Consider the following 72,089-nt stretch of genomic DNA (forward strand, 5'->3'; position numbering starts at 1 on the left):
TTTGCATGTGAGGATCTTGAAATAGGGTTAACATGAACTTCATCTGTCCTATCCACCTATAGGCCTATAGTCTAACTGTGTAAGGATAGATAGCTTAGTCATTTCCTGAAACTAAAACCCAGCCAGCACTGTGGCCAATCCGATGCAAAGCCTCAGCTTATAAAGTGCCATAAAGAGAGGCATGCTTTTTTTCTGAACTTTGTTCTATTTTAAATGGTAGCTTTAAACAAGAAGAGAATACTGAGAGTGGAGCTGCAGATATACAGACAGATATTAGGTGACAGAAATATATCCAATAACTGTAGCACTCTCACCCTCCCACCCCACATTTACTGAATCATTTACCACATGTCTTTCACAACTTGCTAAAAATACTTAAAGTACACAGATGACTCACAGCCCAAGGCCAGAGGCTAGTTGCAGCCAGAAGAAATTCAGATTGCAGTCTGAGATGACTAGGTGATGTTTACAGCAAGTCTAAGTAAAATTAATGACACAGGTGCGTGAAACACACAGACTTATCAGTATTGATATACTTATCCTTTCTGTATCCCTAGCAAGTCAAAGTCCAATTTTACATAACAGCAGAGAAAGCATTAAGCTCAGAAATAAATACAGTCTTGCTATTGATCTAATGCCAGGGTTAGAGCAGAAGTCTGGGTTCTGAGAATCCCCACTGGATAGAATTATGATAATTAAAGAGATGAATAGAGGTAGAGGACAAAGGGAGCAGATTTGATCAATGAGACCAAGTTGAGAACAGGCAAAGGGGTTCCTTAACAACAAGTCGGTTAACAGGAGCTTTGAGGCTGTGAATGTGTTGTATGTATATGCATGTGGTTGCACACACCTTTGAGAATGCATGTAGGTTACAGGTCAACACCAAGTGTCTTCTGCTATTGCTCTCTATGCTAGTTTTTGAGGCAGTGTCTCTTACCAATTGGCTACACTGACCAAACAGCCCAAGGAGACTCCTGCCTTTTTTCTGTGATTGCTGGGGAATTGCTTCATGTCTTTATCCTGTCATGGCCAGTACTTTACTCCGTGTTTCATCTCCTTAGCCCTTGGGCTTTGAGAACATATGGAAAGAAACAGAGTATGTGTTTAAGGTATTGTGCTGGCTAGTAATAGATTTCACCTTGATACAATCTAGGGTCATCCGGGAAGAAGGAATTTTAATGGAGAAAACTACTGCCGAAGGATTGGCCTATAGGCAAATATGTAGTGCATTTTCTTAATGATTGATGTGGGAGAGCCCAGCTAGCTGTGGAGAGTGTCACCTGTGGGAAAGTTGTACTGAGTTGTATAAGAAAGAATGCTGAGCAAGCCACAAGGAACAAGTACGTAAGCAGTGTTCTTTCATGGAATTTCTACCTCTAGGTTCTTGACCTGAATTCTTGTCCTGACTTCTCTGGATGGTTGACTGACTCAAAGATGAATAAACCTTTTCACCCACGAGTTGCATATGGTCATGGGTCTTCATTACCTCAATAGAAACCCTAATTAAGTCAGGTATGTATGAAGTGTAGAAAAGTAATCTTTAGTTACATAAACCAATAGTATAAGAAAACCAATAAGTCTTAAATCAATAGTCTAAGAAAAACATCCCATTGCATGTTTGCTTCTGCAGGGGCCTCTAGAGAAGCTCTTGTTGCTGTCATCATTTTCATTCCCATGTGTTGGTTGCTCCTACTCTGTGATACACCTTGCCATCAGAGATAGTTACCCTCAGTGTGAGAGTGAGTGTGTGCCTCTCTGTGTTTTTGCACACATGATCTGTTCTGTAGGTTTCATTGCTAAGAGAACGTGGTCTTGTTCTATAGTGCTTATCAAGTAGTCACATCATTCTTATAGTCTAAGGTAAATGCATGGGGGAGTAACTCAGAAAGAAACATCCAAAGAGGCAGAAATGGGACAAAATGGAGTTGGTTAGGTCAGTGTCCAATTCTCTTCCTTAAATCCCTCTGATCCATTCACCTGTTGACATTAGGATTGCACTCAGAGTGCAACTTATTATTTAAATTGATATCTTATGTGCTATGGCTCATGGGAAAGCTAATCTGACTTCCACTGGCTAAATGAATTCCCTTCAGTAGCACAAGGAAAGCATTGCTCTGAACAATTTGCATATTACATTCAAATTTCAGAAGTCATAATCTGTTGGCTAATTAATTTGCATATATATGTGTGCTTGTGTGCAGATATGCATGTGTGGGGACATGTGTGTGTGAGAGTGAAAACACATATGCACAGGGTACTTGTGTGAGTTCAAAGTTGACCAAGGCTCCCTCTATCTCTTTCCACTTTACTGAGGCATAGAGATGACTAATTGATTAGTCTAGCTAGTCAGTTTGCACAGAGATAATCTGTCCCTGCCTCTTCAGGATTGGGATTGTGTGTGACCTTCAAGCTTTCTCATCTTTTAACTTTGCTCAGGGGCTTTGAATTCTAGTTCTTTCACTTACACAATGAGGAATTTATACACACAGCCATATTCACAGCCTATGTATTCTAAGTGGGCAAAAACATCCAGTCAAAGAAGTACACCATTGTTACCTAACAAAGACAGCTGCCTATCTTTCTGGGAGGTGATAGTTTAGCTGAGATGAGTAGTGCAGAACTATAATTCAGCATTTGGAAGGTGGTATAAAGGGCTCCAGGATATCCACTGCTATGTAGTGAGTTCAAATCCAGCCTGGGGTAAATGTGACACTGTTTCCAAAACAATGAACCAGCTAACTCAACATAACAAAATCCAAAGTAAAATGCACTGAAATAAAAACATACACACAAAGTACTCTTGCTTTTGTCTATTTTGGGAAGCATGTGATTGTTGAACTTTGGTGACTAGAGGAAGTGAGCAGCTTGGCGAAGGCCCAGAGTCCCCCGTAGATGAAGAGAATCAATCCCATCTTCATTTCTGCACTTTCTTCACAAATGAGTCGGCTTCTGGTGCCCTGAGAAACTGTGTTACAGTAGGTGCAATGTCAAGTTCCATATGTCAAGTCACATATGGTTCAGTCTCTTGATACAGCCCTTAGAATGATGGGTTTTTCTGGTTGAAAAAATCCTTTCTTTCTTAGTTTTAAGGGAATCTGCAACAGTTGCATAAAGCACAGTGAGGTCCAAACAATGAGGTGTCACCAAGCACAGAAGCAAGAAATAGATTCATTAAGGATGAATATGACACATAAGCACATGAAAACTACTCTTTCCTCAGTGTTGTTCCTTAGGAGCCATAGACGTTTTTAAAAATTTGGGCTTCAAGGATAAAACTTGGGTATTCATGCTTACAATGCAGATATTTCCCTGAATGAACTACTCTCCAGCCTCTGAATTTAGAAAATTGTTGTCCTGTTTTATTTTTTATTTATTTTATTTTATTTTTTTAAAAAGCAAAAGATATCATGGTATGCACTCACTAATAAGTGGATATTAACCTAGAAACCTGGAATACCCAAAACATAATCTACACATCAAATGAGGTACAAGAAGAAAGGAAGAGTGGCCCCTTGTTCTGGAAAGACTCAGTGAAGCAGTATTCAGCAAAACCAGAACAGGGAAGTGAGAAGGGGTGGGTGGGAGGACAGGGAGAGAGAAGGGAGCTTATGGGAATTTCTGGGAGTGAGGGGCTAGGAAAGGGGAAATCATTTGAAATTTAAATAAAAAATATATCGAATAAAAAAAAGAAAATAAAAAAAGGAAAAGATACAGTTTCTAAACTGAACAACTTATGCTTCAACAGATTTCACAAAAGTAGTTGCTTGGCTCATAGAATAAATAAAAAGCAATCAAGCATACATTTCTCTGCATATAGACGCCCCCAATTAACATACCAAACTACATGTGACTTATTGAGACATTACACTGACCTGAATTTCCTTACAAGGTTGGAAGGAGAAGTTCTGTAGGACTCTGACAAGAGCAACTTTCATGTTCATGAGAGCAAACCTCATGCCAATGCAGTTCCTGGGTCCATTCCCAAAGTGCAGGTACGTGTAAGGATTGATCCTGTCCTGATTTTTCTTGCTGAACCTGGTCCCACAGGTTATTATAAGTTATTATATGTTATTATAAGTTATTAACTTATCTTAGATGAAGATCTAATGCATAGTCTCCACAACTGCCTCTTGTTTGATATCTCTTACATACCTATAATCAGCACCAGCAGCAGACTAAAACAGATGCAGAGACACACAGCTAGAAATTGGATTTGGGGAGTCTTATGGAAGGGGTGGGGGGATAATTGAGGGCCCTAAAAGAGATAGGAACTCCAGAGGAAGACCAACAGAGTTTGTTAACCTGGAGCCTTGAGGCTCTCAGAGACTGCAGCAACAATCAAAGAGCATTCACAGGCTGGACATAGGCCTGCCTGCACATATGTAACAGATATGGTGCATGGACTTCACGTGGGTCCCCCAACAACTGGAGTAGGGGCCATCCTTAAAGCCATTGCCTGTCTGTGAAATCTGTTCTCCTAACTGCACTGTTTTGTCTTGCCTTAGTGGGAGAGTATGGGCCTAGCCCTACAAACACTTGATGTGTCAGGGTAAGGAGATATCGAAAGGATGGCTTCCACCCTTTCAGAAGAGAAAGGGGTAGGGGGAGAGGGAGAGACTGTGTGGGGGGAGAAAGGAATGGTTGCAGTAATTGGGATGTAAAGTGAATTAAAAATGCTAGTAGTATAAAAAAAATCTTCCAGGGGCTTTTTGGTAGGGTTTTTTTTAGTTATATACAACACATTATGATCCCATTTCTTTGATCCATTCTTCCAAAGTAGTCCTCCTGCTTTCATGACTCATTTTTTTTTTATTGTGTTCATGTCTTTTACAGGTTGTCAAAAATTCGTTGCAGTTATGATGAAACAGCCATGCCTTGTCCAGAAGACATTTTATAGCACACTGGCCAAACCTCTAGCCACTATAGTCTGTCACCCCCCTCTTCTGTGACATTACCTAGGCCTTGGAGTGTGTGATATACTATACAAGTTGTAGGTTACAGGCCTCTCTCCTTCCCTTTATCATGGAGACGCTTTTCCCTGTATCTAGAATGCTGTTCAAAGTATTTATTTTCTATCTATCTATCTATCTATCTATCTATCTATCTATCTATCTATCTATCTATCTAATCATATCTATCTACTATCTATCTATCTATCTATCTATCTGTCTGTCTGTCTGTCTGTCTGTCTATCCATCCATCCATCCATCCATCTATCTATTTATCTATCTATCTATCTATCTATCTATCTATCAATCTATCATCAATCTCTTTTGATACAAGGTTGTAGTAGGGAGTCATGGCTGGTCTGACACTCTCTGGTAGCACAAGTTAGCCTCAAACTCACAGATCTACATGCTTTTGACTCCCAAGTGCTGGGATTAAAGGAATGGTCCACCACACATAGTTTAAGAAACAAGACCAATGAAAGGAAAGCAAGTCTTGGCCTCAATACTTCTATTGTTCACTGCCCATTGGGCTCAGAGGATATAATGTCTACAATTATTGAAAGTTTGTTCTCTTTCACTCTATGATTCTCTCCTCACCTCTCGATTATTCCTTTCCTTTCAACTACATTGCCTGTCTTTCTTTTTTCCCAGATCTTTTCTCTCTTCCTCCCAGCTTCCCTCCTTTTATTCTCCCTCTTCCATTTTTTTCTCCTCCCCTCTTCTCCATTCTTTCTCCTTTTTCTCCTTTCTCCCTTTGTTTAATTCTGATTCTGTTCCTTCTTTGTTTGGTTCATCCTACTTCCCTTACTTTATTATTGAATATTTAAGTCAAATATTTTAACAAAATAATAATTGAATTTGATTCTATTTAAATACTTAAGAGAAGAATAATGATTTGAGGAAGGTGACAATTGTAATATGGTTATTTCTTTTTAACCCAGTATTTTATATATTGAAGAAAATTGTGAAATATTTCAATTAAAATGTGTCTACCCCTCTAGAATTTTATACTCAAGGAAGCATATGTAAAAAAAACTTGGATGACATTAAAAAGTAGGGTGACATTGTATATTTTGTTAAAATAGTTGACTTAAATACACAATAAGAAAGGAAGGGAAGTAGGGTGATATGTTTTTCACAAACATGTTTCTTATACATACACAGACACACACACAAACACACACACACATACACCACATGGATAGTTTAGACAGAGAAAGAATGTGGAAGTTGAATGTGTAACAGCTGATACCAGTGAATGGTTGCTGGGCACATAGAGTTCCATTTGGAGTGTATATTAATGTCTATAGATTACTGTTTTATATTTGTCAAACATTCTTATATTAAACCTATATTAATATTTAGATTTTATCAGTGTTTGGAGTAGTTCTTCATACAAAGTAGGCATGTAATACCCGTTTCACTTTAAAGAAATCAAAAATAAATATAATTGGTAGTTTGTTCTTTTATAGTCACATTACTATAGGAGGTGGGATTTCCGAGACTGGAGGGAACACAGAAGTCATCTAGAATGGATCAAGGTCAATTGACTCCCTTGGTAAATATTATGGTGGCAATAGGCATGCCACAATCACTAAGATATGGACTCTGAGAGCATAAAGTATACAGTTAGGGGTCAGTACATATCTAGATCATAGGTCCTCTGACTTGCTTAGCCACATTTCTAAATTCCCATTCTCTTAAGACTCAAACCTTAGACTGACTTTAGCTCCAAAATTGAGCCACGTATAAAGGCTTCTAGACAAATATGTGGCATAACCTTAGAAGGGCTAGTGAGGGAGCTGGTGGGATGACAGCTACAGACAAGAATGTGAGGGCCTATGGGTTCCTCTGTCCTTAGCAGGGTTGCTCTAATCATAAGGGAGAAGGGCCTCCAGGTATACAGCAAAACTATTACAGCCATAATAGAATATCTAGGAGGCAAACTCTAATGAAATGGGAGACTCAAATGCTCTCTATAGGTGATAGAACAGCTAATGGAAATGGAAAGAAAAAACGTGAGATGAATGAAAAGCACAATACATTAAAAAAGATAGTACTAAGGAAATTATGGCAGATGCTATGCCTTCCTAAAAGTTTACATAGGCAGACAGGCAGGCAGGCAGACAGACAGAGAGACAGACTGTTGTTGCTACAAACATTAATTCAATACAAAGAGACAACACATCATGCTTGGACTAGTCTGGCTTGGGGTAGTTTCTATTTCCCACATCTTTGTAGCTTTCAGGGCAAAACTCCTCAGGCTCTGGCCAGCACTTAGGATCTTTGTGAAGAGCAAAGGTTGGTACCATCACCACAGTCCCTTTGGGAATGAACACTCCATTGATTTCAACATCTTTCTTACAGACCCTCTCCAGTCTTCCACCAACTGGATACAATCTGAGAGTTTCATTCACCACCATGTCCAGGTATTCCATCTCTGCCAGGACATCATAGGTTACAGGTGTCTGGAGGGGTGGGATGGAAGAGGGAGGAAGAGAGGGAAAGAGAGGAGGAGGGAGTGGGAGGTAGAAGGATAGAGTTAATTTTCATCTACAAAGTACTGTTGTGGGGTTTTATTCAGACTTCCATGGAATAATTACTTTTGATAAAAACATTTAGCCTATATACAGCATTTTAATAACTCATATCATTTGACCGGTTCAATATCCCATTGAGAAGAATATCTTTAAAATTATCCTTAAAAAGATAATCCTTAAAATTATCATGTACTCCTTTTTCTTTCTCATGTCAATGATGCTACTAATAAATAATGACAATTACATGACAACATGCCACAGTTAGGGTTACTTTACACAGAGAAGCTACACATGTATATGAAAGTCTACAATATATAGACAAGGACAAATTTCTATTTTTTTAAAAATTATTTTTATTTATTTGTATCTATCTGTGTTGAGATTTGTGCATGCGAGTTCTTGTGCTTTGGGGGGACAGAAGAGGATGTCTTAACCTCCATAACTGTAAATGAAGCCTGAAGAGAATGATAAGTCAGACAGACCACCCCTGAGACGAGACAACCTCACATTTATGGCCTCCTAGTACTGTATGGGATTTTTGGACTGAACATAGTGTAGAGTTAAGAGCATAAGTCAGGGGTCACCTATTAGTGGAAATAGATATGTGGGGTTGCACCAAATCCATCTGCCTAGCTCAGCTCAACCAAGGCCAGTCACACTCAGCCAACAGCAAGTAACAGTACAGTGCACGACATCAAAAGAATTGACCGCCCAGAGATGTGACTAATTAGTGCTCATAAATCCTTGCTACTCTGATTTGTGAATGTTTCTCGGTAATTTTTGGTGATAGATAATGGAAAAATCTATACCAGCATTTGTCTACCAAGATTTTTTTTTTACTAATATCAGCATCTGGTGCCTGTTTCTCATTAATTTTTCTTTTCAGAACCTTCTTAAATAAAGATGGTGAAGAAACTAATAAATTTGTTGAAATTTCTCACTAGATGTGATAAGAAACCATTTGTGTCAATACTTCTTCTCACTGCCCTCTCCAGGTCCCTTCCCCTCACCTTATTGGGCAGAGCTGTCTCAATTTCATCCTGCAGTTTCTTCTGGACATCAGGATGAGTGGCCAGCAAATACAAAACAAAGGAAAGAGCACTGCTAGTGGTCTCATAGCCAGCAAAAATAAAGAAAATGGACTGAGCCACAATCTCCAGGTCGGATAAACCTGGAGGGAAAGGAAGCACAATTTGTTTCATTTATCTGTACATTGATTGATGGATTCAATGTGTGAGTAGATTCTAGCATGCCGAAGCTAGAAGTCAGTTTTGTGTTTAGAAGACAGAGGAAACCTTGCAAGTGTGAGTTTTTCACTACTATTTGGGTCTTGGAGTTTGAACTCAGGTCTTTGACTTGGAAGCAAGTGTCTTTATCTGTTGAACCATTCCATCACACCAGGTCATAAGATTTTAGGTGAGGGAGTTGAGTATAAAACATGGTTTAGATGAGGAGCAAGCCATAAAAACCATGTGAGTGTTTGTGTATATATGGTATATTTAGTATATGTGTGCTTTTGTATGTGTGCTATATTTGGTGTTTGTGTGTATGTGTATGTATGAATATATGAGTGGTGTATGTATGAGTATAAGAGAGTGTATGTGAGTGTGTATGAGTGTGGTATGTGTGTGAGTGTGGTATATGTGTGAATGTGGTATGTATGTATGGCATGTGTGTGAGTATGGTATATGTGTGAATGTGGTATGTATGTATGGCATGTATGGGTGAATAGAGTATCTATGTGAGTGTTGTGTGTGTGTATGTGTGTGTGGGGGGGTATATTCATGTGATTCATGGTGTGGGGGCAAAATCAGGATGCCTTGCAGCCATCAGCAGAGCTGATTATCAGGATACTTAACTGGTCAAAGTTCATACTTCCATGCCAGTATGATTTTGTATGTCTTTCTCTGTGTTATTTCCTTGCAATAGGGTCTTTTACTGACCTGGAAGCTTGCTCTTTCAGCTCTACTGGTTAGGCAAAAATCTTTAGGATTCTCCGATCTCTGCTCTCAAATGCTGGGGTTACAAGGATGTCCAGTTACATTTGGCCTTTTTATGTGGGTGCTGGGGAAATTCAAACTGAAGGTCTTGTGCCTGTGGAGTAACAGTTCTTAACCCTGGAGGCACCTAGTCAGACCCTGGAATTCTATTATTAAAAATAACATGGGGACTAGTATTCTTCCTTAGGACAAATTAAATAGTTCTGGGCAAAATATAGCTGAATCTACTTTGAGTGAGCATTCAATATGAAGGCTTGAGTACATGGACATTAACAGATCTGAGAAGTAAATATACTTTAAATCACCTGAGACAATGGTATTAAAGATACTCAGAGTATAGTCTGCGGACTCACAGCATCAGTGAAGTTGAAATACACATTTGTATGTTTCAAATCAAAGTAAGAGCTTTTATGGCGTTCAATATATTTCTGAACAGTTTCAATTGATAAGCAAGGATTACTAGCCTTCCCAAATTAATGATGATAAATATTAATTATGCCAAATAAAAAGCTACTGGGTGGTGACTGACCATATTCTAATAAATGTACTTCATCAAGCTCATCTTGGTCCCTAGATGGTGGTAATGGTTGTGAAGGTTGTAGCCTTTTTGGATGATGTGGGTCACTGGGATGGGACCTTGAGGTTTGGTTGCCTGGCCACACTTCTTAGCCTCTGTAGGCACTTTCTGTGATCATGCCTAGTTCTATGTGTTGTTAAGTCTCCAAAAATGAATGAGGGATCAGCTTGAACCACAAGTCAAATTAAACCCTCCTTCCTTTTGATTTCTGATTGTCATATATCTTGTCACAGCAACAAGAAAATAACTAATACATGAAAGTAGAGTATGGAGGCAAAAACCTCAGAACCCTGCTGTCTGATGTGGTAGATAAGTAGGGACACAATGCTGCTAAGTTCTAAAAAAATTAACATTTCATTGACCTAAGAAAAGATTTAGAAGTTCAAATGAAAGTGCTTCTACGCTAGACAATTGTAATTGAATCTGTGTGTCAAAATAAATCTCTATGATAAAGGAACGGGTTTAATGTATAATTATGTTGGGAAGAGAGAGAGAGAGAGAGAGAGAGAGACAGAGACAGAGACAGAGACAGAGACAGAGAAACATGTGGGAGAAGTTGGAGGATGAGAGAAGGAAGGGAGTGAGGAAAGAATAAACAATGAAAGAGAGGCAGGAAGAAAGGGAGAGAAATGAAAAAGTAAAAAATAGATTTCACCTTACATCAGTCAGAATGGCTAAGATTAAAAATTCAGGAGACAGCAGGTGTTGGCGAGGATGTGGAGAAAGAGGAACACTCCTCCACTGCTGGTGGGGTTGCAAATTGGTACAACCACTCTGGAAAGCAGTCTGGCGGTTCCTCCGAAAACTGGGCACCTCACTTCCAGAAGATCCTGCTATACCACTCCTGGGCATATACCCAGAGGATTCCCCACCATGTAATAAGGATACATGCTCTACTATGTTCATAGCAGCCCTATTTATAATTGCCAGATGCTGGAAAGAACCCAGGTATCCCTCAACAGAAGAGTGGATGCAAAAAATGTGGTATATCTACACAGTGAAGTACTATTCAGCCATTAGAAACAATGAATTCATGAAATTCTTAGGCAAATGGATGGAGCTAGAGAACATCATACTAAGTGAGGTAGTCCAGACTCAAAAGGTGAATCATGGTATGCACTCACTAATATGTGGATATTAACCTAGAAAACTGGAATAACCAAAACATAATCCACACATCAAATGAGGTACAAGAAGAAAGGAGGAATGGCCCCTTGTTCTGGAAAGACTCAGTGAAGCAGTATTCGGCAAAACCAGAATGGGGAAGTGGGAAGGGGTAGGTGGAAGGACAGGGGGAGAGAAGGGGGCTTATGGGACTTTCGGGGATTGGGGGGCTAGAAAAGGGGAAATCATTTGAAATGTAAATAAAAAATGTATCGAATAAAAAAGTTAAAAAAAGAAAGTGCTTCTACGCTAGACAAATGTAATTGAATCTGTGTGTCAAAATAAATCTCTATGATAAAGGAACAGGTTTAATGTATGATTATGTTAGAGAGAGAGAGGGGGGGGGGTAGAAGAGAGAAACATGTGGGAGAAGTTGGAGGATGAGAGAAGGAAGGGAGTGAGGAAAGAATAAACAATGAAAGAGAGGCAGGAAGAAAGGGAGAGAAATGAAGAAGTAAAAAAAAAAAGAGAGCCATATGTCTCTTCTTTATAATGGGACTACAGCTGCACAGGACCTGGTAGAATTAAAAAGCCATTATTCTTCAACTATCACTGCAATGTTTTTCCCAAAAGCCATCCATGATGGAAAATTAAGTAGGGAAAGAATTGAAAAGAATGGAATATGTGTTTAGTACCCAGGCTTTCTCCACTCATTCTTTTATCAACTAGACAGGAAATCAAAGCTCGACTATAAATCAACGTCTGGGTAGAATAGCACCCCGTGTTTCCAGGGACTATCCTCACTTTGTGGTATGCCTGCTCACTGGATGTCTAGATGCAAATCTCCAGGCAAAGCTTCTGATTCAGAGGTTGTAGATGAGAATGAGATTTTGTTCTTTGGCACAAGATCCAGTGGCCACTGATTATAGCCTGAATCATAAGCTATTACTACCTTTCAGGCTTTAAACACAGTGACAATACTGTGCTTGTAGAAATTTATTCTGGCAGTATATATAATATTCAAAAACATTATTCCATAATTTACAGACTTGTTCATTTTCATGGAAAGCCTCTTATTTCCAGAAACATATATGTATTTGTGGTTGCTTGTCCGTACATTTGACCCAATCTTTGCTTACCTTGATCAGACTCTCTGTCTCCAGAACTCTGGGAGTTTATCATCAGCTGAAGAAAATCTAATCTTTGCTGAAAGAAAAGATTTTGAAAGGTGCAAAGTCAGTTGTATGAACTAATATCACAGATCTTAATCTTTGAAGAAATGAGCCATTTATAATGGTTGCAACATTGGGACCTCCTGATCCAACATTAAAGGCATAAACTCTGTTCCCAATACACAACTCTAGGATAGGATTGAGTGATTTACCCATGATAACTTGAACCACTATTCAAGGATGACGTGTTTTTCAACCCATGTATATGGTCCTAACCTGAAATATATCCATAATTGGAATTTTCCAAAATACTCCTAACTAATTTACATCCTCACAGATTGTATGCAAGGGTTTTTTGGCATGTAAAGTTCTCACCTCAAAAACATTTATTTCGTGCCATATCAGTCATATTATTTCTCATTTATTTTTAAACATTTTCTCCTTGGCTTATTTAATATCTCTATTCCAAATGCCTCAGTTTTTTCAAAATATAAACATTTCCATGTTCCTTTTTTTTTTTTTTTTTGGTTTTTTGAGACAGGGCTTCTCTGTGTAGCCCTGGCTGTCCTAGAACTTACTCTGTAGACCAGGCTGGCCTTGAACTCAGAAATCCGCCTGCCTCTGCCTCCTGGGTTCTGGGATTAAAGACGTGTGCTACCACCGCCCAGCTTATTTCCATGTTCTTAACCTTGTCTATTTTTAAAAATTATATCGAGCAAATGTATACACACATTCATATTAACACCGTCAACAAATGAATATCATTTTGTGACCAGCTATTACCTTTACTTTTTCTTGCATGCGGTTCTTTTTCATTCGTTCTACAGAAGTTCTAAAAAACCTCATAACATCTTTTGGAAACATGGTTATTTCAAGTGCTTCAAAAACTGGGGTAAGGAATGGAAAGAGTACTAGAGGAGAAAAAAAGAAATCATGAAGAAAATACAAAATTTACCTGGAATAATTACATTTAGTCTGACACTCAGAACAACAAAAGTCATCAGGATGTCAACCAAAATGCATTCCTTCTGTGTTACTGCTCAGGTTCCAGACCATTGGCTGGAAAAGGGCAAGTCAGTTTATGTTACCAACATATCAGTGATATTAGTGTCGCCTGTTGTCATCTTTAAATGCAAGACTAATGTCTGTTAGAATAAATCAAGGTTTAGTCGAGTGTTGCAGTTAATAGTGTTCAAGAAAGAGCTTTTAGGGGTGAAGAGATGGCTCAGGGGGTGATGAGCTTGCTTTGCAAATGTGAGGATCTGGGTTCAGTTCCCAAAATTCAAGGTAAAAGCCAAGTGCAATGGCTCAGCAGTGGCAACATGAGAGATTGAAACAATTATTTCTTGGAAACTTGATGGCCACATAGTCCATCCTGCTTCTTGAAGTTCTAAGTCAGTGAACACCTATTTTAAACAATGTGGAAATATGTCTACCTCAAGACCTGGCTATACCACTCCTGGGCCAAGATATTCCTCTCTCCCACAGGACAATTTCTCAGCTATATTCATAAGACCTTTATTAATAATAGCTACAAACTAGAAACAATCTTGATGTTGAACTGAAGAATGGATAAAGAAAATGTGATACATCTACACAAAGGAATATTATTTAGATATTGAAAACAAAAACATCATTAGTTTTTGTGGAATGGTGCAGCTAAATTGTGGAAACTTGAGAATATCATCCTGGGTGAGGTAGCCCAGTTCCAAAGGGACATGCATGGTATGTATTCACCTATTAAGTGGACCTTAGCCATAAAATACAGGCTACCTATGCTATATTTCACAGACACAAAGAAGTTAAACAGGAAGAAAGACACAAACAATGATGCTTAGGGGCAGATGGAAGGAGGAAACTGGGAGGGAGAGGGAAAGAGGAGGGATGGGCTGGGAGAGTTTATGATCAGGAGTGTGGTGGGACAGGGACAGGAGAGATGTCCAGTTGGCCATGAGAATGAATGGAAATCTGCAACTGACAGGGGTGTAGAGGTGGGGAGCATCTCCAGGATGAGACAGAAACATGGGATGCAAGAGGTGCCCAAGAGTCAATTGGGGTGACTTTAGCTGTGATTCACAGCATTTGGGGTATGGAATCTGGAGAGACCATCTCATGTAGCCAGGTAGGGACCTCAGTGGAGTGATGGAGACACCAATCCAACCACAAAACTTTTGACCTCAAATTTATCCTATCTACAATAAAAACAGGGATAGGGAATGGAGCAGAGGCTGAGGGAATGACCAACTAATAACTGGCTCAACATGAGACCCATCCCAGGGGAAAGTACCAACCTCTGAAACTATTAATGATACTCTGTTATGCTTCCAGCATGGTTTTCCTCTGACAAAGGTTCCTCCCAGCATCTGACTCAGATGCAGACACCCACAGCCAAACAGTGGATGGAGCTTGGGAACTCTTATGGAAGAATAAGAGGAAAGATTGTGGATTCTGAAGGGTATAGGAACTCCACAGGAAGAGAAATAACATCACCTAACCTGAACTTTTGGAACTCTCAGAGATTGAACCACCAACCAAAATGCATACATGTGCTGGACCTATGCCTCCCCACACATATGCAGCAGATGTACAGCTTCGTCTTCATGTGGGTTCTGAACAACTGGAGCTAGGGCTATCCCAATAACTGTTGACTGTATGTGGGATATGTTTTCTAGCTGGGATGCTATGTCTGGCTTCAGTGGAAGAGGCAGCACTTAGCCTCACAAAGACATTATGTGGGAGGGTGAGGGTATACCCAGGGGCCCTCACCCAATCAGAGGGAAGGACAAGTGGGATGGACTGTAGGAGAGTGGCAGTGAGTGGGATGTAAAGTGAATAGGGAAAATAAATTTAAAAAGTAAAAAAAAAGAGATAAGGGAAAATATACTTCAGGCAGAGAGGGGGTGATGATCAAACAAGAAACTAATGAAATAAAATAAAACAAAAACAGAGGAAAACAGCAAGAGATGCTTCTTTAATAATATCTTCATGGAAAGATAATACAGAGACTGTCCCCTCCTGGGGATCCATCCCATATACAGACATCAAACCCAGACACTATTGCAGATGCCAAGAAGTGCTTGTTGTCAGGAGCCTGTTATAGATGTCTCCAGAGAGGCTCTGCCACAGGCTGACAAATACAGAGATGGATGCTTGTGGCCAACTATTGGACTGACGACAGGTCCCCAATGGAGGAGTTAGAGAAAGGACTGAAGGAGCTGAGGGGGTTGGCAACCCCATAGGAAGAACAACAATATCAACCAACCAGCCCCCACCCCCAGAGCTCCCAGGGACTAAACCACCAACCAAAGAGCACATATGGAAAGACCTATGGCTCCAGCCACATATGTATCAGAGGATGGCATTATGTGGCATAAATAGGAGAAGCCCTTGGTCCTGTGAAGGGTTGATTCCCCAGTGTAGGGGAATGCCAGGGTGGTGATGTGGGAGTGGGTGAGTGGGAGGGGGAGCATCCTCAATGAACCAGGGGGAAGGGGAATTGGAGAAGGGGGTTCTAAATGGGCAATCCAGGAAAGGGGATAACATTTGAAATGTAAATATATAAAATATCCTCCCCCACCACAAAAAAAATATCTTCAGATTGGCAAATGTTAGCAGGGATTTTTCTAGAAATAGAGTGAAGACTCAGATCACTACTGATAAAGTTAAGGTTTTAGGGTAATAATACTGTTATTAAAAATACAAGAGCAAAAAAAATACAAGAGCTTATTAAGGCATTCCATTAACAATTGGAAGATAAGAAATATTGCTTAAATTACATCATTTAGCTTTTTTTACATCATTTAGCAAGAATGTACAAATTCATAGAAATATACACAATATAGAAACTGACTGTATAATAGACCTGTGACATAATGAGATCGAATTAATGATAGGAGGCAGTCCAGAAGAATAACCTAGGACTAGAAGATTTCAGTGGTGAATACTACCAAGTATTTACAGAGAATCCATACATACGTCAGAACCCTTCCCCATCCACTTCTAAAATCAGAAGTAAAGTAGAACATCTCCAAAATTCTTGTTTGGTTTACACCGTTCTAATTCCATGATCAAACTGACATCTCTCAGATATAGAAAACTGCAAACTAACATTACTTGTAAATATGGTTGCAAAATGCTCACAAAATAATATTACATCGAATCAAGCAACTGCAAAAATGAAATAAATAAATATTTAAGAATTATATTGCTGTATCTAAGTAAATTTTGCCTCAAGGATGCTCTGCTGTGTAATAAAACATATCAATATAATTTAAAATGAGCAAAATTGGTTTATAGATGTAAAATATTCTTTGAGAAGAACCAACTCTATATTTGGATTAAATGTACTTCTAGAATTAGAAAAATGTATCAAAATTTTACAATTTATTTTCATAATTTTTAATTAAACGTAGGTGTGTGTGTCTGCATGTGGTTTTATGCATGTGAGTGAAGGTGCCCTTGAATGCCAGAAGTACTGGATTCTCGGGAGGTGGCATTACAAATGATTGTAAGTTGTCTGATATAAATCCCAGAGATGAACATGGGTGTTCTGGAAGAGCAAGTGCTCTGTACCACTAAACTATCTCTATAGACTAAGTATATTAAACATTACTGTACAATTCATCATTTCCACTTGAGTAAATGTACAAAAAATGAAAACTATTGTTCAGTCTTGTATAAAAATATTTATAGTAAGAGTATTAATAACAATTTGAAAAATTCTAAATGGCCATCAATGACAAATTCAGCCACCAAAAAAAAGGACATACTGAAACATCCATTGAGACATACAAACTTCAACACCTGAACCATTCCTCTAGCATATAAGGGACTTTAAAAAACATAACAATTATTATGGAAAAATAAATTAGGAAACTAAACATAAGAGGTGCCAAATTATACAAATCTATTTACAGGAAATTAGAAACTAAGCTGCTGGGTGCTCACATATGCAGAAGCTAGGAAGTTGATGGCTAATGTACAGGGCTGCTGAGTTGACAAGAAGATTCGACAGCTGACAATATTGACTACTGAACATCTTTAAAAATCACTGAAAGCCAAGAGTCAGCTCATTGGAGTGGGTAAAATATGTGAAATAAAGTTCACAAAAATGCAAGAAAGGGGGCTGGAGAAATGGCTCAGCAGTTAGCAGCCACATAGTGGCTCACAACCATTTGTAATCAGATCTGCTGCATTCTTCTGGTGTGTCTGAAGACACCTAGTGTACTCATATACAAAAAATGTATAAAACTGTTGGAAAATAAATGAAAAAATTAATAAATAATGAAATGTTAGTTCACTTACTCACTGAAAGGAAGAATGGGTCAAATAAATTTAATTTTAAGAGTTTCTTCACTTTTTGTACAAAGGGATTCTGTGGGTTGTTGAGGGAATCAACGTTTACTCCAAATGATGTGCTTGTGATCACATCCATGCTGTAGGCCCCAAAGATGCTGAAGAGAGAAGTGAAAATTAACATCTATACCTCCTCCTATTCCTTCTAACATAATAAATCAAATGCAAATAAATTCACAAGCCAAGGGAAGGAGACACTGTCAGAATCCCTGCTGTGGTCAATCTAGGCCTATATTACACTTTTTCATATGTATTTTATTTTTTGACAGTGTTTACACTGTTTTCATGTTGAGTTGTGACAGAGACACTATGAGGGTCGATTTTAGTTGTCAACTTGATACAATCTACAATTGTTTGGGAAGAGTTTCTCAGTGAGTTGTTACAACAAGTTGACATGTGGGCATATCTGTGAGGTATTTGTCGTAATTAATGTGGAAAGATCCAGTGTACTTTGGTGAGCGCCTTTTTCTTGATTTGGGTCCCTGACTGCATGGGAATAGAAATAGCAAATTGAGCTCATCTGTATCTATTTATTTAGCTCTCTTCTTGACTGCAGATGTGACTTGTGGAGCTTCAAATTCCCACCTTAGCTTCCCTGTAATGATTGACTGAAACCTAGAACTCTGAGATATTATGAACTCTTTCCCTCATAACTTTTGTTTTAAATTCAGTATATTTTATCACAGAAATAGATGTGGATTAGAATAGACATAAAGAGACATGGATTCAGGATTCATAGGAAAAGTGGAACCTATATTCAGACAAACTGCTTCAATGTGAGTGAAGTGTAGATAGATGAATGATGTGGAGGTGCCATGCCTCACCAGGATGAGGTAGATGCACATGTACCTGATGCAATTTTCCCTTACTTAGTCCCCTAGGCTTGTTCTATCAGGTACATGTGCATCACTGATATAATTGTCTTCAGTACAACAGTCAAGGATTTTTACTAATTCTCTAGATCATATGCCATTCTCAAGGTACTGATAGATCTGCTATTCTTCCTCCCTTGGGGACTTCTATTACCCAGATGGCAGAAGTATTACTGTAAGTTGTGAAAACCAATAACATTCTTGGTAAGACACAAAAAATTCTCTCTACATGCATTAGAGAAAACCTCTACTTTTGTGCACATACATTATTCATTTGCTAGAAGGGTTGAAAGTTATGTTAGTGTTTCTGAATTACTCAAAAGTCAGAGTTCATTTAAGAAAATGGTCTGATTACAAAGCCCACAGCCTTACATGGACTTCCCTCTTTAAAAATAGAATAAGAAAGAAATAGCAGTATAGTTACTCTTTCATTTATGGAGTATGGGTGCATATTGCAGATATGTGCATCTCTTCTATGGAGTGTCTGTGTATGCATATATATGTATTTGAGTAGCCACACTGGCTCCATGGAACGCGTGTAGAGGAAAACTTGTAGGGATCAATTCTCTCCTTCCCCTTGTGGATTCTGGAGATCAAACACAGGTCCTCAGTCTTGGTGGTAACCTCCTTTACTCACATAGCCATCTTGCTGATCCTAGAGAAGATTTACTGATTTACTGATATTCTTCATAAGCCAAAGATGAGATACAAATTGCTTTAAGTTCTATATTTTCACTTCTCCGGTGCACACACAATGTCTTAATATGTCAAAGAATGCTTTCTTTGCTGTTATTTTCATGAAGTCTATACTAACAATTGTGTTTTAAAACATGATCCTTCTTTCTAAACTATTAATTTTGTTTTCTAGAATCTCCAAAATAACAACTAATAGAGTAATCACAGCTCTAATATAAAGAAGTGGCATCCTTTTATATATAGCTACCTGTAGTGGTTTGCATAAGTATGACCCCTATAGACTCATGTGTATGAATGCTTGGTCCATAGGGAGTGGCACTATTAGGAGGATCGGTCTTGTTGGAGGAAGTGTGTTAATGTAGAGTTGGGCTTTGAAGTCTTATGTATGCTAAAGCCATGCCAAATGGGGGCAGTCCCCTTCTGCCTTCTGATCAAGATATAGAGCTCTGTAGCACCATGTGTGTCTGGACTCTAGCATGCTTCCCACCATGATGATAACAGACTAAACTTCCAAAATTCTCAGTCAGCTCCAGTTAAATGTTTTTTTATAAGCACTACCATGGTCATGGTGTCTCTTCAAAGCCATAAAACCCAAACAAAGGCATTATCCTAATTTCTCCTGGGAGATACCCTTTTTTTGGATGTACTACTACAGTCATAACACTGTCACAGGAAAGTCTCCAGCTTCCTCAATCTTAGCCCCAGCAGAAGCCCAAGTTGTTGTAATAAACTGTAACACCATAACCTCACTTCTTTCTGGTTCCTGAAGTGACTTAACAATGTGAAGTCTAGAATCCCAGTAGGCAGTTATGATATCTACTAACAACTATTGTGATTTGAATATAAATATGTCTCTTATAAGCTCACATGTTTGAACCCTTGTTTCTGAGTCCATAGTACTCTTTGGGAACGTTCTAAACTTTAGGAGGTGAAGCCTCTTTAGAGGAAGTAGGTTGCTACAGCTAGATCTTAAGTCTTTATAGGCTGGGATTCCTGTTTCTTGAGTGTTAGAAGCAGTGTGATCAGGTAGCCTCCTGCTCCTGCCAACATGTCTTCTTGCTATGAGGGACTTTATCTCGCTGGAAATTTAAGCCAAAATAAAACCTTTATCTCCTTGTTGCTTTTGTTCGAGTATTTTGTCAGATCAATACAAAATTAATGCTGTGCTGGTACTTATTCTTTCATGGTGATGGGATTGCCTTTTTCTGCTTCGTGCTTCACATTTTTCACCAGCAAATCTGCATACTGGTTAATGATGGGGAACATCTACATGTAGAACAAAATAACATCTGTTGTGATATGAGGCAACTCAATTCCCAGTGGGCATAGCCTTCCCAAGGATGAATCAAGAAATCATATTAACACAAAAGGCCATTGTTAGGAGGTTTCAGTTCAGAGGACACTGATTGGAAAAGGGCTGTGATCCTCTATTTTACTTGTTCCCAGATCTGTTCTTCCCATTTTCAATGAAAAGCTTATTACACCATTACCTCCTTGAGCTTCCCGCTGGTGAAGGTTGGAGACAGCAATGTTCTTAATCTCTTCCATTCTCAGATAAGGTTATAGCTTTTTTCAAAATTCCCACTGGACCAAAGTTCTAGAATCCAAAGTAAAAGAAATATTGCCATATACAGGTCTGAAAACTCCACAGGTATAAAAACACAGGTATCATTTATTTAAAAATATTTATGACTGTATAGTCAACTATTGGACTGAGATGAGGGATCCCAATGGAAGTGTTCAGGGAAAAATTGAAGGAGTTGGGGGGGGGTGGCAAACTCATAGGAAGAGGAACAATATCAACTAACTCAGACTCCTCAGAGCTGCCAGAGACTAAGCCACCAGCCAGAGAGCATACATGGGCTTGTCTGTGTCACCTAGCACATATGTAGCAGAGGACTGCCTTGTCTAGCCTCAGTGGGAGAAGATGTGCCTAATCCTGCAGAAAGTTGATGACCCAAGGGGGATAATAGGGGTGGGTGTGAGGTGGGAGTGTGTGTGTGTGTGTGTGTGTGTGTGTGTGTGTGTGTGTGTGCATGTGTTGGCTGGGTGTGTGTAGGAGAACTCTCTTAGAGTCAAAGGGGAGGAGGATTGGATGAAGAACTCAGAGAGTGGGGACCAGGTGGGGAGTAACATTTTTAATGTAAATAAATAAAATAATTTAATAAAAAATTGAAAAAGTACATTATATACAGTAAGAAATGTCATTAGAAAACCCATTATTTTGTATAATAAAATATGCTAATAAGGGGAGTAAATGAAGATAGATTTCTATTAAGAAGAATCTTTAAATGGTTACTTTATCAGACTAGCAATAGGAAGCCTTATCCATGTTGAAGGAACAGTCTTAGCTGTTGGTTATTAAGATAGATATACATGTATTAATTCTGTATGGCAATACACAATATGAGCAAATAAAATAGATGATAACTGAATAATATGTATGGATTCTATTAGCTCTTACAGATACATACTAAGTTACAGATATTACCACTGGATAAAATGGGAGAAGGCAAACGAAAACTTCTTGTACTTTTGTGCCCAGTTACCTATGAAGGTATAATTACTTCAAGATAAAAAACTAGTGCATAAATGTGGCACTGGAGAGATGGCTCAGTGATTAAAGTGCTTGCTGTGTATGATCAAATCCCAAGCACAAGCTTCAAAAGATGTGCATGGCCAGCTGTGTCTGTAACCCCAGCTGTGTGATGGGCAGAGACAGGCATATGTTGGGGGCTTCTGCCTGCCAGGTTAACTTCAAGTTCAGTGAGAGACTCCATCATAAAGGAATGAGCGTATAAAAGAACTGGGTAACTGACATCCTTCTCTGGCTTCCTTACATGAGTTGGTCAGGGACATCTATACACATCTGTCATACACTATACATCTAACACACACGAACACACATAAACACACAAACACACACAAACACCTCCAGTGCATAAATATATGAATAAATGTGATTTAAAAACTGGTGCCTACCCGATGGTTTGTGAAGGTAGAATAACATTCCTTCACCAGCACTTTTTTTTATTAGTTCTGGATTCATTATAGCCAAAATAGGTTGCGGCCCTCATAAAACCTGCATTGGGAAATTAGAGAGTATTTAACCAACTATCTAGATTTTATAGCTGCACTCATGCCCAGGAACACAGATGTTGATTCAGGTTTTCAAGTCTCACAATCTAAATCATGCAATACACAACTATATGAGCAGGTCCTAATTCAAGTTAGGATTTCTAACCCCAAATCAAAGAAGTCTCATGAAATGAAGTATAATGTAGCTCATGCAGGGAGGGGTAAGCACAAAGTAGTTCTACAAAGAGATCATAATTAGAAATAAATGGGAACATTTGTTAATCTGGGTGTCGCATTCATGAATATTGAACTGAATAGCCAGACACTGGGAAGAAAAATCAGGTGATCCATCCTTGGACCATCAAGTCTAAGAGAAAAGTCAAAATGCACAACTTTCTCAGACTAATTCAGTCTGTGAACCATGGTATCTGGAGACATTTGGGACTGGTGGTAGTAAAAACCTCTAAAATAAAATCAAATCTTCATTTTAAGAGATTATCACCTACAGTTGCCTTTCTGGAAATGAGATATATACTTATTTTAAGTAAACCACTGGATGGTTCCAGAATGCTTACCCCCATATTTCTCCATATTTTTTATGGCATTGTCTATCAAACTCCCAAAATCCCTGGAAAGAGAAAAGAAATGAAAACACATTATTATTAGTTTTTACTTTGACTGTGTGTGTGTGTGTGTGTATGTGTGTGTGTGTAGAACAGAAGACCACATTTGGTAGTTAATTCTGTCCTCCCACCATCTGGGTTTTAAGGATGAAAATCAGGTGGTTAGTGTTGGTAGCAGACACATTTACCAGATGAGCCACAAGTTTGTTCCCCAATTAGATTAGAGCAATCTACTTAAAATAGTAGTCAAGAGAGGTCTTACATATATGAGTGGATAGGAGAGAGAATACAGATGATACCTGAAATGAGAACTTTGACTTTGTTCAAAGTTTTCTCCCAACATGGTACAAACATAGCCTCTTTTGTCTATAAATAACAGTGAATAGCATGTCTCTCTGAAGTGTGTTTGCTTTTCCACATGTCATCCTTAAATGCTTAAGGACTCTGAGTCCTTTCATAGGCACAAGAGGAAACAGGAGCTAAGTGAGCATGAAGGAGAATTTCAGGGACAGGCATCATTGTGTATCTCCATATTTAATGTCCTTTGTATTCACCTCATAAGTTCTCCCTAGAAAACCAGAGGAATTGGAAGATGGAACAAACTCAGTACCTCTTTAAATCTAGAGCATGTGCAAGTCTCAGGCACATTGCTGGTGAAAAAAAAAGCAGTAAGCAGAAAACGACAGAGAACTTATTTCTCAGGGTTTAGAGTGAACACAGAAAGAGGAGATGCCAGAACTATACTAAACATTGCAAGTTGTGTTGGTTTGAAAGAAAAATGTTCCCCTAGGCCCATAGGGCATGCCACTAGTAGGTGTGCCCTTGTAGGAAATGGTCACTGGTTTTGAGATCTCAGATGCTCAAGCCATGCACTATGGTAGTCAATTAGTGCTGACTGCAGATCCAGATGTAGAGCTCTTAACTCCCACTCCAGCACCATTTCTGCTTGCATCCTGGCATACTGTCCATCAAGATAATAATAGACTAAACCTCTGAACTGTAAGCCAGCCTCAATTAAATATCATCCTTTATAAGAGTTATGATCATTATGTTTCTTCATAGTAATAAAACCCTTCATAATAATAAAACCCTTTAAATACTTAATATTTAAGGAAAATATTAAGTATTTTCTTTAACGTTTTACTTCCTGTCCTAGTTTGTTTTAATTATCAACTTGACAGAGCTTGACAGACTTGAGAAGGGAATCTCCACAGAACAGTTGTAGTTTTCAAGATCAGATTGGCCTGTGGAGTCAATGTCTATGAGAGTTCATCTTGGTAGTTAGTTGATATAAGAGGCCTGGCACATGCTTCTGAGCTCTAAAGAAAGGTAACTAACAAGAGCCTAAAAGAGACAGAAAGCATCATTCCTCTATGGTCTCCTCAGGTTCCATCCCTGATACTCTCAATGAAGAATTCCAAAATAAAACCCAAGTTTTGAGAAGCCAAGATTCACCATTTCTAATTGCAAAAACTAAGCTTGTTTTGACAACCACAAGACTGGTAAGGAGCGCAAGCAATACTTACATTGCGGTATGCAAGGATATTGCCCAGGAAAGGCAGTGGTTTGGGTCCAGAAATCCCCAAATTCTTAAAAATTGCCATGTGTGTAGGTTCCATAACTGTAATGTGAGAGGTTGAGTTATTAGAGATCATCCCTGTGCATTACCAGTCACAAACACAGAAATTTTAACATTCAAGCTGGAGGGGCCACAACATGTAAGCAACAAGTAACAACAAAAGCTATAACTGCACCAATTACTTTTGATCTTCATTTTTATCTTCACATTCTCTGAGAGATATACTAAATCCACAAAGGTTAGCTAAAATGTAAATGAATTCTTGGGATATAAGTCCCAAAGTAAATTATTTACAAATGTCCCACAACTTCACTGGTAATTTGAGATTTATGCTAGAATAATTTTATACAATTCAAGTTTTTATGTCATTTAGGAAATTGATTGTATACCATTGTTTCTGCTCCTGTACTGATCTTTAGTGGGGGCTTCAACACACAAGTGTATCTGAGAGTTCTTCCCTGAGAGGAGAAGGATATTTCCTTATTCATGCCTAACAGTGGTTCTTAACCTCCCTAATCCTGTGACCCTTTAATACAGTTCATCATGTTATGGTGACCCCTAACCATGACATTATAACTTTAAATTTGCTATCATTATCAACCATAATGTAAACATTGGATATGTAGGATATTTGATGTGACACTCCTGTGAAAGGGTCAATACAGGTTGAGAACTGCTGTCATGACTCATAGCTCATAGTTATGCTATCACTGGCCCATTCTTTTCCTTATCCAACTATTCTGAGAGGTTCACATGACCTGAAAAACAGGCCTGGAAAAAACTGTTGAATTAAAAACCTGCTAAGCAAGTTTATTTCAAAGCATGCATACAATCTAGCTGCATCTTCTTATGCTTTACGCTTATATCCCTGACACACATAACCCAATGAAGTTACTTTATCAATGGCTGTTGTTACAAATCCCGAGAGCAATATTATCTTCTGAAAGAAGGCTGCAATAATATCTCATAAAATCTTTAGGACCAAATAGAATGGAACAAAACCGTTTAACTGTAAAACATGATCAGATGGAAAAGATGTTGCCACAACACCTTGTGGGCTTAGCCTTTTCTTCAAAGAATAAAACTGTGTTTGATATTTCTATTTTCACATTACCATGTGTATCTACCTTTTATTATAAAATGGTGATAGAAGTTAAATGTGAAGTGTTTGGTGAGGGGGAGCATCTATTATCCATAGTTTCAAAGGTGCACACACACACACACACACACACACACACACATACACATACAAACATAGACAGAATCACACATGCACAGGCACTCACACAGGTATGAACGCATGGAAAATCACATAGGTAGGAGAATGAGTTGTCCATGGTGTCACATTTGTTATCCTGGACCTCAGGATAACCTCTTTCTTCCTGTATATCATTATGAAGGCATCCTATCATGGAAAGGAAGTACTGAAATAGACGTTTTGACTGACACACCCAGTAGAACTTAGAAGGAAAATATTTAAAATCCAAATTGTTTCAGAGTGTCTGCCCTTTGAGGATGCCAGTAGATTTCATAGCAGGAGAAGTGTAGCTCCCTATATTGATGTTTGAAAATGGTGAAAAGAATTAATCATGGTTAGGCCTTTTTTCCTCTCAAAATTCATCATTTAGGGGTGCTAGAGAGGTATCTCAGTGGTTAATAGCAGCTGTTGCTCTTACAGGGGACTAAGATTCACTCCCCAGCATCTACATGGTGGCCCACAGCCATCTGTAACTCCAATTTCAAGGGATACGATGTCCTCTCCTGACCTCCATGGGCACCAAGCACACACGTAGTCCACATACTTGCATGCGTACTGGCAAAACAAAAAAATTAAATGACTAAATGTAATATTCTAGGGGAATTGTATAAATGGTCCTTGTGGTGAGAAAATGGAGCAAAAACTAGCCATATGCCCATGGAACAACACTCTATGTCTCCTGCATCAGAGAAAACAGAGGTGAAGACAACACAAAACCTCTTCCCATCCTCACAGAAGCAACAATCCTGAGACCTTGCAGAGGAGGCCTCCTATCAAACACAGTGACCAGTTATTTGTAATCTGCTTCACTGAGCCCTGGGTAGTTAATCTGGGTTAGTAGTGAGACTCAACTGGAGGATAATCCAGGTCTAACTGAGGTCACTCAATCCTCTGCTCTACAAAATGTGGAGTTTAGTAGAAGAGGAATGTATGCTTATCCCCTAGGAGGGATTTTCATGGGACCAAATGAAACATCTTAGGTCTTTGTACATACCATTTTCAAGCAATTTCTTCTTTTTATTTTCCAAACAAGTAAAGGAAACAGTTATCTGATTCACATCCCCCAAGTCCTGATCACTAAGGAGAGGATACTGGGCAGTTTACTCACAGGTCTAGGAGCACTAGGATGATAACCAGGACCATCCAGGTTTCCATGGAAAAGTTTGGGATCAGGTGCATTGCTGCTTTCTTTAATCAAGTCTCCCTTCTGTGATTTATTCTTAGCTGTGTGTGCTGTACCTTGCAGGGCTGAGCTTGCTGAGCTCCCTTCCCTGCTTAGCTGTGATTCATGGCAGTGATCCTTCAGTGCTTAAATAGTACAAAAGTGGGTGGGGCTGGCCTTACAGTCAGTAGCAATACTACTACGCCCTACCCAGTTTCAAATGTTCAGTGCATTCTCCACCTTGGCAGGTGGCAGAGAATTACGGATGTGTCCACTTTGATATTTGATATTTGGATTCATTTGGAACAAATATCATTGAAAAAATACAACCTGTGTTATCATCAGATCCAAAGGTTGTTGCTTCTTATCAGAACCTCAGGTGAAGTTATTGCCTTGACTTCCTCTACTCTGTCCTTTGCCCAGGGTTGCTTTTATTTTGCAATACTGGAAATACATCCAAGTGAGCTCTACCTACAGGTATTATTTTTATTCACTTCCCTCTGCCTCCAATATCCTCTGCCTCAGAGAGGACTCTTATTCATCCTTCAAATCTGTCCTTTAAGATTCCACCTGATAGAATCCTTCCTCACTAACTTCATGAAAACATAGAAGTAATTAGTGCCCTGGACAGCCTTTATTATGTCTAGGAAACAATTATATTTTTCTCTCATCAAGAACATTATTGGTTTCTATATGTGTTTTTGTTATCAGGTCATAGGATTATGCAGGATGTAGTCTGGCTTTTGCTACTAAGTTTTATGTTTCTAGTTCTTAGGAGAATCCTTTAAGAAAGTTAGCTTTCACCTCCTGTATCCATGCAGGACATAAGTGGATGGGAAAAGGACACCATACAACTTTTGACTCAAAATTTGTCCATAATAAAAGAAATGCAGGGGCAAAGATGGAATAGAGATTGGTGTCATGGCCAACCAATAACTGTGTCACTTGAGACTCGTTCTATGGACAAGCATCAATCCCTGACTTTATTAATGAAACAGGAGCTTAGAATTAACTATCCCCTGAGAAGCTCCACCCAGTAGCTGACTGAAACAGATGTAGAGATCTACAGCCAAATATTGGACAGAGCTTTAGGAGTCTTGTGGATGTGTTGGTGGAAGGACTGAGGGCCCTGGAGTGGATAGGAACTCCACAGGAATACCAACATAGTAAATTGACTTGCATTTTGGGGGGCTATCAGAGACCTGACCACAAACCAAAGAGCATACAGAGGTTGGACCTAAGTAGATGTGCAGCTCAGTCTTCAAGTTGGTTCCCCAACAACTGGACCAACTGGATAACAGACATGTCTGCATTATATCTATGCCTTGAGAGTTATAGCTGGAGATAAACTAAATATTAGGGAAAATCTGCTGGAATGGTTCCTGCTGGCTGCTTCTAGCTAGATTGACCACTAGAAAAGGAATAGAATGTCAAGAGTCAATACATGAAAAATTTGCAGCTTGGTCAGAAAAGAGATGTACATAAAGTTGAGGCCAAAATGTATGGTTATTAAAGATATTAGTGCCATGCAGAGGAATGCGAATTGATCCATCCTTGTCTCCTTGTACTAAGCTCAAATCCAAATGGATCAAGGACCTCCACATAAAGCCAGACACTCTGAAGCTAATAGAAAAGAAACTGGGGAAGACCCTTGAGGACATCGGTACAGGGAGAAAGTTTCTGAACAGAACACCAATAGCGTATGCTCTAAGAGCAAGAATTGACAAATGGGACCTCATAAAATTACAAAGTTTCTGTAAGGCAAAGGACACCATCAAGAGGACAAATCGACAACCAACAAATTGGGAAAAAATCTTCACCAATCCTACATCAGATAGAGGGCTAATATCCAATATATATAAAGAACTCAAGAAGTTAGACTCCAGAAAACCGAACAACCCTATTAAAAAATGGGGTACAGAGTTAAACAAAGAATTCTCACCTGAAGAACTTCGGATGGCGGAGAAGCATCTTAAAAAATGCTCAACTTCATTAGTCATTAGGGAAATGCAAATCAAAACAACCCTGAGATTTCATCTTACACCAGTCAGAATGGCTAAGATTAAAAATTCAGGAGACAGCAGGTGTTGGAGAGGGTGTGGAGAAAGAGGAACACTCCTCCACTGCTGGTGGGGTTGCAAATTGGTACAACCACTCTGGAAATGAGTCTGGCATATCCTCCGAAAACTGGGCACCTCACTTCCAGAAGTTCCTTCTATACCACTCCTGGGCATATACCCAGAGGATTCCCCACCATGTAATAAGAATACATGCTCTACTATGTTCATAGCAGCCCTATTTATAATTGCCAGATGCTGGAAAGAACCCAGGTATCCCTCAACAGAAGAGTGGATGCAAAAAATGTGGTATATCTACACAATGGAGTACTATTCAGCCATTAGAAACAATGAATTCATGAAATTCTTAGGCAAATGGATGGAGCTAGAGAACATCATACTAAGTGAGGTAACCCAGACTCAAAAGGTGAATCATGGCATGCACTCACTAATAAGTGGATATTAACCTAGAAAACTGGAATACCCAAAACATAATCCACACATCAAATGAGGTACAAGAAGAAAGGAGGAGTGGCCCCTTGTTCTGGAAAGACTCAGTGAAGCAGTATTCGGCAAAACCAGAACGGGGAAGTGGGAAGGGGTGGGTGGAAGGACAGAGGAAGAGAAGGGGGCTTACGGGACTTTCGGGGAGTTGGGGGCTAGAAAAGGGGAAATCATTTGAAATGTAAATAAATTATATCGATTAAAAAAATTTAAAAAAGAAATTAACATGGCTATTTAAAAATTGCAAATTTCTAATTTTTATGAAATAAAGAAACTAAAATGAAAAAAAAAAACAAAGACATTTGTACTCACTGCCTTTATCAGAAGATGAATGATTGCTAAAAAAAAAAAAAAAAAAAAAAAAAAAAAAAAAAAAGAATCCAGACATGGGGATCACGTCCGTTAGTGATCTTATCCTCAGAAATGTTATACAAGGGTGATGACAAGAAAGGGTTCCCCACTGACCCCGGAGATCCGGGCACCACCGGGATCCCACAGGGCTCCTTTCCAAGCCCCTCAGGTGGTCACACGGCCCACCCTCGCGGCCCGCCCGTCCTCTGAGAGTCCGCCATGAGACTCACCGTGAGTCTCCGGAGCGGCCTGGGGACGCCGGGCGACCAAGCACCGCTGACTCCGGGTTCAACCCAGCCGAAGGGCACTGCACACCGACCTAGGCCCTCCCAACACCTCGCCACAGACACAATGAGTCACAAAGACCGGAAGTAGGTCAGCATCTCATCTTCCAGGACCGAGCTGAGCCTCCAGGTCCCCCTAGGAACGCGGGAGGACTTTGCATCTCGGTTTCCGAATCTCTTGTTCTGAGTCTCCCCAATACACCCCCAACCCAAGACCCTGATTGCCTGTCTTCAGTTCCAGAGATAGCGATAAAACGATCCTGTTTAGGGTGTTTAGTTGTTGCTGTTGTTGTTGTTGTTGTTGTTGTTTTCCTGACGTAGTGTTCTTCAGCTCTATATTACTTTCTCTCTGTCTTTTCCATCTTGGGCAGTAATTACAGTTATTATCAAGCAATAATAATAGTAATTGTATGTCTGTGGCAGGGGAGCTGAAGCAAGGTTGTAAATACAGGTAGATCAAAGCCAAGCCAGGGGTGGCTGGCTTCACACATCAGCCCTGGTGAGGTTTGCCAGTTGAGTGTGTGGTGTTTCCAAATGTTTGGCCCTTGGACAAAAGACTATCTTTCGGTAAACAAGCTACTTACACGGGTTCTGAGCTCTGCTCATGTAGAGTATGCTATTACAGCACTTTATACGATTTTTTTCTGAGGAATCACAGACACTCAATAATTACTGCCTTTATCTCTTCGCCGTGTGGCAATACAGAAACAAGGCTCCATCTTGTTGTTGTTGTAGTAGTAGTAGTTTTTTGTGTAGCCCTGGCTGTCCTGGAACTCACTCTGTAGACAAAGCTGGCCTTGAACTCAGAAATCCACCTGTCTCTGTCTCCCAAGTGCTGGGATTAAAGGCATAGGTTGTCACGTCCACCTTCGCCAGCAAAGATTACGCGACACAAGGAGTTTCTTCCTTAAAATGGTTTATTCAGGAAAACCTTGAACTGAGCTTATTTCTTCTATTGGCGGCCCTGGGCTCTCTGCCAGCCTCACCTTAAGTACCCAGCTAGCTTCATTTGCCCAGGGAGATAACCAGCCGTATTCTCAAAGGTGAACTCAGTGAGTTCTTCAGTAGCATGTAAGTGAGATAAGGAATGCAGCACCCTGCGCATGTGTTCCAGTGATTTACTACCAGGGAGCAGCATGTGGCCAGCGCCATCTTGTAACAGAGAAGAACAAAGGGTGGCTTACTACATATCACCCTTTTTTGTTTTAATAGAAGCCGTCCCATGACAGGGCTAATCGGGTCACTGGCATCCTGCTGACCAATGACCCCTGACTTAAGTCATCTCTGCCACACTTAGTCTAACCCGTCAAAGGGTTACCCTATCGCCCACCGGGCCATGTCTTAGGTTGATCTAAGCGCCGATAAGTTGCCCGTCCTTGGGTATCATTGGATTCCACACAGTATAGTATGTACAGTACTATATGCTCAGTGTACCCTGGAGCAAAGGCTTCTAAGATTTTAGAGAGGCCAGCCACACAGAGACATCTTCCTGAGCATCCAAAGCTACAAGAGCCTGATAAACTACGGCTCTATGAGCTGCATGATCTTGTCTAATACGGCAGAAGCACCAAAGGCAGATGAAGGCTGCTAGGCACATAAGGGCGGCTATAGCTAACAACCCAGCCCACTCTTTGATCCAAGAAAAGGCACTGGAGATCCACGAGGTCAGGTCCTCGATGGTGATTGGCTTCAGTCTTGTGGCATTAAGTGAAGCTATCTGAAATACAAGCTGTTTGGTTAATAATTCTCCCTCAAGAGACCAATTTCCTCTAAGGAATTCACTGATATTGAACTGACTTTCTTTTAGAGCTGTCATATTTACCTGAAGGGGAGTAATACATAATCCTGGGGTATTTTTAACGCAAGATATCTGCACCATTGTTACAAGTGCATCAATTTCTTCTTGTAGGATATCTACTCTCTGATTCAAAAGTCGTATTCCAGCTTCTAAATGGGAATTATATTGATTTTGGGTCTGTAAGGCTCATGCAGACAGCTCAACAATACTATTCACTACCTTTGCAGTCTGTACTTGAGACGCCATGGCAACTGCAGCAGTAACAGTGGCTGCTGCAGATATAGTAATGGCTGTAATAATGGCAGCAGTAATACCAAAATCTCTCTTGACATGGAACAATTGTCCTACAGGAAAAGTGTCTGGGTCTTCTATAACTGGAATGGGCACAAACATGGGTAGATGAACTACCAAGGCAGTATCATTGCCGCCATCCCAACATTCTGATAGATAGCATTGTGTGTGGGTACTGTTACAATCTAGGTGATGACTAGACGCATCGGTACTAATAAGGAAGAAAAAGGGTGGTTTGAGGCAAACCGGGGCAGGGGAATAACTCACGTTTTGCAAAAGTGAGTTTATAGTTATATTAAGAAGTCTGACTGCCCTTCTTTTAATGTTCCTAACAGCAGATATATTATAAAGGAAAAATTCTTCTCCCTTAAGGCGAGCCAGAGGGGTTAGTGAGGTAAAAGCATTTTGATAATTAGCCAAGATCCAATCATACCATGGCCATGTATTCTGCGCTCCCATATGATTCCAAGTAAACCTATATTGTCCTACAGGTGGAGAGAAACTAAATCCTGGGATAATTGACCTATCTCTAGAAGAAGGTGATTAGCATTGAGTCGTCTGTGGAGGGAAATTCACAAAAGGCATGCAATTAGGCAGTAGTTTCCTTTGAGGGCAGAACTGCTGAGTGTAAACAATTCCCGGTTCTCCTGGTCTAAGGCTATTATGTAGAAATAAAAGGGTACTTACGTTAATATTAGAAGAACTGTGTCTGCCTCCATCTCCTTTAACAGCTCCTTGACTAATTTCTGAGAGTGCTGCTGCCAAGATGCCTGGGGATGCTTGATAATCCTTGAGAGGATCTATCCAATGGCCCAAGGTGCCATTGCCCATCCATATGCATGGCAAAGAGCTATTTTTAACCGTAAAACATAAGGTTCCTGAGAGCGAATAATTTGAGGCTGTATACAAAGATGCAGGTTCTCCCGTCAGCTTAATACATGGGAGACCATTGTCACAAGAAGTGGAAAACAATGTAGGCAGCAGGGTGCAATTATAATGAACAGGGAGTGGTATGAGCCAGGCTTTTGCTATGGCCCAAAGTGTGAGCTTCTCTGTCAACACTAGGGAGAGACAAAGTATCAGGATCAGCATCCCTGAGTACTGGAATCTCAGCATCTTCTCTGCTCTTTTGAAGTATCACTTTTCACGTCAGTCGTTCTGGCACCCAAATGGGATCATTCCAGTCCTGTGGAAAAACACAAACAGCTCCCCTAGATCTCGTTATGACGGAATCTGGGCCAACCCATAGATTGGACAATACATCTTTCCATTTTACCATTTCTGTCGATTGAGGGCAGTGAAACGCATGTCATTCAGCTGCAGACTGATTTTGTGAGTCCAGATTTAAAAAATTTAAAGTGAAAAGAGCTAATGAGAGTCGTTGTTTTGGAGTTCTTCCATTCCCTATTCCTCCTTTTTGTTTTATTAAACATTCCTTCAAGGTGCGGTGGGAACGCTCTACAATGCCCTGACCTTGGGAATTATAGGGAAGGCCATGATTTAACTGTACATTCATTTGTTTGCAGAAAGACTGGAACGACTGAGCAGTATAAGCTGGACCGTTGTCTGTTTTTAACTTACAAGGCAGCCCATGCTTCAAGGCAATGTCCAATCACATTGCGAGCCTTCTCTCCACTCATGGCAGTAGCATGAATAATGCCAGAGCAAGTATCCACAGAAACATGAACATACTTTAAAATTCCAAACTCAGATATATGAGTCACATCCATCTGCCATAATTTTAGGGGCAATAGGCCCTTTGGATTAACTCCTAGACCCGGAGGATGGTGAAAAACCATACATTGTTGACACTCCAGCACGATCTGTCGTGCATCTGCACGGGAAAGATGGAATTTTTGTTGTAATGTCCTAGCTAAAACATGAAATTGTTGATGAAATTTTCGTGCAGCTTCCAGGGATGAGGCCAGGAAGGCATATTCCATTCTGGTGCATCGATCAACAAGGTCATTGTCCTTACTCAGTGGGCCTGGCAGACCAGAATGGGCTCTAATATGTTGTATAAAAATTTTGAATCCCTGGACCAGATAATTTTCTGTAATTCCTTCATAAGATGACTTACTGTACTTGTAGGTTTTATGGAGCCAGCTACTTCTAATATCCTAACAACATTCACCACATAAGATGAATCCGAAAGTAAATTAAATGGAAAGGAACATTTTTTGAAAACTTCTAACACAATTTGTACCTCAACCACCTGTGGGGATCCAGGCTGATATTGGCACAAAACAGGTTCATTGTGCTCGATCATATAAGCTCCACAGCCTGTTTTAGATCCGTCTGTAAATATATTGGGGGCACCCGGCAAGGGTGCTTGTGCAGTTACTTTAGGAAACACTACAGGATGTTCCTTAAAAAATGAAAGCAAAGGATGTCTGGGATAATGATTACCTATTAATCCATCAAAACAGCAGCGCAATATGGCCCAGTCATCAATCGTCCCACACAAAACCTGCACCTGAGATGCAGTGTAGGGAACGATCAGTGATGCAGGATTTTTCCCAAATAATTGTAGACATTGTTGTATGCCTAGAAGGGCCAATTTAGCAACTGCAGTAGGGTAATGATCAATAGATTTTGCTGGTGAGGCTCTAGGATGCACCTACAACAGGGACCTTCCTGCCAAAGCAGGCCTGTAGGCTGCAAAAAAGGTAGACAAAATGCATAAAGCAATTTCCTCTCCTTCTTTGCAGCAAAGCAACACTGCATCCTACAACCCTTTTTCTACTCTCTTGAGGGCTACTCTAGCCTCTTGCGTTAATACTCGGGGTGAATCCAAGGCTGAATCACCCGCCAAGAGGCTGAACAGTGGTTTCAATTCATAATTAGGGATCTTAAGATACATTCTAATCCAATTTATGTCTCCTAGCAATTTCTGAAAATCATTAAGAGTCTTAAGATTATCTTTTCTCAACTCTATTTTTTGAGGTACAATAGTCAAAGGACTTATTTTTGCCCCTAAGTAGGAGACCAAACCGCCTTTCTGAACCTTTTCAGGGGCTACCATCAGCCCCTTATCTCCTAATAGTTTTACCAAATCATAATAACCCTGATCCAAAGTCTTCTCTTCTTTGCTAGTCAATAAAATAGCATCTATGTAAAGGACACACCTAAGCTTTGGATACTTTTCCCTAAATGGGGCAATAATCTTACTCACAAATAACTGACACATAGTGGGGCTATTTGCCATACCCCGTGGTAGAACTTTCCATTCAAATCTCTTATCAGGCTCTTCATGGTTACAAGATGGGATTGTAAAAGCAAATCTCTCCCTGTCCTTTGAACAGAGGGGGAATCGAGAAAAAACAGTCCTTGATATCAATCACTATCACGGGCCATGTACTGGGCAATGATGATAATAATGGGAGCCCACGCTGCACAGGGCCCATAATTTGCACTTGCTGATTAATAGCCCGGAGGTCGTGCAATAATCTCCATTTTCTTGTTTTCTTTTTGATAACAAATATGGGGGTATTCCAGGGAGAAACTGATGGCTGTATATGTTTAAGGGCCTACTGCTCATCCATGAGGGCATTCGCAGCTTTAAGTTTTTCAGAGGAAAGAGGCCACTGAGGAACCCACACCGGCTCCTCCATCTTCCAGGTGATGGGTATGCCTTCCTCAGTGGCCCCTAGGAAAAACCCAGACCGTGCCTATCAGATTTTGGCTGGTCTATAATAGGACTGGGATTGCTTTGTAAATACTTCCCCAGCCCTTTTCCAGGAACATGCCCCATCTGCTTCATAAGGTGTTGTGACACATCAGAATAATCATTTGTTAATCTATAGCCCATGTCCTTCAACAAGTCCCTTCCCCAAAGGGAAATGGGTAGTTCTAATACATAAGGTTGCATTGTCCCTGAATGTCCTTCCTGGTCTTGCCAGCTTAACTGCCTTGCACTGATATCTGGAGTCTTTGTATAACCCAAGCCTTGTAAGGTCTGGGAGGAAGTTTGGAGTGGCCAACTTGATGGCCAGTCCTTCTTTGCAAGGATACTCTTGTCAGCTCCAGTGTCTAACAGGCCTTGTAATCTTTTTCCTTCTACCTTGAGCTCCATAACAGGTCGTTGGTCAAGATCCAATGCTAAGTATGCCAGGGAATTGCCTGAGGACCCAACTCCTTGAGTCCCCCGTTGTATAGGATGGGCACTAAATGTGCGATGTAGACTGGGAAGGACTATTAACTGAGCTATCCTATCTCCAGGAGAAATGACAGTGATCCCTTTTGGTGACTCAGCCATAACTTTGACTACTCCTGTATAGTCAGGGTCTATAATTCCTGGGTGGATCCTGATTCCTTTAAGGGTTGTAGAGGCTCTCCCAATAAGCAGACCCACAGTATCAGAAGCAAGGGGTCCCTTAAAATCAGTATGTATTAGCTGGACCCCCATTTGAGGGGTTAATACAAGCCTGGAGGTAGAGGAAAGGTCCCACCTTGCAGAGCCCTTAGTGGCTCTCCACGGTCTCTCGGATGAATGAGGGAAGGCCATTGTTCTTGAATCTGGCTCACATTCTGCTCCTCCACTTCCCCATATATTTGCGGGCCCTGTGGGTGGGGGGGCCCGCTGGCCGTTTTTTGGCTGAGTGCCTCCATAGCCATGGTTAATTGGCTGTCCTTGGGCATTTTTAACTGAGCGACATTCGTTAGCCCAGTGGTTCCCCCTTTTGCATTTTGAACACAGCCCTGGCTGTCTAGGGTACGAAGGACTATCAGCAGTAGCCCGATTTCCTCTTTCAGGGCACTGGCATTTAAGGTGCCCCATCTTGCCACATTTAAAACATGTACCTGGCCGTGACCTCTTGCCCTGTGTTAACTGTACCACGGCTGCAGCGAGACCTGCATTAGTCAGTGGTCCCCCCAGGTCCCTACACACTTTCATCCATTCCTCTATCCCTTTATTTTTATAGGGAGCTATAGCCGTTCTGCACTCATTTGTACACTGTTCCAGTATGAGCTGTTTCAGCATGGGTCCTGCCATGTCCACATTGCCAAAAATTCTAGTGGCAGTTTCTAAAAGTCTGGCAACAAAATCAGAAAAAGGCTCCATCGGTCCTTATATAACCTTGGTAATATTACCAGTTCCCTCTCCCTTCTTAGGGAGGGACTTCCAAGCCTTTATAGAGATATTATTAATCTGTTCATATACCTGGACTGGATAGTGAATCTGCTGATTACCATGTCTCCCGTGCCCCATAAGCATGTGTCTGTCCCATTGCGGATTGCCTGCAGCTATATTAGCTGCTTCCTGTTCCGTGGCAAACTCTATGAGAAAAGCTCTCCACTCCAGATACTGTCCTGGGGTAAGGCAGGCGCCAACGAGTGAGCTCCAATCTCCGGGAGTTAAGCACTGCCTTGCAAGCGATTCAACCTGAGCTATCGTGAAGGCAGCGGAGGTCCCATAGTTTCTGACTGACTCAGCTAGAGTTTTTATGAATTTAAAATCTAGGGCTTCATAAGTCCTCTGGCCATTCGGCTCCTGAAGCACTGGATAAGCCAGAGAGAGCTCAGCTCGGACCCGCCCCCAGACTTCTGGGCAAAAGGAACGCCCACAAGGTGTGGGAGGGGGAGTGGGGGAAGGGTGAGCTAAGGAAATGCCTTCTTGGTAAGGAGGCGGGGCTGGGATAGGGGGGTAGCACTCTGCCGCCTTGGCGGGAATGTGCCCTTTGACTTTGAATCTCTTCTCTTTAGTACCGCCTCTTCTAACTTGCTAACAAGGGCCTGAATTTCGTCTTCGCTGTGGGAATCATTGGATTCTGTTTGTTCTAAGTCCCTGAGGCTAGGATATAATGACCCTCTCCTATCTCCTTTTTCACTTTCAGCTTTTTCTGACCTTTCTTCCTTTATCATTTCCAAAGCATTTCTGCCGTTTTCAAGGGCCTTGTAACATCTGTGATCTTCTAGACAGCTCCTCACCAATTTCCAAACGGGCTTCACCCCCGGTTTCAGGATGCCCTGTTCCCAAGCAAAATCTAAGTCTTTGCCTAACTTGTCCCAAGAAGGTACCGTAAGGTTCCCTGAGACTGCAAACCAAGGAGCTACTGTATCACATTCATTCAGGAATCTCTCCAGGGTGGATTTCTTAAGTTTTAAATTTTTAGAAAGCAACAGCTCTTGCAGAGCCAGAAAAATTGGATGAGACTGGGAAGTCCCCATCCTAAATAAATTTCTATTATCACTGCTACCGCGTAATTAGAGGCAGAATCTAAACTGCTCTTAATTAACCGGGCAGAGTAATAAGGTGCCTGTCATTTTAAAAAACAGGCGTAAGAACTTCTTATTTAAAATTCCCACGGTTCTTAACCACAGAGTTGATTACTATGCAAATCCTCTTTTCTTTTGTTCCACAGCGAACTTTTCCCACTCTGCTTAATTTGCAGGGTGGAGCTAACTAGCCACAGTCTCCTCTGTCCATTTTTCCTACAGACGGGATCCCGTGGCCTCTATTACCGATTAATTTTTTCTTTTATAATTTAAGACTTGTCCCAAATACCGGAAACTTCATAGCTCCTAATACCGAGAGCTGTACCTCCCTTATTCCAGGAATTTTTAACTTGTCCCAAATACCGGGAACTTCTTAGCTTCTTAATACCGAGAGCTGTACCTCCCTTATTCCAGGAATTTTTAACTTGTCCCAAATACCGGGAACTTCTTAGCCTCTTAATACCGAGAGCTGTACCTCCCTTATTCCGGGAATTTTTAATTTAATTAACCCCCAACTCCTGGGTACTCACCAGTGCGCTGAATTTACCCCGACCATTAAAATGTTCTGAAGACTCTGAACAGTACGGGCCACCAATTATGTCACGTCCACCTTCGCCAGCAAAGATTACATGACAAAAGGAGTTTCTTCCTTAAAATGATTTATTCGGGAAAACATTGAACTGAGCTTATTTCTTCTATTGGCGGCCCCGGGCTCTCTGCCAGCCTCACCTTAAGTACCCTAGCTAGCCTCATTTGCCCAGGGAGATAACCAGCCGTATTCTCATAGGTGAACTCAGTGAGTTCTTTATTAGCATGTAAGTGAAATAAGGAATGTAGCACCCTGCGCATGTGTTCCAGTGATTTACTACCAGGGAGCAGCATGTGGCCAGCGCCAGCCATCTTGTAACAGAGAAGAACAAAGGGTGGCTCACTACAATAGGTCACCACCGCCTGGCATGGGGCTCCATCTTATAGAAGGCTCACTAAGGCAAGTGCACAAGAGAGAGATCATACAGCACGGGGGAGGTAACTTTATAAAAAAAAATACTTCTTTTTTTTTCTTTATTTTTTTTATTTTTATTTATTTATTTATTTATTTGGATTTGTTTTTTTCGAGAAGGGTTTCTCTGTATAGCCCTGGCTGTCCTGGAACTCACTCTGTAGACCAGGCTGGCTTTGAACTCAGAAATCTGCCTGCCTCTGCCTCTCAGAGTGCTGGCATTACAGGCGTGCGCCACCACTGCCCTGGCAGAATAGTTCAAAACTAAAAAGCAAATTGCACTATTGTTTCTTTTTATTAACTAATTCACTTTACATCCCAATATCAGCTCCCCTCCTCCTAGTGATAGGCTATTTCTCCGCCAGTAAAATGAGCCAATTTGGGCCACATTATATTATATTAAAGGCAGGTATATTGGGAAACTGCTCTTGGTTGAATTCACTGGCCCCAAGGAGTCGCCATGGGAGAAGAGGCAGAAAGAGAAACGGTTTTCACTCAGAGAAAGAAGAGAAGGAGGAGGAGGAGCAGAAGAGAAAAATGTCTCAGTTATATAGGGAAGAGTCTCTGGGGAAGGGCAGTTCAGCCCCTGCGATGAAAATTCAAGGTTGGGGGGAGGGTACTCCAGGTAGGAACTTAGGGATGCCGGAAGAACCTGAAGGCCAGGTCTGTTTTGATATGTATAATATTCACCTCAGTCCCTTGTCCTGGGATCCAAAACCAAATACCCAGTACCCCATCATGCAACTTGCCCCACGCATTCTACCTTCCCCTATTTGCAGTACTGTTAAAGGAAATTTTCACCCCAACAAGAAGGCAGCCATTCACTTGGAGAAGTAGGAGAAACCTTTATTTATGCATGGACTAGAAACCACGCTTATGCTCTGAAGGGGCTAGGCTCCTTGGCAGTTTCTTATAGCTTTTTGTAGGTCAGGTACTGGGGTTGTCATCCTGTCTTTGTGACAATCTTAGAGTGGACTCTGAGCCCCTTAACCATTAAAGGGGATTTAGTTAGGCAAGTTTACAGCAACAGATAGCTAGGTAGTTAATAACACACACACTTGGCAGGTAGCAATAAAATATACAGGCATCTGCAAATACGTTTTGGCTGGTGAAGGATTTCTCTCTTAGCAAACAGAAATGGTACCTGCAACATGATCTTTGTCTGTTGTGACAAATTCCTTTCCGGTGGCTTCTGGCAAGTGCTTGGTTTTCCCCAGATAAGAAGTAAGGGCTTTTTATAAGCAAGCAAAACTCGTCTAAGTAAAAGCTTAGCTCACGTATAGGTTTTAGGCTAAGGTTTTTGGTTGCCTGGTTTCTCAGACAAGGGTTTCTCTGCACAGCTGTCCTGCAATCCACAGAGATCCTCCTGCTTTTGCCTTCAAAGGACTCGGATTAAAGACATAAGATTTTTATTAAGCCAGCATAACATGCTGTTGGATGCACATTAGTATCACATATTATCAGTATCTTTAAAGGAAATAGCAAAACAGAGAATGAAAACTCATTTTAGATTTATTTGATGTGTATGAGAGTTTTTGCCAGTATGTACACATGCATGTGAAATATGTGCATCCCTGGTATCCATGGCGATTGGAAGAAGGAATCGAGAGATCCCATGGAACTAGAGCTAAGATAATTGTGAGCCACCATATAGGTGCTGGGAATCAAACCTAGGTCTTTGGTATGAGTTCTGTTTTAACCACAGAATCATCTCTTAAGCCTAATACATTGAATTTTTGGGGGCAGGCTTTGCTATGTGAGTCGGGTTTGCCTGAAATTCAACTTTATCTCTTGATGTTGTTGCAGTTATGTTATAATCTTTCACATTTTTTTTTCTCTTTTCGTTTTTGTTTTGTTTTGTTTGAGACAGGGTTTCTCTGTGTAGCCCTGGTTGTCCTGGAACTCAGTGTGTAGACCAGGCTGGTCTCGAACTCAGAAATCTGCCTGCCTCTGCCTCCCAAGTACTGGGATTAAAGGTGTGCGGCACCACTGCCCGGCAAGCAAACACATTTATCAAGAAACCAAAAATAAACCAGCCCAGGGATGGAGACACTCAAAATGGGCTGGGCCCTCCGCCATCGAACACCTATTAAAGAAAATGCCTTGCATCTACATCGTACGGAGGCATTTTTCTCAATTGAGGCTCCCTCCTTTCAGATAACTCTAGTTCCTATGTCAAGTTGACATAAAACTAGTCAGCACGGGTATCATGAGTGACTCCCTGTGAAAGCTAACATCTCTAAGTGCTACTCAAATATTGGTTCATAGAGTGCCTAGCAGGTAGGTGTGTGTGTGTATGTGTGTGTGTGTGTGTGTGCATGTGTGTGTTTAAATGTGCATCCCAGGCTTCAAATGTATATGCACATGGGCACAGGTATCTATGGCGGCCAGAAGAGGGCCTCAGATCCCCAGGAACTGGAGTTACAGGCAATTGTGAGTCCTGACATGTGTGCTGGGACCCAAACTCTAGTACTTTGCACAAGGCACAATGGTTCTTTTTTTTTTTAAGATTTATTTATTAGTATATCTAAGTACACTGTAGCTGTCTTCAGACACACCAGAAGAGGGCATCAGATCTCATTACAGATGGTTGTGAGCCTCCATGTAGTTGCTGGGGTTTGAACTCAAGACCTTCGGAAGAGCAGTTAATGCTCTTAACCGCTGAGGCATCTCTCCAGCCCCCTGCAACAATGGCTCTTAACTGTTGAACTATTTCTCCAATCTTCTCTGTCTGTCTCTTTCTCTTTCTGTTTCTCTCTGTATATGATCCCCCCTCAACCCTATCCCTGACCATGTAGCTCTGATTGATCCTTTTGCTTCAACCTTTTGTATCTGTGCTTACAGGTTTCAGGTTATATGTTATAGGTTCCCAGCATGTGTGTTCATTGCTTGCAATTGCCTATAACTCCAGCTCCAGGAATATAATAACCTCTTCTGATCCCTGCAGAAATCTGCATGCATGTAGTGTACTCAAACACAGACACACAGACACATAGACACACACACACACACACACAGAGAGAGAGAGAGAGAGAGAGAGAGAGAGAGAGAGAGAGAGAGAGAGAGAGAGAGAGAAATATCCAGAAAATGGGTAACGAACACTGTGCACTGTGTATCTCTGTTTCCAGAGATGATTGGCATATGGACCAGCCAACTGAGAAGACGTGCCCTGAGCAGGTCCAGATGGAACAAAGATAGAAGGAGGAGGAAACTAACAATCAAATGTAAGCTTAATAATAATAATAATAATAACTACTCTCCTCTTCCTCCTCCTATTTGTCTTTCCCCTCCACCTTCTCCCTCTCCTTCCCCGTGTGTGTGCATGCACATACATGTGTGTGTGCTTGTGCTTCTATATGTGTGGGTGCAGGTGTGTTCATTGCATAGTGTTTCTATATATAAAGGTCAGAGAACACCTCAGGTGTCCGTCAGTGCTGTCTTCCCTATTTAAGGTGTGGTCTTTTGTTTTCCATCTTTTTTTTTCTGTGCAGCTCTGGCTGTCCTGGAACTCATTCTGTAGACCAGGTCTGGCCTTGCACTCACAGAGATCCCCCTGCCTCTACCTCCCATGTGTCACCACCACCCAGTTAATGCAGGTAGGATTTTTTTAAAAAATTATTTGTTAGTTATAGTGATGGTGGTGGTGGTGTGTGTGTGATATGTACATGCAGGGGCATGCGTGTGGTGTCCAGGGGATTATCCTCCTACTCTAAGTGTCAGTGCTGAACTCAAGTCACTGTCAGACTTGGGTAGCAAATACTTTCCTCTGCTGAGCCATCTTGCGGGCCCCAGGCAGGTGGATTTTAAAATTCAAATTCCTCTCTACTGAGGAGAGTCTCTCCACTTGTGCCATAGATATGTGGTTTGGAAAGGAGGTGCTATTTCTTCATTTATTTCTACCCTTTTGGTCATGGAAGCTGCTCTGGAACTAAGTTGTTCACTCAAACTGGACTACTGGCCATTAAGCTGAGTCACCTTGAGATTTGTCAAATGGCTATTAATTGATGAAATTGAAGAAGGGTCCTTCCCCTACATCTGGAGGCAGATGTAGCCACAGTGAGAAAATAAAGCTAACCAAGAGATAAAGAGAGGGTGGACTGGTGACCGCTCCTTTCTCTCTGTTACAGGATACCTTTGCCCTTTCTGCTCCTGTGAGTTAATGAGTTCTCATTTTCTCTGAAGCTTAGTTTGACTCCTTCATCTGTTGTTTGCCTGTTGGTTAATCTTCATCATCAACTTTGCTGTCTTGACCAATGGTTTGGGGGACTACTAAAGTTTACCTGCTGGGACTAGTCTCAAACTGCTGAGGCAGGAGGATTGTAGTTCAAAGTGAGTTCAAGGGCAGCTTGGGAAACCTAAAAAGGAGGTGGGGCTGAAGAGATGGTGGCTCAGCAGTTAAGCCATTAAGTCCTCTTGTAGAGGACTGGAGTTCAGGTCCTAGAATCCGCATTGGGTAGGTCACAAACTCCTGTAACTCCAGGTCCAGGGCACCCAAAGCCCCTTTTCGACCACTTTGAGCACCTCATATACTTATGTGCATATACCACACATAGACAGACAGACATGCATACATGTAACTGAAAAATAAAATGAATCTCAGGAAAAAAATAAAGACAGCTGCTGTCATTCAGTCACCTGGGAAGAGGGAATCTCACCTGTGGAACTGTGTCCATCACATTGGCCTGTGGTAATGTTTGCAGAAGATTATTTATATTGATGTAGGAAGATCTAGCCCACTGTGGATGCTGCTGTCTTCCAGCTGGTGTGGTGGGCCTGAGCTATGCAAGAAAGGTAGCCGAGGACTGGAGAGATGGCTTAAAGGCTCCACCACAGGGCTCAGCTTCTGGGGGAGGAGGAAGTCGACCCGGCTTACCTGAGACAGGCAGAGCTGGCTCAGGGGTCCCTGGGCCTGCAAGGAGGCTGGGGCTGTCTGCATGTCAGGCGCTGCTGGATTCTGCAGAAGAGCTGAGAATGGGCTGGGGCCTGAGGGCTGGATCTAGCCCGGGGCACAGGGGAAAAAGAGGGGAGCTCCTTGTCGTCACCGGGGTTTGGCTTGAGTGTGGCTTGGTGGTGGCCATGGCTGGGAGCACAGAGATTAGACAGAGGTTCTGTCCTTAGAAGTCCTTCTCTATGACTCCCCACAGCAGATCCCGGTGAGAAGAGGCAGTCCGTGGTTTTAAGGCATTTACTGTCATGGAGGAAAGTAGATGTGTAAAACCTTACCCCTCTTCTCAGAGAGGGCCTGAAGTTAAATACCTTTTGGAGTGTCTGGGAAGGAAAGCTTTTTGGCTAAGCTGCCAAGCCTTAGGTACCTCTTTAAAATGAAGATCGGTCTTGAGCCTATGTGACCACAGGTCAGGTCCTCTACCTGTGGAGGGGCTTGAGGTGTTGCCCTTAATGTAACTGATGGCCACAAATCTGTGGAGGGCTTCAGCTAGTGACAGGGGCCTGGTGGCCAGGAACAGGTGAAACACCTACCATTCCTTCAAGGTTTTCAGGGGTTTGAGCCTTAGCTCAGCCGGGAGCCAAGCTGCCTCTCACAGTCCCACAGTTCTTCTGTCAGTTTATGCTTCAAGCTCCTGCCTTGAGTTCCTGCTTACCTATTCCTTTAGGTATGTAAGCTAAAACAAGCCCGTTCCTTCACAAGTTTCTTTTGGTTACTGTTTGATTACAAGAGAAAAGTACATTAGAATAGCTGGAGATGTAGTTCAGTTGCCGAGGTTCGATTCCCAGTAACAAATATTACCAGCACTATCACCACTGCCACCATTGCTGTCACCGCCGCCGCCGCCACCACCACCACCACCACTACTATCATCAATCCACTTCTGGATATCTCTGAGGACATTTCCAGAGACCAAGAGGGCTCTGACTTAATTAATGGGTAGTACACTGATAATTATCAACCAAGAATTTTGTTGTTAATTAACTGTAACAATTTATTACTATATCAATATTTATCCTTTATCACAATAAGTATTTTCACTTACTCAACTGCTTAAGAAAACAATAGAGAGCTGGTGAGATGGCTCAGCAGTTAAGAGCACTGACTGCTTTTCCGAAGGTCCTGAGTTCAAATCCCAGTAACCACAGGGGGGCTCACAACCATCCATAATGAGATCTGACGCCCTCTTCTGGGGTGTCTGAAGACAGCTATAATGTACTTGCATATAATAATTAATAAATCCTTTTTAAAAAGAAAACAATAGAGCTTATTTCTGTGTGGGAGGAAAAAAAACATTCCTGGGACATGAAGATGTCTCCATGGTGGGCTGGAGAGATGGCTCAGCGGTTAAGAGCACTGGCTGCTCTTCCAGAGGTCCTGAGTTCAATTCCCAGCAACCACATGGTGGCTCACAACCATCTGTAATAGGATCTGATGCCCTTTTCTGCTGCGTCTGAAGACATCAACAGTGTACTCATAAATAAAAATAAATCTTTAAAAAAAAGTCTCCGTGGTGAGGGCACTTGATGCTAAGTCTGATGTGCTGAGTTTGATGCCAGGAACCAATGGTAAAGGAAAAAGGCAACTCCTGCATGCTCTTCTCTGACTTCCACACTCACGCCACAGCATGCCTGCACTCTTCCCTTACATAAGTAAAATAAACAGAATTTTTAAAAGAGACAATTATCCTGTAGATAATCAAGTGAGATAATTCAAACTGCTGTCTTGAGAAAAGCATGTAAAAACATGTTTGCACACGATCTTTTAATTATTATTATTGATATTATTATTATTATTATTTACTTTAGATTCTACTTACTGCCCCCTCCCAGTCATCCCTTCCCACAATCCTTTCCCCCATCTCCCCTTCCCTTAGTGTGTGGACTCTCCCCCCTTCCGTATCTCCTCCATGAGTGTGTGGGATCCCCCCCTTGGTATCTCCCCTCCCCAATCCTGGCACGTGGAGTCTCTGTGAGGCTTGGCACATCCTCTGCCACTGAGGCCAGACAAGGCAGCCCACCCAGAAGAACATGCCCCATGGACAGGCAACAGCTTTTGGGATAGCCTCTGCCCCAGTTGTTGGGGTTTGTTGTACATGATTCTTTTTTTTTTAATTCGATATATTTTTTATTTACATTACAAATGATTTCCCCTTTTCTGCCCCTCCCCGCACTCCCCGAAAGTCCCATAAGCCCTCTTCCCTCCCCCTGTTCTTCCCTCCACCCCTTGATTCTTAATGGCATTTCTGTTTCCTCAGGGTAGGGAATAAATTTCTTGGTCCCACAAAGAGGGAAGGTCCTGCAGGAAATAGTATTGATAACCCTGAGATTACGAAGCTGTTGGCAACCGGCCTCAGCTGTGATATCTCGGGCTTCGAGAGTTTTGAAAGAGCTCAAGGCAAAAGTGTAGAATTATGAAGCACAATGGTTTATAGTCACTGGGAGATGGACTGGCACCCAAACAATCCTGAGGGCACTGTCGCAAACGCTGGTGGAGGCAATACCATAGGGAGGTGTTCCTGGCTTGTCTGGTGAACACCGTGATTCTCACTGGTGTCTGCCCAAGTCACCAGTCACTTTTCTTTATTCCATGAGTTCCTTGAGAGGTCTCTCCACAGGACTAGTTGTGTTTTGGATTTAAAATGAGTTATATGGCGGGGGGTAATCTGTGTTTACTGTGATCATAGAGACATGAAATGTTACTCTTTTTTTTTTTTTTTTTTGAATTACAGACTTCCGTGTTGTTCAGGCTAACCTTAAATTCTCTATGGTATTCCAGCAAGTTCTCTGGCCAAAACACACACACACACACACACACACACACACTTGTGCCCAGGCCTACATAATAACACAAGACACAAAAGGAAGACTATGTGTGGTGGTTTGAATGTGCTTGGCACAGGGAGTGGCACTATTAGGAGGTGTGGCCTTATTGGAGGCAGTGTGTTACTGTTGGGGTGGGGTTTGAGACTCTCCTCCTAGCCATGTGGGAGACGGACTTCTGTTTGCCTTCAGAACAAGACGTAGAACTCTCAGCCCCTCTAGAGCCATGCCTGCTGGGCGCTGCCATGCTCCCGCCTGGATGATAATGGACGGAACCCCCAAACCTGTAAGGCAGCCCCAATTAAATGTTGTTTATAAGAGTTGCCTTGGTCATGGTGTCTCTTCACAGCAGTGGAAACCCTGAGACACCACAGCACTCTTCACCAAGTTCCCACGGAATCCTGCCTTTTCTCTCTGTATACTATCCTTATACAGGAATTTAAGATTGGTGTGTGACTTTGGTCCTGCTGTTCCTCACTCAGAAGCTAGAATACTTCCTCTACTGCTTATGGTGATTTTTATAACGTCTTCTCTACTTAAGATTTCAAGTCACATTTATAGCAGCACCCCATCAGTTTTTCCGGTGGCACATACCAAATGGCTGAGGGGAGGGAGGGAGGCCCTGGTGTAGGACCACAGGTCTGAGTCAGGCTAGAGGAGAGAGCATCTCCATCAGTACAGAACATTTCTAAGCCTTGGAGTAGTCTGTTACACAGCCAATTAAGGATCATGGCTCCATTGTAAAGTTTCATAACTGAATGTGAGGGCCACAAATGTTTGCTAGCTGTAAAGGTTTCTGAATGTGCAAAGACCAAAGAATAGTTCAAGGTCAAATGTGTTTCAGGAAACACTTGCTCCTGTTTCAATTTTTATCTACCATGGCCCCGCCTCCTCTGAAACCAGGAGCCAAAATAAATCTTCCTCCCCTTGAGTTGTTTTGTCTGGTATTTTGTTACAATGTTGCAACGGTGACTATTATATTGGGTTTCCCTATCAAGCGTCCTACCTTATTTCTGGGGTTTCAGCTGGTGATAGATGGATGCTTCCTGTCCTGCTTGGTTCTTGGGTATCAAGGCTCATCTGTCCTTCAGAGAATGCTCCATGGATGGTACCCATGGATGTTTTTCGTTCTCCTCATAGATCAACCCCTTGGCTTTTGCTATGTCCCTGAACTATAAGAATGTCCCCAGACAGCCATCTGCAAGTTGGTTATGCAGTAGACCAGGCTTTCTGCTTGCTTGTCTTTGCTGCCCAATGGAGAGGAAGGGTGGAAAGAACTTGAGACTCGGAGTCATCTCTTGTTGATTGTGTGGTTTTATGCAAGTGGAGGGACCTCACCAAGTCCCAGCTACTCGTCTGTAGAAAAGCACGATTTGGATGATAGTGTCCCAGTCATGAGAGTCACATGAAATTGCAGATGTTGCAATTGATTGTAACTGCGAAGTGCTCCATAACAGGTGTTAACTGCCCCTCTTTGTCATCCCTTTCTCCCTTCTTTTCCTCTTCCTTTTCTTCTTCTTTCACGCCTTCTTTTTCTCCTCCTCTCTTCTGTTCCTCCTCCTCCTCTTCTTTTACTTCTTCCACACCTTTTTTTGCCTGCCTTTCCTCCCCTTTACTATTTTTTAATGCTTTTTAAAAGACAGTCTCAGTGTATATTCTGGCTGGCCTAGAACTCTCTATGTAGACCAGGCTGCCCTCAAATTCACAGAGATCCACCTATGTTTCCTTTTACACATTTTGGCTAGCTATACTGGGGCCCCACACCAGTGTCTTGTGCAAGGTGAGTGTTGTATCACCAAACTTCACCTCCAGTCCAGCCCACACCACCTATTTCATTTTATATTGTATTTTACTTGCATTTTGGAGGCAGAGTCTAGCTGTTTTTCAGAGTTCAGCTCAGTTTCCCTCTGAGTTCTCTGTGCAGACAAGGATGCCCCCGAACTTCTGATCTTTCTCCCACTATTTTTTCAAGGGCAGGGATTACATAGATGTGTTACCATACTCAGTCAACATTCGTCTTTCTCCTCCTTCGTTTCTTTCTCCTTCTCTTCTTTGAGACAGGGTCTCAAGGAGTCCAGGCTGGCATTGAGTTTGCTGTTCAGCCAAGGATGCCCTTGAACTTCTGATCCTCCTGCCTCCACCTCTCAAGTGCTAGGATTATAGGACTGTACTACCATGCCTGGCATCACACACACATACTGTGGTGTGTGGAGGGTGGGTTTGGGAGACCCCCAACTCAGTGTTTTTAGACCTCTAAACAACTAGCCCAGCACAGAGTAACTTGTTTTTCTGCTTTCAGCTTGAGAAAGATAGCCCACCCTGTTCTAGTTCCAATGTTTAACTATACAGTGCCCCAAGGACGTTTGCTCCAGTTAATCTCTAACCTTCCTTACTTCCTCATTCTGTACTTCCCCATTCCCTGCATGTTTTGTCCTCCACCCCTTGTCTTGTGAATTGTGGCCTCCAACCCTTGTCTTGAGGTTTTTCCCCTTTAAATAACCCTGACTTCAGTTGCATGGGGTCCTCAGTCCTCTACCCCTGCGTGGTGTATGGCTGTGGAACCCAGAATTCTGGAATAAAGAAATCCTCATGCTATTGCATCGAGACCGTTTCTTGCGAGTGATTTGGGTGTCACCTTCCGAGGCATGGGGTGCTGGGGCACCCTCGGTTTTTGGGGGTCTTACAGGTTTGTGTGTCAAAGTCAGAGGACAGGCTTGGGTGTCAATCCTACTCCTTGTCTGAGATAGGATCTCATCGATGCTACATATACAGGCATAGCTGACCTTTGAACTTCTGGGGCTTCTAGACATCTTACATGGGTTCTGAGAATTCCAATTCCAGTCTTCACATTTTTGAGGCAAGTGACTGAGCCATCTCCCTAGTCACCATTCTTTAGGCACAAAAGTGGGCAAGATATCCTGGGCATCTTAAATACCCATACCTCTTAGTATGAATTAGAGAGGGAAAACACAAATGCAGCCATGTTCTATAACACTGTTCTTGGAGTCCAACTATTGGGTTTCCCTAAGACCAGCATTGTCTGCTTGCAAAAGATATGTGAGCTTGCTCACTGTGGTTGGTGTTCCCTCAGAGAAGGTGTGTGTGTGTGTGTGTGTGTGTGTGTGTGTGTGATTGAATCCTCACTTGACGAGCCATCCCTTCCAGCCATTGGTATGGAAATTTGCCCTAATTGTACATGGATTGGATTGTGTGGGGGGCATGGGATGTCTCTGGGAAGGCTACAGTATGTAAACTGGGTAGTCTAGAGGAACGGGGTTCTATCTATACTGCCAAAGAAAATGTCATTATTCATTCAGGGAAAAGACTCTGGCTGCTTTGGGATCGCCCATGCCCCTGCTGGTAGCCCCTCATCCCACGCTCTGTAAGTAAGCCAAATAAACTCAAAGTTCACCCTGGGGTGAGCTTCAGCAGAATGACACTTGAGTTTGTCCCTGGGGCCTTGGAGGAAGCGGTAGATGCTGATCATCCCACCACCAACCCGGGGAAGGGAGTTTAGCAATGGCCATGTTATAACATTTTCTTCAAAACTGTCAAGGAAGAGAGGAACGCTTAGAGGGCAGGTTGCCTCTCCAGGGCCTTGGGAGGACAGGGGGTGCCGGGCCTGCCTGCAAACGCTTCATGCTCAGCCAGAGAACAGCCAGATGGTCTCTGCTAGCTCCCTCCTTGTGCAAACATCCCTCACCCTGCAGAGTAAACAGGCCTCCCTACACCCCGAGGCTCTTCTGGCCCATTTTGGTGTGGTGTAGACTGCATCAAGAAGGGCGAGGCCCTGGGATCTTGGCTTTGGTGACTTATTTAATCTCAGGCCCCTGGCAACAAGGTCATAGGTCTTGGTTTCCTTTCTCCTTGAGTAAGCAGGGGGAGTGGGCCCACAGGGTTCAGGAACAGCCCGGCTCAGGCTCTCCTTCTTTCTCTTTCAAGCACTTTACAAAGAATAGTTTTAAAGGTCGAAGGAGAGCCTTCCTGCCTAGGCAGAGAGCTTCACTGGGAGATGGGAGGTGGTCTTGGTGATGGGAGCAAAGATTTGTGAAGGGTGGAGTCTGCCAATCCTGTCAGGTTCCTAAGAGAGGTCAGCTGTACCTACCATCTACAGATTTTCATCTTCTGTGGGAATGAGTGCTAGAGAGTGGAGATGTTGTTTCTTACTACCTCACAGCCCTCAGCTTTCCCTGTATCTAAGCCCGAACATATCAGCCCTTCCTTCTCTCTCCCTGCCTCCATCTTTCTCTAGCCTAGGCTAGTCTTGAACTCAAAATTCTCTTGCCTTGGCGTCCTGAGTGCTGGGATCAGAGGTGTGCATTCTTCAGGCCTGGCTTTTGTGTATGTGAGTGCAGATCATGAGTGTGCATGTGACCAGAACACTCAGGCACTCAGAGGCAGAAGCAGGTGGATTTCTGAGTTCAAGGCCAGCCAGGTCTATAAATTGAGTTCTAGGGCTATACAGAAACACTCTGTCTCAAAAAACAACAGAACAAACAAAAAAGAATAGAGAGACTTCTTTGAATAGGACAGACCAAGAGCATGCCCAAATTTGAATTCTCCACTTTTGTGTCTATGCCTGCCATCTGTTTGTAGCTTGTGGTCTGTGGCCTGTTGTGTGCATCTGTCTGAAGTCTGTTTCTAACAAAGGGCTTTGGAAGACAGTATCAGAAAGGAGTGAGGAATTTCTTTTGCAGTCTTTTTTACATGGTAAGAAATTACTGTATGATTCCAAGATGTTGCAGGATAACATGGAAACCACAAACAATCGTTATCGATTTTTACATCCACTTATTGCTTTAAACATTTATGGAGTATTTATTTTGTTTAAAGTTGCTTTCAGCAAATGATTATAACTCCCACCGGCATCATTCTGGGTCAGGGACCTGGGAGAGCACATAATTTAAGATTAAAGCTATGCTTAGCTTAGGTCATAAAAGCTGATTGCATGGGAAGTGTAAGTTGCTTTGCTCTCTTAAAGGCAAGTTAGACTGAATACACAGTAGACGGCAGGCAAACTAAGCACATCCTTTTGAATGATCCAAAGGCACATTATTAACTCGGTTGCAAGGTCCAGAAAAAGTTTGGTATCTAAAGGCAAGGGGGATTTTCAGAAGAAGATATTTCCACATATATCATGTCTAATAAATTGGAAATTTAATCGCATTCTAGCAAACAAGTGTAAGACCCCCCCAAAACCGAGGGTGCCCCAGCACCCCACACATCGAAAGGCGACACCCAAATCACTTGCAAGAAACGGCCTCGATGCAATAGCATGAGGATTTCTTTATTCCATAATTCTTGGCTCCACAGCCATATACTGCACAGGGGTAGAGGACTGAGGACCCCGTGCAACTGAAGTCAGGGGTCAAATTCAAGGTCACTGATGTGTTTATAAAAAGATAGAGGGGAGATATATCCTATGGAGGTGTGGTGAGGTATGGAGGAAGGGAATCCCTTGGCGGGCCCATGCCAAGGCATCCCTTCCCCCTGAGGGAGCAGACACAGGACGGTATGCTCTAGAACAGAGTTTATTCAGGGCACGGGGAGGGGAGTTAAGAGGGTAGTAGAGGCAGAGAAAGAGAGAGAGAGAGAGTAGAGGCAGGCCAAGAGCACAGAGCACAGGGAGAGAGAGGGGGGAGGGGAGGGGAGGAGGGGGAGGAGGGGAGGGACGAGAGGACAGAGTTAGGAGCAAGAAGGCAAGTGACCAAGAGAAAAAGAGAGCAAGGAGAGGCAAGAAGCCCCTTTTAGAGTGGGTCAGGCCTACCTGGCTGTTGCCAGGTAACTGTGGAACTGTGGGGTGGAGCTTAGAATGTTAACAATCATCCTTGGCTACAGTGTGAGTTGGAGGCCAGCCTAGATTTTATAGAGCCTGTCTCAAAGATACACACCCACAACAACAATGACAACACCAACAACCCCTCACAAACCAAGACCAAACAGTCACCTTCAATAAAAATCTGAAAAAAAAAACCCAAAGCAACCCCCCACTAAAAAAACATACCCTAACCCAAACCATTACCGCGGCGGCCCCGCCCCCGCCCCCGCCCCCCGCCCCCGCCCCTGCCCCCGCCCCACTGGCTCATTGAAGGTAATTAATTGCCCCTTGCTCCAGTAAGCAAGCCCTGTTGTGTAAGGTTTCTTTCTTTTGAAATGGAAACATTCCATTCTATAGGGAAGCTCTTAGCGCAGGGAACTAACCAACTCAAGCTAGCTTCTGGAAGTCCCTGAACTGACCAGATTTTTGCCAGAGCTTTGCCAGAGCAAGCAATCAAAGCTGAGAGTCCCTTCCAGAGAAGTGAAGCCAAGCTCCAAAGAAGATTCTCAGGCAAGCAGAGCTGCAAAGGAGACTCTTGAGATGAGCTGATTGGAAGAGGTTTATGCCAATGAGGCAGGCTGGGCAGTATGCTCCAGGTCCCCAGCTTTTGTGAGCTGTCACCGGTGCATGGGTGAGCTTTGGTGATGCAGCGGCCTTTGAGTCGTTTCTGCTCCAGTAAGTAATCCCCCACTCATATTCCTGTAAATGACCTCAGTAAAACTCTTTGGTTTACCAAGTTGGACTTTGATGGTATTTGTACTTTAATCTGTTACGGGTTACCAATTTGGGATAAATAGACATGTATATTTGGTCTTCCAGGGAATAGTTTCGTCACACAAGTCCATACTCATGCTCAGTCAACTCTAGTTAAACTCAGCGAGTCATTAAGTTAAAAGAAGCACTTGCTGAAAGAACGACAGAGAAAAGAAATCACTGATAGACATTTTAAATGTTGGCAGCCTATGAGGAACGTGTATTTCCACCTAGTGGTAATAATCTGAAACTGCAATTGAATTTCTAAGAAACTTGTTGAAGAGGCATCATCTCATGAGGATGCCTGAGGTATCCGCTATTTGCATTTGGGAACATCCTGGGGTACAAGGACTTGTCTCCCAACGGGGATGTATCAATTACTTTTCTAGTTGTTGTGAAAAATTCTCTGTAAAAAACTGACGGAAAGAAGGGTTTATTTGGGTTCAGTGCGGAAGGTACAGCTTATCGTGGTGGGAAGATGGTGGAGGCAGGAGCTTGAAGCAGCGGGTCCTCTTGCATCCATGGTCAAGAAACAGACGGGGGAGGGAGAGGGGCAGGGTCAGGGGGAGGGAGGAATGCTGGTGCTCTGTTTGCTTTGTCTTTTGGTTCAGTCTGGAACAGAAAAGAGCGCTGCTTACGGGACATATGGGAAGGGGGGAACCAGGAAAGGGGAAATCATTTGGAATGTAAACAAAGAATATAGAAAATAAAAAAAAAGAAAAGAAAAATAAATAAATAACATTGGCTCATAAAAAAAAAAAGAAAAGAAATTATTTCCACCAGAATCGCCTATAGGCACTTGTGTGGGGGAATATTCTTGATTAATGATTAATGTGGAAGGGCCCAGAGCACAGTGGGTAGTGTCACCTCTAGGCAGGTGTTTCTGGGTTTGATAAGAGAGGAAGCTGCAAAGATGGAGAGAAGGTTCAGTGGTTAAGAGAGCATACTGCTCTTCCAGAGCGTTTGCGTTAGTTCCAGGTAAAAAGAAGAAAAGAAAAGAAAAAAAAGGAAGGCTGAGCAAACCAGAAGGAGGAAGAAGGAAGCCATATTCAGCCATGGGCTCTGCTTCCGTTTCTGTCTTCACAAGTGAACTCGGACTTTCTGTCCTAAGTTCCCTTTGTGATGGACTAAGTTGTAATGCAAAATGACCCTTTTTCACAAGTTGTTTTTGATCATCGTGGGTTTTTTTCCCCCACGGTGACAGAAAACTAGGACAGAAATGCTATAGGAGAATTAAAGCCAATGATTTCACCTGAGCTTCTGATAAAAAGAAATAATGTTTTGTCCTCAGGGATAATGATAACACTGATCGCATTTTCAGTCAGTATTTCTTCCCAAATGAATTCAAAGATCAAAGTGGCCACATCTGTGATTCTTCGCCAACTGGGGTAGAGTACACTTGACTCAGAACTGTAGGTGATTCTATTGGTTGCATGTTCTGCCCCACCTCCTTTCTCAGTACTTAAGCACCACAGGGTGGCTTTCTTGAGTCACAAACAGCTGGGCAGGGAAGGGAGCTCAGCAGGCTCAGCCCTGCAAGGTGTGGCACACAGAATTGAGAGTAAAACCCAGAGAGAGACTTGTTTAAAGGAAGCAGCAATGGACCTGATCCCAAACTTTTCCGTGGAAACCTGGATGCTCCTGGCTACCAGCCTGGTGCTCCTCTACCTGTGAGTAAACTGCTCAGGCTCCTCTCCTTAGTGATCAGGACTTGGGGGATGTGAATCAGATAATTCTTTCCTTTACTGGCTTGGAAAATTCAAAGAGAAAATGAAGGGAACATTGCTTGAGTGTGAGATGTACAAAGACCTAAGATTTTGCTTTTGGTCTTATGCAAATCCCTCCTAGGGGATAAGTATACATTCCTCTTCTATTAAACTCCAATTTTTTTGTGGGTAGGAGGATCAAGTGACCTCAATAAGGCCTGGGATATCCTCCAATTGAGGCTCAGATTTTCACCAGATTAACCACCCAGGGCTCAGAGAAGCAGATTGCAAAAAGCTGGTCGCTGTGTTTGATGGAAGGTCTCTTCTGCCAGGTCTCAGGATTGTGAGCATTGTGGGGATGGGAGGAGCTTTTGTGTTGTCTTCACCTCTGTTTTCTCTGGTGCAGGAGGTGTGGAGTGTTGCTCCACGTGCACTTGCCTAATTTCTGCTTCCTTGTCCCATCTCTAGGGCCATTTTAACAACGCCCCTAGTATATTACATTTGATCATTCTATTTTTGTAGTGTTTTGCCTGCATGTATGCATGCATGTGTACTACGTGAGTGCTTGGTGCCCATGGATGTCAGCAGAGGACATGCGGATGCTGGGAATTGAACCCTGGTCCTCTGAAGAGCAAGAAGTGCTCTTAACCACCGAGCTGCCTCTCTAGTTCCCATAAATGGTGAATCTTCAGAGCAAAGAAGACCCGACTTTGATTCTTTCCCTTCACCATTCCTTGTCAAATCCCCTAGCATAAGTATAGGTAGTTCCTCCTTCCCTGCTATGAAATCTACTGGCGTCCTCAAAGGGCAGAAACTTTGAAACCGTTAGGATGTTAAATATTTTCTCTATGTTCCACTGGGAGAATAAATGAAAACATCCATCTCAGGACTACCTTTCGATGAATGGATTCCTGCGTAATAGTACAAGTGAGGGGAGGAGAAAGGTTATCTTGAGTTCCATGATTAAAAGTATAGGTGGCTACCCCACTCATCTCATTCTACAGCAGTGGTTCTCAACTTGTGAGGTTTCAATCGTTTGGGGTCAACAGACCCTTTCACAAGAGTCACATATCAGACATCCTGCACATTAGATATTTACATCATGATTCATAACTAGCAAAATTATAGTTATGAAATAGCAATGAAATAATTTTATGGTTGTAGATCATAACAACAGGAGGAACTATATTAAAGGGTCACAGCGGAGAGGTGCATCCATCTTGGTTCCGGACTCCGGGGATCGGACAGACTGAGGTACACAAACATAATCCGAGGCCAACACCGCGGTGGTCTGAGCCCGACGGGCGTTGGCCTGCACCCAGGCCCTGGGCGGGTCGGGGGGCAATCGGGGTGCCAACCCAGCCAGGAGGTTTTTTGCCCAGGCCTGCATGCGCGCCGCCGCCATTTTGCCTGCAGGACGACAGAGAGCTCTGGCGGGCAGACCTGTAACAGGCATAGCCTAAGGCTAACAAAGCAGGGGTCCAGGCCCCAAAAGGCACAGGACTGACCCCAAGATCTGGGCGGCTTGGTGGGCCATCTGTGAGTCAACCCGCCCAGGTGATTGTTAGCAAAGCAGACTCTCCTGGCGCTTTCAGGGAGCACGGGCGCGCACGCCCGCCATCCTAGTCACCTGGTGGACCCAATTAACAGTCATAGCCCTAGGGGAACTTTGCTCGGACCTTGGCCTCCCAGGCTTTTGCCTGGACTCAGAGACTGGGCGGCCAGGCTAACCTTGTGTGCGACAGCCCGGTTGGCGGATCGGCTGCCCAGCGGAGTGAGCGGAACACAGGGGAGGTCACAGTAGCATACACCATCGGCACTCCCTGGGAGTGCACACAGGCTCCATCTGCTCCACAGACACAATCTAGGGCAAGGCCTCAGGCAGAAGCCCTCAGCTCTACTCTCTCCGCTTCCGGATCCAGATCAGTCTGGGCGGCAGCATTACATCTCCAAGTCCTGCAAGTGGCTAGCTGGGCTTCCGGGCGGGCAGCTGGGAGAAGTCAGTGTGCTCCAGTGAATCCAGCGGGCCCCAGCGGGAGCCTTCGGGTGCCTGCTTTGGGATCGGAACAGCCTGGGCAGCAGCACACTGTCTACAAGCAGTGCAGGAGGTAAGCTGTGCACCAGAGGCCAACTGGGAAGGGGCAGCTTGCACTGGTGAGTCTAGCACTGACAAGATAAACTATCACCAGTGAGAACTAGATGGCAAAAGGCAAACGCAGGAACGTCACTAACAGAAATCAAGGCAATATGGCAACATCTGAACCCAATTCTCCTCTACCAACATGTCCTGGATACCCCATCACACCAGTAAAACAAGATTTGGATTTAAAATCACTGGTCATGATGCTGGTATAGGAACACATGAAGGACATACATAAAGAAATTCAGGAGAAAATGGATCAAAAGTTAGAAGCCCTTACAAGGGAAACACAAAAATCATTGAAAGAAATCCAGGAGAATACAAAAGCCAACAAGGAGGAAATGCAAAAAACACTTAAAGAAATACAGGAGAACTTTGCTCAACAGGCTGAGGTCATGAAAGATGAAACACAAAAATCTCTTAAAGAAATACAGGAGAACTTTGGTCAACAGGCTGAGGTCATGAAAGACGAAACACAAAAATCTCTTAAAGAATTACAGGAAAACACAAACATGCAAGTGAAGGAGCTAAGCAAAACCACCCAGGATCTAAAATCAGAAGTAGAAACAACTAAGAAAACTCAAAGGGAGACAACTTTGGAGATAGAAAGCCTTGGGAAGAAATCAGGGGACAGAGATGCAAATATCAACAACAGAATACAAGAGATAGAAGAAAGAATCTCAGATGCTGAAGATTCCATAGAAACCATGGACTCAACAGTTAAAGAAAATGCAAAATGCAAAAAGCTTATAACCCAAAATATCCAGGAAATCCAGAACACAATGAGAAGACCAAACCTAAGGATTATAGGAATAGATGAGAGTGAAGATTTACAACTTAAAGGGCCAGCAAGCATCTTCAATAAAATTATGGAAGAAAACTTCCCTAACCTAAAGAGAGAGATGCCCATGAATATACAAGAAGCCTACAGAACTCCAAACAGACTGGACCAGAACAGAAATACTTCCCGTCACATAATAATCAAAACACCAAATGTTCTAAACAAAGAAAGAATACTAAAGGCAGTAAGAGAAAAAGGCCAAGTAACATATAAAGGAAGACCTATCAGAATCACAGCAGACTTCTCACCTGAGACTATGAAGGCTAGAAGGTCCTGGGCAGATCTCATGCAGACTCTAAGAGAACACAAATGCCAACCAAAACTACTATATCCAGCAAAACTCTCAATCACCATAGATGGAGAAACTAAGATATTTCATGACAAAACCAAGTTTACCCAATATCTATCCACAAACCCGGCCCTAAAAAGGATAATAGGAGGACAACACCAATACAAGGAGGGAAACTTCACCCTGGAAAAAGCAAGATAGTAACCTTTCATCAAACCCAAAAGAAGTTAAGCATTCAAATTTAAAAAATAACGTCAAAAATGATAGGAAGTAACAATCACTATTCCTTAATATCTCTTAACATCAATGGACTTAATGCCCCAATAAAAAGACACAGACTAACTGAATGGATACGTAAACAGGACCCTACATTTTGCTGCTTACAGGAAACACACCTCAGGGTCAAAGACAAACACTACCTTAGAGTAAAAGGCTGGAAGACAATTTTACAAGCAAATAGTCTCAGGAAACAAGCTGGAGTAGCCATTTTAATATCAGATAAAATTGACTTTCAACCCAAAGTCATCAAAAGAGACCCTGAGGGACACTTCTTGCTGGTCAAAGGAAAAATACAAAAAGAAGAACTGTCAATCCTGAACATCTATGCCCCAAATGCAAGGGCACCCTCTTTCGTAAAAGAAACTTTATTAAAACTAAAAGCACACATTGCACCTAACACAATAATTGTGGGTGACTTCAACACTGCACTTTCCTCAATGGACTGATCAGGAAAACAGAAACTAAACAGGGACACAATGAAACTAATTGAAGCTTTGGACCAATTAGATTTAACAGATATATATAGAACATTCTATCCTAAAACAAAAGAATATACCTTTTTCTCAGCACCTCATGGTACCTTCTCCAAAATCGACCACATAATTGGTCACAAGACAGACCTCAACAAATATAAGAAGATCGAACTAATCCCATGCCTCCTATCTGATCACTATGGAGTAAAAGTGGTCTTCAATAGCAACAGAAACAACAGAAAGCCCACATACACGTGGAAACTGAACAATACTCTACTCAATGATACCTTGGTCAAGGAAGAAATAAAGAAAGAAATTAAAGACTTTTTAGAACACAATGAAAATGAAAACACAACATACCCAAATCTATGGGACACAATGAAAGCAGTGCTAAGAGGAAAACTCATAGCCCTGAGTGCCTCCAAAAAGAAAATGGAGAGAGCATACATTACCAGCTTAAAGACACACCTGAAAGCCCTAGAACAAAAAGAAGCTATTTCGCCCAGGAGGAGTAGAAGGCAGGAAATCATCAAACTCAGGGCCGAAATCAATCAAGTAGAAGCAAAGAGAACCATACAAAAAATCAACAATACCAGGAGCTGGTTCTTTGAGAAAATCAACAAGATAGATAAACCCTTAGCCAGACTGACCAAAGGGCACAGAGAAAGTATCCAAATTAACAAACTTAGAAATGAAAAGGGAGATATAACAACGGAAACTGAGGAAATCCAAAAAATCATCAGATCCTACTACAAGAGCCTATACTCAACACAACTGGAGAATCTGGAGGAAATGGACAATTTCCTTGACAGATACCAAATACCAAAATTAAATCAGGACCAACTAGACCATCTAAACAGTCCCATAATGCCTAAAGAAATAGAAGGAGTCATAGAAAGTCTTCCAACCAAAAAAAGCACAGGACCAGATGGCTTCAGTGCAGAATTCTATCAGACCTTCAAAGAAGACTTAACACCAATACTCTTCAAACTATTCCACAAAATAGAAACAGAAGGAACACTACCCAATTCCTTCTACGAAGCCACAATTACGCTGATACCAAAGCCACACAAAGATCCAACAAAGAAAGAGAACTTCAGACCAATTTCCCTTATGAACATCGATGCAAAAATACTCAATAAAATTCTTGCCAACCGAATCCAAGAACACATCAAAACGATCATCCACCATGATCAAGTAGGCTTTATCCCGGGAATGCAGGGTTGGTTCAATATACGGAAATCCATCAATACAATCCACTACATAAACAAACTCAAAGAACAAAACCACATGGTCATTTCATTGGATGCTGAAAAAGCATTTGACAAAATTCAGCATCCCTTCATGCTTAAAGTCTTGGAGAGAACAGGAATTCAAGGCCCATACCTAAACATAGTAAAAGCAATATACAGCAAACCGGTAGCCAGCATCAAACTAAATGGAGAGAAACTTGAAGCAATCCCACTGAAATCAGGGACCAGACAAGGCTGCCCCCTTTCTCCTTATCTTTTCAATATTGTACTTGAGGTACTAGCTCGGGCAATTCGACAACATAAGGAGGTCAAAGGGATACAAATTGGAAAGGAAGAAGTCAAACTATCATTATTTGCAGACGACATGATAGTCTACCTAAGTGACCCAAAGAACTCCACTAGAGAGCTCCTACAGCTGATAAACAACTTCAGCAAAGTGGCAGGTTATAAAATCAACTCAAGCAAATCAGTGGCCTTCCTATACTCAAAGGATAAGCAGGCTGAGAAAGAAATTAGGGAAATGACCCCTTTCACAATAGCCACAAACAGTATAAAGTATCTTGGGGTGACTCTTACCAAACATGTGAAAGATCTGTATGACAAGAACTTCAAGACTCTGAAGAAGGAAATGGAAGAAGACCTCAAAAAATGGGAAAACCTCCCATGCTCATGGATCGGTAGAATCAATATAGTTAAAATGGCCATTTTGCCTAAAGCACTATACAGATTCAATGCAATACCCATCAAAATCCCAACTCAATTCTTCACAGAGCTAGAAAGAGCAATTATCAAATTCATCTGGAACAACAAAAAACCCAGGATAGCTAAAACTATTCTCAGCAGCAAAAGGAAATCTGGGGGAATCAGTATCCCTGACCTCAAGCAATACTACAGAGCAATAGTGTTAAAAACTGCATGGTATTGGTACAGTGACAGGCAGGAGGATCAATGGAACAGGTTGAAGATCCAGAAATGAACCCACACACCTATGGCCACTTGATCCTCGACAAAGAGGCTGAAAACATCCAATGGAAAAAAGATAGCCTTTTCAACAAATGGTGCTGGTTCAACTGGAGGTCAGCATGCAGAAGAATGTGAATTGATCCATCCTTGTCTCCTTGTACTAAGCTCAAATCCAAATGGATCAAGGACCTCCACATAAAGCCAGACACTCTGAAGCTAATAGAAAAGAAACTGGGGAAGACCCTTGAGGACATCGGTACAGGGAGAAAGTTTCTGAACAGAACACCAATAGCGTATGCTCTAAGAGCAAGAATTGACAAATGGGACCTCATAAAATTACAAAGTTTCTGTAAGGCAAAGGACACCATCAAGAGGACAAATCGGCAACCAACAAATTGGGAAAAGATCTTCACCAATCCTACATCAGATAGAGGGCTAATATCCAATATATATAAAGAACTCAAGAAGTTAGACTCCAGAAAACCAAACAACCCTATTAAAAAATGGGGTACAGAGTTAAACAAAGAATTCTCACCTGAAGAACTTCGGATGGCGGAGAAGCATCTTAAAAAATGCTCAACTTCATTAGCCATTAGGGAAATGCAAATCAAAACAACCCTAAGATTTCATCTTACACCAGTCAGAATGGCTAAGATTAAAAATTCAGGAGACAGCAAGTGTTGGAGAGGGTGTGGAGAAAGAGGAACACTCCTCCACTGCTGGTGTGGTTGCAAATTGGTACAACCACTCTGGAAATCAGTCTGGCGGTTCCTCCGAAAACTGGGCACCTTACTTCCAGAAGATCCTGCTATACCACTCCTGGGCATATACCCACAAGACTCCCCACCATGTAATAAGGATACATGTTCTACTATGTTCATAGCAGCCCTATTTGTAATTGCCAGATGCTGGAAAGAACCCAGGTATCCCTCAACAGAAGAGTGGATGCAAAAAATGTGGTATATCTACACAATGGAGTACTATTCAGCCATTAGAAACAATGAATTCATGAAATTCTTAGGCAAATGGATGGAGCTAGAGAACATCATACTAAGTGAGGTAACCCAGACTCAAAAGGTGAATCATGGTATGCACTCACTATTAAGTGGATATTAACCTAGAAAACTGGAATACCCAAAACATAATCCACACATCAAATGAGGTACAAGAAGAAAGGAGGAGTGGCCCCTGGTTCTGGAAAGACTCAGTGAAACAGTATTCGGCAAAACCAGAACGGGGAAGTGGGAAGGGGTGGGTGGGAGGACAGGGGAAGAGAAGGAGGCTTGCGGGACTTTCGGGGAGTGGGGGGGCTAGAAAATGGGAAATCATTTGAAATGTAAATAAATTATATCGAATAAAGGGTCACAGCATTCGGAAAGTTGAGAACCACGTGTGTGTTTGTGTGTGTGTGTGTGTGTGTGTGTGTGTGTGTGTGTGTGTGTGTGTGTGCCTATAAGTCTGTGGGTAGTAGATGCTCTCCTTTCGCACACACACACATTTGACTTTAAGAAAAGGTACATACTCATAATAATGTGAAAATGAAACATTCAAACTTGCTTTTATTCTTTAAAGGAATAGTAAGTATTTAAGGTCTTATGGCAATACCTTTTCCATCTGATGACATTTTACAATGAACTGAAATCTTTCATTGCCTTCTATTCAGCCCTAGAATTTCTTTAAGATAATACCAGGACCCTCTTTCAAAAGGTCAAAAAGTCAAAGTGAGTCTGTTGCTTTCAATATTTGTGACAAATTTACAACTTTTTCTGTTTATAATAGTGTCAGGAATGTGAGCATAATGTATAAACACGGTATAGATTGCATGTATGCTTTTAAATAAACTTGATTATCAGGTTTTGAAAATTTTATCAGTGTTTGATATACCAGTTTGTCAGGTCACGTGAATCCCTTAGTATAGATGAGTAAAGAAGAGGATGGGTCAGTGATGCAATCGAATACCTTCAGGTATGAGTTGGCAGGAAGTGAAGAGTCTTTCTCTTCTCTCAGGAGAGAAATCTGAAATACACTTGTGGGGTGTGGCCCCTACTGGAGATCACTAGAAGGACAGCTGAATTGCACCAAATCAATTTCCTAAATAAAAGCGAGTGAAAGAAACGACATATAAGAATTCACATGGACACCCAAACTCAAGCGCTTATTAATGATTAACTTTAGGATTTAGAGCACAAATGTTTTTCTTGTCTTTTAAGATAACCTTTGTGGTCTTTGGGAGTCCCACAAAGAGTTCAAGAGAAGTGAAGACCAAAAATAGCAATTGTTCTTGGCTGCATGTTGCCTCCTCTGTTTGAATTTTATAGTGCCTGTATCCATGACTGGTGAGTCACGACAATATACAACCCCAATGTACTAGCTTTCTCTTTTGCTTCATAGATATGGAACTCATTCACATGGAATTTTTAAAAAGTTGGGAATTCCTGGGCCCAAACCTCTGCCTTTCTTGGGGACGATTCTTGCTTACCGGAAGGTGAGTGAGTGTTCCTTGAGACGCCTATCTTGCTTCTTTTGGTTACCAAGACTGGCTTAGTTCCATCAATAAAAAGGCAATCTCTTGAGTAGAAAGTGAGGTGGAATTTCAGAAACCATTATTTGGCTTTCACCTGAAACAAGATCAATTTCCTCAAGGCTTTGCTGTTGGTCTTAGGAGAATACTGCTTGGCACCATTGGCCAGCACAGCTCACTGACTTGATGTGCAGATTTGTGATCCTTTCAAGGCAATATCCTTTTATTCTACTCTTCCATTTTTTCCCTTCTGTGGACCCCTTTTATAACATGTGATGAATTACTTAAGTCCTTTTAATATGTGTCTATATATGCCTCATGTTCATTTTTTTGCCCTAGCAAGGGTAAGCTATGATTTTGGAATTTTTATTTGCATATTTAAAATTTACAATTGAAACTTAGCAGACATTTTCATGTTTATTTTTCAGAAGTGAAGAGTCAAAGCAAGGATCTAATTTTAAATGTTATATGTACAGGAGAAATATTGTCCTTTGCTGTGTTGTATGTTAAGGTGGCATCTCCTGATCGTTCCATGTTGACAGGGAGCCACAAAGACAGATTCTCTTTATTAAATTTTTAAAAATACTTTTTAACATGCATGGCTTGCATATATGATTGTATATGAGTCTCTGGTGCCCACCAAGGTGTCCCTGTGGCACTGGAATTACAGAGAGCTGCCATGTGGGTACTAGGATTTGAACCCTGGTCCCCTGGAACAGGAGGCAATGCTCTCAGCCACTAATTCCTGTTTTCATCCCCCTCTGTCATTCTTATTTATTTGCCTTCTCACTCAGCAGCTTATCTGAGATTAAATGCTCTAACTGAAAAGGGGCCAGTGGTTTCTTCAGGGTCCTAATGCTGTTAGTCTTCTAGGGACAGGTCATGAGATAAATGAAAAAGAGGCTGAATAAGGAGATAAATGGATCATATTGGCTTTCTCTTGGCTTCTGTTCCCCCCTGTGCCTATGGAAGGAACAATTCAGAGAGTTTGAGGGTTTTAAGGACAATGTGTAGAGAGAGAAAAGCTTTAGAGAGAGACAGGGTGTTAGCTACTATTCATAGTGAAGAGTGAGTGGCCAAGCACATGCAATGCAGTTAGCAATTATTCACAGCCAAGGGTGAGAGTTTTGTGCATGTGCAACATTGGGAGAAAATTCAGGAAATTTGCATAATCCCATTTCAAATACCTCTAGAACTTAACCTCCCTTCTACTCAAACACATATGAATAAGAATGTCTCTCTCATTGACATTAAGGGATAGTAATTCTGATTTTGTAAGAGTCAAACTATTTGTGCCCCAATTATAGATAAGAACACTATATTTAAAATAGTCATGGATTTTCATTTTCTTCATCTTTCCAGGGCTTCTGGGAATATGCTATACAATGTCATAAAAAATATGGGAAAATGTGGGGGTAAGTATTATAGCAGCTTCCACTGTGTAGATCTGAAATGTTTACAAAAGCTCACGCGATCTTGAGTGCAAGCAGTGCATTATAAAGATTTTGGAGGCTTTTCCTACCAAAGGCCCCTATGTCTTCCTGTGTCATGATTCACAGATGGAACTTGGTTATAAAAGATGTATGTTTTGATTTTCTCCTGGAAATCCTGATGGTTCAGGAATGGTTCAGTTGAGTTTTAGTTCAGTGTGTGGATAGTCTGCTCTTCCAATGTCCTCTTTTGTGTACTCCTCTAGTAACATATAATGAATCACCTGAGACCTTTAAATATATGTCTTTTTTGTATCTCATATTTATTTATTTGGACTTTAGTGCCAAAATTATTTAAAAATTGAATTTAAATGTGCTTTAAAGAAAGACTGTGAGCTATCACAAAACATTGAAAACACAGCTATGTTTTAAAAATCCATCTTCTAAGAATGTATGTAGACTTTTCTTTTATTCATTAGTCTCACGATGCAAAGGCTGCTCAGTAGAATTATGCATAAGTATATCCTTTGCTGACTCTCATCTTAATTGCCCTGGAGTCAGAGTCTTATGTAACCCAAGACAGTCTTGCTAGATATTATCTGCTTAAGTATGTCCTGGGGTGGGGTGAAAGATAATCTTTCTGTATAGTTGAAGCTGGCCTTGAAATCCTGATCATTCTGCCTCTACTTCTTGAATGCTGAAATTATAATAGGCATGCACACACCATCATGTCCAGCTCATGATACTGACTTAAAAATTTTATTTATTTTTATTTTATGTGTATGAGTGTCTTACCTGCATGCATGTCTGTGTACCAGGTGCATGCATGCATGCACTGCCTTAGAAATCAAGTGTCAGATCCATTTGAACTGGAGTGACAGTTGTGAATCATAATGTGGGTTCTGGGAGTCAAACCCAGGACCTCTGGAAACACAACCATGATTAATCACCAAGTCATCTCCCCAGTTCCCTCATGATACTAACTCTTTACAGTAAGTGTGGGACATAGTCACAGGGCCATGTCCCCTGTAGACTAATGGAGTTTTTATCTTAGAACTTAGGTAACTGCTGCAAAATGATTATCTATTATTAATAACAGTAATTATTAATGGGAGACATTTAAGCTGCCCTCTGTGGTCACCTTCTTCCTACCTTCTTCTTTGCTTATCCTTCTGGAAAAATTGTTGCTCATATTTCAAATTCTAATGAATTCTAGTGAATTATTCCATTTCAGGGCCATTGGAGGTTGGTTGAGAACATTACAAGAGGGGCCAACATTGTGTTCTGTGACACACATGAGCGGGGAGGCATGGCCTCTTCATGCCTCTTTAACTTCTCTCACACATCTTTATACAACTAAGGGCTGGCCACTGGTCTGCTGAGTAAACGCAACCCATAAAGACCTTGTGGTCCTGCTCAGAGCACACTGCACTGGATACCCTTTGCTTATCCATTTGCACTTACATTTCTCACCTTTAAGTTTTCCATTGACTCAATATCCCTTTTGGTAATGTAATATTTTGATCACGCAAAATTATGAAAAACATTGTGTATAGGCAATATTCATGCATGCGCCACCCAGACTTAACGAATGTTCCAATTTCGTTCTAGTTATCATTTCTTTGTAGAGCTATTTTGTGTTTGCCTCTTCCCTACATATTACACTTCATTTCATGAGATGCCAGTGATCCGATCTGGGCTCAGAATCCCCAACTTGAACTAGGTACTCATGTTGCTGTGTAACATAACATAGTGTTGTATAACTAAGACGTGGTTTATGTAACATCTGGATCAGATTCTGAGTTCTGGGCAGGTTTCCAGCTATAAAATCCACCTGATTGGGTTTAATCCTCTCTGCTTTGCCAATGCAGGTTGTATGATGGTCTACAGCCTGTCCTGGCTATCACAGATCCAGAAATGATCAAAACAGTGCTGGTGAAGGAATGTTACTCCACCTTCACAAACCGGCGGGTAAGAACCTATGTAAAATACCTTCACCTCTATTTGTTTACACATCAGGGTCTTTTTTATGTGTGTTTACATGCATGTGGTATATTCTAACACATGCAGATGCTCATACCCACATACATACAGGCCAGAGGACAATGTTGAATGTCCTGCTCTACTGTTCTCAGTATTACCTTGTGATAGGGTCTTGGACTGAACCTGGTGCTAAGCTGTTAGTTAGCAAGTGCTGGCACTTTTCTTGTTCCTCTCCCTTAAAGAGCTGGGGTTACAGGTGCTCAGAGACACATCTAGCTTTTTAAAGTATATTAGAACTCAGTTCCTTATGTTTATACAGCCAGTATTCTTTCTACTGAGCCACCTTTCCAGAGTCCCATTTATATGATAGTTTTTCTTTTACGATAATTTCATAGGTCATTGGCCTAAATGTACAACAAGCATCCACGTGTTCTTCATATTCTTTGACTCAATGGTGATGTTTTATATAACTGTAAATTTAGTATACTTTTATGGCAAGAAATTTGCATGACCCATACATTTTATTCATTATCAATTTTACATGCCTGTATTTGGTAGTATGTGTGTATACAGGTGTGTAACTCCATGTATATTTATTTGTCCAGCTATGTAAACCACAGAATTATTCCTTCATGACAGTCTATTTGAGTTGCCACATACATTTTGTCTTTTCTCCTTAACTGGAAAATATTTTTTCTTTAATTTCTATATGATTGGCATATATTTATCATAAAATGGATTAGGCTTTCTTGTGATATTTTAAATTGTTTAAATAGTTATTTTATATTTGTTTATATGTGTGTGTGCTTATACATATGTGTGTATATACCCACAGAGCCCAGAAGAGGGTGCAGGAACTTTTTAGAGCTGTAGTTACTGGTATTTATTACCTGAGAACCAAAGTTCATACATCTGTAAGAACAGAAAGCCTTCTTAATTGCTGAGTCTTCTCTTTAGTTCCTATATGTTTTGTTATATATGATGATACTCATGTGTCTGAATTTGTCTTCATCTAACATAATTATTTCCAGCTACATCTGTTCTTCTGCAAATGATATAACGATATAATTTTATTCTTCTTTATGACTGAACCAAACTCCATTCTCTGTCTCTCTGTTTCTGTCTCTGTCTGTCTGTCTCTCTCCTCCCCCCACTCTCACAAGCAAAGTTTTAGTATTTGGAGTCTTGTGTTTGTGAAACACACACACACACACACACACACACACATTGTCCCCTTTCTGGTTCCCCCACCCACAGTTTCTTATCCCATTTCTCCTCCTCCTGTCCCCAAGAAGATGCTCCCCACACCAGGCCTTACATTCCCTGAGGCCTCAAACCTCTTGAGGATTAGGCACATCTTCTCCCATCGAGGCCAGACCAGGCAGTCCTCAGCTATATATGTGTCTGAGGCCTCAGACTAGCTTGTGTGTGTGGCCTGGTTGGTGGCTTAGTCTCTGAGAGCTCCCAGGGGTCCAGATTAGTTGAGACTGCTGGTCTTCCTATGAAGTCACCCTCCTCCTCCTTAGCTTCTTCTATCCTTCCCCTAATTCAACCACAGGGGGCCCAGACTTCAGTCTAATGGTTGGGTGTAAGTATCTGTTTCTGTTTCAGTTAGCTGCTGGTTGGGCCTCTCAGAGGAAAGCCCTACTAGGCTCCTGTTTGTAAGCACATCATAACATCAATAATAGTGTCAGGCCTTGGTGTCTCTCATGAGGTAGATCCCCAGTTGGATGGGTAACTGGACTGCCTTTCTCTCAGTCTCTACTCCATTTTTGTCCCTACAGTTCTTTTAGACAGGAGCAATTTTGGGTCAGAGATTTTGACTGTGGGTTAGTAACACCATTCCTCCTATTGAGGCTCTGTCTGTCTACTGGAGGTGGACCCTTCAAGGTCCCTCTCCCCACTGTTGGGCGTTTCATCTAAGGTCCCTCCCTTTGAGTCCTGAGAGTTTCTCACCTCCCAGGTCTCTGGTACTTTCTAGAGGGTCTCTCTACCTCCTACATTCTGAGGCTGCATGTTTCCATTCATTTTGATGACCCTCTGGGCTTCTCTCCTGTCTCCCCCATACCTGCTCGTATTCCGCTTTTACCCTCCCTCTTTTCTCTCCCATCTAGATCCCCCTCTCCTTCTGCCTTGCATGATTATTTTCTTTCCCATACTAAGCAGGATTGAAGCACCCTCACTTGGCCTTTCTGCTTGTTAAATTCTTAAATTCTGTGGGTTGTATCCTAGATATTATGTACATTTGGGCTAATATCCACTTAATAGTGAGTACATACCATGTATGTCCTTTGGGGTCTGGATTACCTCACCCAGTATGATATTTTCTAGTTGCATCTATTTGCCTGCAAAATTCACGATATCCTCATTTTAGTAGCTGAATAGTATTCTATTGTGTAAATGAAGCACCTTTTCTGTACACATTCTTCCATTGTGGGGCATCTGGTTTGTTTCCAGCTTTTGGCTATCATAAATAAGGCTGCAGTGAACATCATGGAGCATGTATTCCTCTGGTATGGTGGGGCATCTTTTAGGTATATGCCCATGAGTGATACAGCTGGGTCTTCAGTTAGGTCTATTTCCAATTTTCTGAGGAACTGCCAGATTCACTTTCAGAGTGTTTGTACCAGTCAGCAATTACACTGGCAATGGAAGAATATTTCTCTTTCTTTAAATCCTCGCCAACATCTGCTGTCACCTGAATTCTTTAGTTTAGCCATTCTGGTTGGTGTAAAGTGGAATCTCAGGGTCATTTTGATTTGAATGTCCCTCCCTGATGACTAAGGGCTTTGAACAATTTTAACTGTTGCTCTTAAGTTTTTATGACTTTCTGTGCAACATATACACTTATAATATTTCATTGAATCTTTTAATTGTATACACTAGAAGAGTTAGCTATTATAGTGAAATGATTGTGAACATTGATCAACTCAAGCCAACTTTTATTTTTTAAAAATTTATTTATTATTATATGTAAGTACACTGTAGCTGTCTTCAGACACACCAGAAGAGGGCATCGGATCTCATTATGGATGGTTGTGAGCCACCATGTGGTTGCTGGGAATTGAACTCAGGACCTCTGGAAGACCAGTCAGGGCTCTTAACTGCCGAGATATCTCACCAGTCCCTCAAGCCAACTTTTATTAAACCTCTACAACTGAAACCACCCCCTCTGTCTCCAGCCTTTTAGGGAGTGAGTCATTTGAAACATACAAATTCTGGACCATTTAATGATATTATAATTCTAAATAATTTATAAGTAAGTCATACCTGTCAACATTTTTTCTTTTATGCACAACTGTGGCGTCTTCCAAACCTTTATGTGCAACATCTCTTTTGCTTTGGATTCTAGAACTTTGGTCCAGTGGGGATTTTGAAAAAAGCCATCCCTATATCTGAGAATGAAGAATGGAAGAGAATCAGAGCCCTGCTCTCTCCAACCTTCACCAGTGGGAAGCTCAAGGAGGTAATGAAGTAATAATCTTTTTTGTTGAAAACATGAGTAACAGTTTTGGGGACAGGTAAGGTGGAAGATCACAACCCCTTTAAAGCAGTGCCCTCTGAGTCAAATCTTCCTAACAATGGCTTTAATGGCTTTTATGTGTTAATTTGACTTCTTGCGTTCTCCTTGGAAAAGCTGTGTCCACTGGGAATTGAGTCCCTTATTCACTATGCATGGATTTTTGTTTTGTGTGCAGATGTTCCCCATCATTAACCAGTATACAGATGTGTTGGTGAAAAACATGAGGCAGGGATTAGAGGAAGGAAAGCCCACCAGGATGAAAGAGTAAGTACTAGCACAGTCGTTGGGTAGTTGTCTTAGTTACTTTCCTTTTGCTGTGACAACATACTCTAACAAAAGCAACTGAAGGAAGAAATGTTTCATTTTGGCTATGGTTTCAGGGAGATATAGTCATGGCAGGAGTAGGAGGCTACCTTATCACACTGTATCTACGATCAGAAGAAAGGAAGTATGACCAGGCTATATCAAGACCTGCCCAAAGTAACTTGCTTCCAATGAGTCTCTACTTCCAAAAGTTGCCACACTTTCTCCAGATAGTGGCACTAGTTTGGGACTAAGTGTTCAAATACACAATCCTCTGGTGGGATATGCACATTCAAATCATAACAGTAGTGCTAGGAGACTCCATAACTACCTACTGGGGAGTTGAAGTTTCCATTGTTAAGTCATAATTGAAGTTACTCAAGAACTAGTCAAAAGTCGGTTTTATGGTGTTGCCACTGATCACAACAGCTCAGACTATGACTGGAGTTGAGACCAAAGGAAACTTGAGAAGCATCCCTGTAGCAGCATTAGGACTGCAATGGGCCACTCTGGAAAGGAATGTCTCCTATGAGAAAGTAGGGTGCTCAATAGAGAATGAGTCTCACTTTTGTATTCAA

General features: G+C 41.7%; 1 protein-coding gene and 1 pseudogene across 1 annotated transcript in view; one reads left to right on the top strand and one right to left on the bottom strand.

Annotated features, from left to right (window-relative positions):
• Window positions 1–3,017: 3,017 nt before the first annotated feature.
• On the bottom strand, window positions 3,018–26,982 carry LOC127672707 (cytochrome P450 3A9-like; annotated as a pseudogene).
• Window positions 26,983–55,406: 28,424 nt separating this feature from the next.
• LOC127672696 (cytochrome P450 3A9-like) overlaps window positions 55,407–72,089 on the top strand; it is a 54,199-nt gene continuing 37,516 nt past the window's right edge. Inside the window, exons 1-6 of the mRNA XM_052168007.1 lie at window positions 55,407–55,477; window positions 64,143–64,236; window positions 65,635–65,687; window positions 67,574–67,673; window positions 71,038–71,151; window positions 71,384–71,472. Coding sequence (XP_052023967.1) covers window positions 55,407–55,477; window positions 64,143–64,236; window positions 65,635–65,687; window positions 67,574–67,673; window positions 71,038–71,151; window positions 71,384–71,472 — 521 coding nt within the window. The remainder of the gene's footprint in view (window positions 55,478–64,142; window positions 64,237–65,634; window positions 65,688–67,573; window positions 67,674–71,037; window positions 71,152–71,383; window positions 71,473–72,089) is intronic.

Source organism: Apodemus sylvaticus, chromosome 22 (assembly GCF_947179515.1).
Source record: "Apodemus sylvaticus chromosome 22, mApoSyl1.1, whole genome shotgun sequence".
Classification (NCBI taxonomy): domain Eukaryota; kingdom Metazoa; phylum Chordata; class Mammalia; order Rodentia; family Muridae; genus Apodemus; species Apodemus sylvaticus.